Here is a 72,089-nt window from a genome sequence, read left to right on the forward strand (position 1 = left end):
AACAACAACAACAACAACAACAACAAAACTCTAAAGAATATAAAATACAGCACTTGCTATATTCTCTAATACTTGGTTAGCATCAGCCAGTAAATCATTTTCTTTATATCATCCTTGATCACTAACTGTACAATTTTATTTACAGCAATAGGAGAAATAATGAAAAGTTCTAGTATAAAATATTGTATTCCTTTAAAAAAGACAAATGAGTATTTAAATGTAGATACACAGATGTTCATAGATACATAGCTCATTTATTATCATTTACATACAAACTAATATCATTAGTGTACAATAATATAGCTCATTTTTTAATAGGTCAGAGTTTTTGCTACAACCCTGCTTTGACAGTTATTTCTGGTTTGACTTTTTTTCCACCCCAAGTGATGGTAGCATCAACCATTATTGGCTGAATTTTGTGTATTCTGAATACCTAGGTTCCAGTTTTCTTCATTATACTGAAGTTCTATCTTCCTGCTGAATTGTAAGGCAACTCTGCCAAGATCATTTACAAACAATAATAACAAATTATGTAATCTCTGTATTACTAAACAGACCTTCACTTGACATTTTGGTTAAAAACACACAAAGACAGACAGACAGACACACACACACACACATACAGAACCACACTTCACTTAATGATGGGGACACATTCTGGAAAATGCATTGCTGGGTGATTCCATTATTGTTGGAACAACCCAGACTGTGTGTCCACAAACTTGGATGGTGTAGCCCTCTGTGCACCTAGGCTATATGGTACAACCCATTGCTCCTAAGCTACAAACCTGTACAGCATGTTACTATACTGAATACTGTAGGCAACTGGAATATCATGATAAATATTTGCTTACCTAAACATATCCAAGAGAAAAAATACAGTGAAAACATTAGACAATATGAATTTTGCAGTCCCACTATAATCTATACAACCACAGCTGTACTATAATCTTATACAACGTTGCATGGATGTATATGTAATTTGATGTTGACCAAAATGTTGTTATATGACAACAGAAATTTGACTAAATCCTCTGTAATAAATTTCTAAGTTATTTCTTAAACTTCTTTGTTTTTGGCATTCTATGGAATCATGAAAGAAAGTTGATCTATATGTAACTTTCAGCCCTTTGGCAAGGGACATAATATAGATTAATAGTGATATGAGAATCCTCACCTTCTAAACCCCAAATACCTCCAGCTATTCATTGATACCCCAGACTAAGCCCTTCTCTGACTTATGCTAGATGCTTATGATAGAACAATATATGGTCATTGTTCTCAAGCAAGTAACAAACAAGAGACAAAGCTGGTAGGGGAACAAGCACTGTAGTATGGACTATAACAGGACTGGGTACAAAATGCTATGAATGTTTGCTGGGGTGGTAAGGCAGATTTTGGAGCGCTGTTTTCCAGAATAAGTGGGAGTCTCAAGGAACATCTTCAAGGACATCCCAGAAGGTCAATGTGCTCTCAAGGTCAACAGAGGTTAGAAAACTTATTTATCTATGTTAACAAGCCTAAACTTGATTCTATATTAGGAACCATAAAAGGTTTTAATGTAGGAATGTGACAGCATTCACCCCAATATAATCCACACCCAGGAAGCATCTGATACCCAGAAAAATTCTTCCATAACCTCACTGTATTCTACTCCCTGCAAAATCTTCTCAACACAGTTACAGAAAAACTACTATCAAGGATCCCAGGATCCCTTGATTAAAATATAATAGAGCATAGCCCCAGAGGGACTCTGCTACTGAGCTACTGAGTTACATCCCAGCCTTCTTTATTGTTTATTATGAGACAGTGTCTTGCTAAGGTGCTCAGGCTGACCTCGAACTTCCAATCTTCCTGCCTCAGCCTCCCCATGTGCCACTGCCTGGCTTATGTTGGCATTTTTCTATTCTGTTACTTGCAGTCTACGGGAAGGTGGGGGCCTTGAGGGCCCAGGACTCTATTCTCTTTCTACCAGAGCAGATTGCTTTGATTTGTTACAGAAAATTTCCAAAGAAAGTTCTTTTGAAAAGCAAAGCACCTCCACTATAGAAATAGACATTTTTTTTTTTCACATTATCTTTGGTCACTTGTTAGGTCAAGCACCCAATAAGGATCTGGCTTCTTGTTCTCATATCACTATTAATCTATAGTATGTCCCTTGCCAAAGGGCTGAAAGCTACATATAGATCAATTTTCTTTCTTGATTCCATACAATCCTAGAGCAGGGAGTAACTTCAGATACCCAAAGAAAACAAGAGTCTTGCCTGATATCAGTGAACAGCAGCACCACAGGGACTCTATTTCTCCAGAGATCTTTCTACCACTGTCCAGCTCTGCTGCTATCTGCCTGCAGCCACCAACCGAGTCCCCATCTCTCATGAGGACCACTGCAACAGCCTCCCAACTGGCCCTTCTGATTCACCTTCTGACCTTAAACCCTGAACCACAGCATCCTGTTACAATTTCTTGGCCCAAGACCCACAGTAAATCAGATCTGTCTTAACTACATCTTAGGGTCTAAAGATCGGGAGAGCTGGGATAACTCTTTGAATGGAGAAGAAAAGCTGTTGATTTTATATCTAACCCCAAATTTAAATAAAATTAAAAAAAATTGAAAAAAAAACCTGCTTAAGAAACAAGATGAGGACACTTGGCATTGCCAAGTATTTCACAGAGGCCTCTCATCGCTCATCAGTTCTTCCCTCGTTTCCTCTCCCGTCGGGATCACCTGTAATGCAAAAGAGAACACAGCTTCACAAAAAAAAAAAAAAAAAAAAAAAAAAAAAAAAAAGGCAACTGGCCCAGGCCCTCCAACAGGGAAATGTACCACTGGGAAACAAGACTGAATACTGCCATCTACTGGAAGAAAAGGGCACACTGTGGAAAAGAGACAAGCAAGAAAGAGAAGACTTGGAAGAGCTGAGCTACCAGGAGGAAACACTGGAGAGACAGCAGGACATAAGGGCTCAGGTGCCATGGTGGAAGAGCAGAAAGTGTGATGCATAAACCTCAATGGTCCTTAGAGGAAGTTCTACCATCACTTCTTTTTTTCAAGAGAGAAGGTAGAAGCCAAAGAGATTGGAGAAATTTGCTTGCCGTTACTGAGCTACTGAGTTAACAACACTAATACTAGACCTTTTGCTGAATTCCAGGTGCACTGTTTTATATTACAATCCCATCTAAGCAAACACATGGCCCAACACAGAGATCCTTGTGTCTCTTTTTTGGCTACTTGGGAATCTATGCATCTATTTATTCATTTATCTATCTAGGAATATATATGGTCACTCACATTCCAATTTGTTTCAGAGCTATGGAGAGGGGCAACCTGAGAAGGTATCAACTGGCACCAAAGTCTTTTATGGATACGATGAAGGGAGGGAAACTGGGCAAATAGAAAGCAGGAGTCACCAGAGGTAAGGGGCAAGGACTCGAGGGGAAGCAAGGGATGTAGAAGTGGGTCTCCCACTAATCTAACCAAAGAACTTCACTGGAAAAAGCTATTTCTGCTGTTTTTTGATCAGTAATAGTGACTCAGATTGACCCTAGAGTGGGGTTCACCAAATGAAGAAAATCAGAAAATTCCATTGAATTTCAATGTATACACAGATATACACAACATATACACAGATTCGGACCATTTCTTCCCTCCTACACTGTAATCGTGAGGGCTTGAGCCCCCCTCATCTCTTGCCTGGTCTTCCTGCTTCTAATCTTGCCTATTCTCAGTCAAGACAGACAGAGTCATCATGTTTCAATTTCAGACCTTCCAAGATTCCCTCTCTCAACTCACGCATCAGTGAGTGAGGGTTCTTGAACTTAAGATAATCTTAACCCATGTGATCTTGGTACCATCTGTTGCCCCTTCTTTCCCCATTGTTTACTTAGTTCCAGGAACATTTACTGCAAAGCTCCTAGATTTCCAACCAGATGTGCACTCACCATGGGGCCTTTGCATTGACTGTTCCCTCTGTCTGGAAAGTTCTTCCCTTAGATAGGCACATGGACAACTATCTCCTAGTCTTTGTCTAAATGTAATTTTCTCCCTGAGCCTACCCACATTAACAAATAGCAAACCTATAAGCTCTGTTATTGTATTTATAAATTTTTGTAGTATTTATCACTTGAAATGTATTCTATGTCAACTGATTTATTCTCACACAGTGAAACAAAATCAGGAAAGTGGAGCCAAGGACCTTGAAGAAGCTAGCAGGTGAACCCTCATTCTCAGAAGATGCAACTGCTACATGATTCATGGTCCTTTGCACCCAGGGTCCTCTTTTTTTAAGATTCTATTTGCTGGTCACAGAATGTTCAAGTAGGGGGGAAAAAAGGGATTTGGAAAGCCAGGCTGGATTCCCATTGCATAACACCCAGCAAAGAAGCTGTATTTATTTAAGAGGATGATGGGAGCCCTCAACAGCTTTATCTCTTTAATTTTTTTCTTTTAAATTGACACTTAAGAATTGTACACATTTATGGGCTGAAGTATATTTTGACATATGTAATGATTAAATTGGAGTAATTAGCCTATCTCTCGCCTCCAATGTTTATCATTTCTTTGTATTGGAAACATTCCAAATCTCTACATTTTGAAAGATACCATAAAGCATTGTTAATTGTAGACACCCTTTACTGTGTGATAAAATTTAATTTTATGCAATATATATATATTTTCAGTGGAAGAAGGAACATGCTTGAAGCCAGGAGGTAACCTTGCAGTCCATTGGGGCTAGATGGTAGCAAACCTCTAGAGTGGGCAGTGGGTGCCTCTACCTTGGATCCCCCTTTGAAGAGCTCAATTCTGGCCTTTCTTGGCAAAGAATCTTTAGGACTCATGACTTCATCTAGCCCACAGCTTGAACATCTGGGACCTCAGAATTCCTAGCTCCAGTGGTCCCAGGCCTGGTCTCAGGAGCTGTGGGAGTGTCTTTCCCAGTTCTGTCCCCCAAGGGGTGACTGATATGCTTGTGCTTGTACCTAGGCCCCAGGGGTGGCAGGTGGTTGCTGCTTGGGGGTGGGGGTGGAAGAGTGGGACGGGGCCTTATGTGTATGGGTGGGCCTTCCCAGATGGGCAAAGCCAGGAAGACAAGGAGACAGACTATGAGATAAGGGACTCCACTGTCCTCTTGTTCTGGCCCCCAAAATGTGAAGGGCAGACCTGACCGGCGCAGCCACCTGATGGAAGTAACAAGAGGCCGACGCAGGATGACCACAGTGAAGGGATATTGTAGAAAGAAAATCTTCCCACTTGGCTTGGCCACTTGCTGGGGGCTGCCCTGCCCCCGTGTGGTATCTGGGGCTGCTTTTCAGGTCAGATAATTACAGGTCTGGCCAAAGGGAGGGATGGGGTGGAGCTGAGGTAAAGTGGGTGAGGTCCTTTTGGAAAAGGTGGTTAGGTGTCCGAGGCTACAAAACCCAGGCACGAGGTGAGTACAAGGAACAATGTTTGGCAGAAAACTAGGGGCGAGGCCCTTCCTGGCTGCCGGGCCTGGCCAGGTGCTGGGTCTGCTGTGGACATGTGGGCATAAGTCCTCGCACTTTCCCCACGATGAGACATTCTCTGGCTCTCTTCAAGGGAGGGCTGAGGTAAGAGCACATCTGGGGATGCGGCTGATCCTTAGGGAGATGACCTAATCTCTGCCTCCTATTTCATGTATTCAAAGTGGCTTTGGGAATTGCAGCCTTTTGCTCAGTAGCTATTTTAATAATGTAATACTCAGAAGCAAACTTGGAGGACTGCAGTCCACATTGCCGTGCACAGGCAAAGCTGCCTCTGCCTTTGAGAAATGCACAAAATGTTTCACTCTTAGAAAATGCAGCCTGGGACTACATGTATCTGAGGTCCCTTGCAAGGTTGGGCCACCAAGATATTTGCTCTCCTGGCTTTCCCTATGCTGCAGTTGACCGTCGTCTTGGGTGTTTCTGTGCCAGACCAGTATGTTTAGAGAGGGGAAGTGGAGAGGATTCCAGTGGCCATTGTCTTGCTCCCCATGGGCCACACTGATAAACCCTGTGATCAGAGGTGGATATTGATACAAAGTGATTCAGTGCATGGCTGTGGATTCCAGGTAGGGTAATAGATAGAAGGAGGTCATTCTTTTTATTCTTGAATGCAGTTAATGGTAAGCCATCTTCATTCTAGTTTGTGTTAAGATGCCACACAAAAAAGAAAAGAAGTTCTGAAAAATTCAGAGCACAGAAGACTCTTTCTTTGTGGGTGATCATTATAGATTTGATATAAAACCATGTATTGAAATATCATATTGCCTTTATGGGAGAATTCCTTCAGAACTATTTATTTCCATGTGTAGCCTTGGGTCCAGAGTGGAAGGGCTAATTCTGTAGACCAAGACAGTTTCTGGTAAAGAGGATCTACTAAAAATATGAGTGGGAAATTCTAACTTTAGGAGAGAGAACTTTTTTATTTTTATTTTTAAGTTGTTGATTGGACCTTTATTTAATTTATTTATTTATATTTGGTGCTGAGAATCAAACCCAGTGCCTCATACATGCCAGGTAAGCACTCTACCACTGAGCCACATCCCCAGGCCAGGAGAGAGAATCTTGACTACTAACACCATAGATTATCTCTACATGATGCCAAATTTTATGCAAATGGACACATCATGTTATATTTGTGAGATTCACCATGTTGTTGCATGTCGCAATAATAAATTCATTCCTGATGTCTCATATGTGAATATACCTCAATTTATTCATCCACTCTGTTGTTCATGGATGTTTTGGTAGTTTTCAGGTCAAAGTTATTACAAATAATAAACATGAAATTTCTGTGCATATCTTTTGGGGAATTTACGTATGCAGTTGAGTGTGGTATAAATGGACTTGCTGGTCAAATAATATGTTCAAGGGAGACTTGGATGCAAGAGTTAGGCCTCTCTCCGTGAGTTCCCCTTCCTTCCAAGATGTGATTGCCTAGATAGAATTATGAGGCCTTCAAGCACATGATTTATGTATTCTATGCACCTTTTCTAGTTATTCTCAGCAGAAGGCCTGCTGTAAGTTATTCTTTCACAAAGGAAGCAAATGTGTAATGCTCATACATGTTCATAACTAACTTCTATGCACTTATTTAATTTTATGCTCTATTTATTAATGTTAAGATAACTGTGTAGTCTTCAAAGAAAAAAATAACTAAGTACATGTGGTATTGCTATTCCTGTTGCATTTTTTAGCCCCTTTTTGTGCATCAGAATTTTGGGGACAGGGGTTCTGTCAAAATACAGATGTCCAGTTGTACCCTCACAATTCCTAATCCACTAAGGCCGGGTCAGGCCCAAGAACTCGCATTTGCACAAGTTCCCAGGTGATGCTGATTTTGCTGACCCAGAAACTTGCATTTTGAGATATTCGATTTAGTGCAATCTCTATTTTCCTCCAGGACCATTGAACTATCTTTTAAAAAGAAGGTATTGTGTCTACCCCAGCTGTTTCTAATTTCCTTGGCCTGGATTGTGCCCATCAGCCAGAGAGTGATAAAACATAGGATTTTAAAAGGCCTGGATCCGTGTTCTTTCTGCATCAATTTTAAGAAAACAAAGCAAGGGTATAAATAGTTAAACAGGTCTTTCCCTAATAACCAAGAATCAAAAGCCCTTTTTCAACAGAGAGTTATATTTAAAGGAGCTTTCTTTACATTTTGGACATATTTGGGAGGAGGGGAATTAAACGGAAGGTTCTTGTACAACTCAAATCTCCCCCCTTCCATCATTTTAGAAAAATGTCATTTATGACTGCAGGCCTGTGAAGCCAAATTTATTTATAATTCTCAGTAGCCCTCAGGTTCTGGGGCAATCTAAAGACACAAACCTTTCTTTGTGTTTTAAGTGAAATATCTGTTGAATACATATTTTACGAATATTTGTCCAGAATTAGTCAAAACAACACAAACTCAGCTATCAGAAAGTGCACTGTGATGTACAGCAGGTAAAACAAACCAGAGTTTGACTTCGCACAATGGTGTTCCTGGCATTTTGTCAACTTTTAAGCCTCTACAGTACGTGGCGTCCGACAGCAGACTCAAGTTGCAATGTGCTGCCCTGTAATCAAAGCGCCATCTGTCCACAGTGGCAGGGAAGGGTGAAGGGACTTTTGCCTTGTGTCTGAGATGAAGCAGGAAGGCTGTTTCATTTTCACTATACATACTCCCAGGAAGACTGTTTCCATGTAAGGGAAAACCACTGCTTTTAACAGGAGATAAACTAAGCCCCCGGGGTTAGAGGGAAAATCTGTAAGGTCAGAATCCAGATGATAAAAGAAAATGGAGTTTTGCACTGGAGGCCCAAGAAGAGGTGACATTTATCGGCTTTTCGGCCACGGGTGCTAATGAGTGATAAGGAGCTCTAATTTGAAGACACCCCAGAACTGTTAAAGTGTGTGTGAAACGCAGACAATGCATGAGCAGCACAAATAGAAAAGCCATTTTTTGTGTGTGTTGGGATTTCTGATCAAAGCCTGAAAGAAAACGGAAAAAAGACACTAAATGTTAGTATCTCTGGCGTATGCCAGGCAATATTCTAATCCTTCACCAAGGGTCAGTCACTTGATAGCATCCTTGTTATAATTCTGCAAGCAGGGTGCCATGTGTGCAGATGAGGACACCAAGGCAGGCAGTAGTTAAATGGTACAAAGCCTGTTTTCTCCTCCGCAAACAAAACGAAAGAATCAATGTTCAAGCCCACATCTGCCTGACTCCAAACCCATTCTTCCCCTATGAGCATTGTTCATACTTCACTGTATATAGTGTATATGACATTCGGTGATCTTTTTTAGGGAACCAGTTTCCAAATTTCTAAGCTGAGGATAAGTGCTTTGAAGGTCCACCTTCCTAATCCACGAAATACCCTATTTCTTTCTTCTCCCCTGACCATTAAAAAAATCATTGCATAAATTACAATGAGGCTGTAATCTAGTGGAAAACCATTAGGATAAGAACATAGAAATTTGAGTCAGACCTCCCACTGATTACTGTGTCACTTAAGGCAAATGACTGAATCTATGTCATTCGTTTCCTCAGTGGTCATTTACTGAATAGACTTAGTAAAAACACTTTAATGCTGCAGGCACTGTGCAGATAGCTTGTCTAAGCCATGCCCTACACTTGAAAGTTGCCCATAGTCAAGTGAGGAATCCAGATGTGTAAACACGTTTGACATTAATAGAGAAGCCTAAAGGCACAGATTCCTGTGAGGTATAAGAATATGGTTTCAAAAGCTCTTGCTTCTTCCTGAATGAGCAGAGGAAAAAGCCTCAGTGAGAGAAAAAGATTGAGTGGATTTTCAGGCAGATAAGGTAAAGCAGAAAGAGGAGAATCCAGGGTTTGGGAACAGCACATAAAAAACCAGGGCTATGTACATGAACCTGAACATCATCTGATGGAGCAAAATCATAAAGCAGGATAAGGTGTTTAAGCTTTATCTTGTAAGTGGTGGGGAGACCTAGACTTTTTTAAATGCAATCAAGTGGTTCAATTTGTGTCTTAGGAAAAGTACTTAGTGGTATGACAAATGGATTAGGGTGAGATGAGCACAAAGGCAAGGAAATCAATCAGGAAACTGCTATAAAGATTTGGATAAGAGATAATATTGGCTTGAGCTAGACAAGGCACACATGTGTATGTGTGTGATCGAGAGAGAGAAAGAAAGACAGACAAAGAGATCAAGTGACTTTCTTAAGTCTAATGAACAGTCAAGTCTCAGCAGACAACAGTTTATAGGACGAACCTCACAAGGACATGGATGGTGCCTGTTTTCTCGCCATTACTTTTACTATGCTTCACATGGTATGACCCACAGAACAATTGCTCTTCTAAGCAAATAAAGTGCAAAATAATGATGAATGGTCTTGTGCCTGCGAGTGACTTGGTAAATGTTTGGGCCATTATTCAAAAATATGTTGGCAATTTAAGCCAGGAGCTTAGATAGGGCGCACGCGTAATCCCAGCTACTTGGGAGGCTGAGGCAGAAAGATTGCAAATTCAAGGCCAGTTTCAGAAAGTTAGTGAGATCATGTCTCAGAAAAGGGCTGAGGATATTGTTCAGTGATAAAAGACTGGGGTTCAATTCCCTGTGCTTAAAAAAATAAAGTAATTTAGAGGGTAAAAGAATTGAATTTAGTTTTGGATATTTTAAGTCTACATGACAAATAGATTTGGAAATATGAATTCTGAGTTTCAGTGATGAAAATTCAAAACTAGAGATTATGGTTTGGGAGTCCGAAATATAGAGACAGTATTTTGGTCCACTAAAAAAAAAGTATAATTACCCAGACAAAATAACCAATCACTCAAGCATTCATTTACTCATCTCATCACTATTCCGTGTATATTCATTGAGAGCCCACTTTGCATCAGGCTTTGGGTAAGGTTTAGGAAATGAGTAGTTGACTTGGGCTCTGTTTTTAGGAAGCATATTGTAATTTAGGAGGCCAATTAAAAATAAGGAAAAAAAATACTGGGTTTGGTGGTGCATACTTATAGTCCTAGTGACTGGGAAGGCTAAGGCAAGAGGATTACAAGTTCAAGGCCAACCTCAGCAATTTAGCAAGCCCCTTTCTCAAAATGAAAAATAAAAAGAGCTGGGGTGTAGTTCAACAGTAGAGCACCCCTGGGTTCAATCCCCCATAACAAAAAAAGAAAAAGAGGAAAAAAAAATGAAACAATTTGAACCTTTATGTACTGTGATGGAAACAAGTGTTTGAGACAGATATCAAGAATTGAAAGACTTTTCAACAGACATTTAAATTGAGCTCTGTGTTAGTCTGGGTTCTCCAGAGCGGGGAAAAAATAGGTTATTGGAAAGAGTAAAAGTGAGAGGCAAGAAAAAAAATGTTTATAAAGAATTGGGTCACATGGTCACGGGGACTGAAAAATCCTAAAATCCATAGCTGGCAAGTTGGGAGTTAATGATATGTTGCAGTCCACATCTGAAGTCAGGAGAAAACCAGTGCCTCAGCTCAGACAGTCAAGCAGCAGGAGAAACATCTTCTTTCCTGAGCCATTTTGTTCTATAGAAGCCTCCAGTGGTTTGGATGAGGCTCACCCACATTGGGGAAGGCAATCTGCTTTGCTCTCTCAACTGCCTCAAATGTTAATCTCATCAGAAATAAAGGCCCAGCAAAAATATTCAACCAAACTTCTGGGCACCCCATGACTCAGTCAAGTTGACCAAAAACTTAACCATCACAATCTAAAGAAAGAGACCAGCTCAAACATATAAACTGTGATGGGAATATGAAGCAATGTGTGCAAAGGGCTTGGTGGAAAAGCATGTCCTGTGCCCAAGACACTGAAAGGCAATGCACACGGCCAGATATTATTGATTGAGGTGGGAAAACAGCATGCAAAGCAGACCATCCTATAAACAGGATCCAGTAAGAATTTAAGTCATTATTTTAAGTCATTATTTTGAAAGTGTTAGAAAATCACTGAAGGGATTTGCACAGGAATTAACTGACTTTTTCTATAACTTTACATTTTTCTTCCAGGGTAAAAAAAAAAAAACAAAACGGATATTATGAGTCAGGATGGAGACCAGATAAGCTGCAGATGATTTTTTTATTATTATTATTATTATTATTTTTAGTTTTCGGCAGACACAACATCTTTGTTTGTATGTGGTGCTGAGGATCGAACCCCGGCCAAACGCATGTCAAGCGAGCATGCTACCGCTTGAGCCACATCCCCAGCCCTGCAGATGATTTCTATTTCTTACTTTAAATGGGAAGGTTTGGAGAATGGGGTGACATGAAGTATATTCTAGTGAACATATTCTGAAAAACAAAACAGAAATCATCAATTTGTACATCAAATGTAAAACACATAGAGAATATTATTTTTAGAAGATTCAATTGAACAAATAATTCAGCACAAGCAAAGTCAGGAAGAAAGAAAATAATTCTACTCATTTTAGTATTGAATGACTTTAGTATCTAGTCGACTTTTCCCAAGTTTTCTTGTTTGTTGTGTTTTGAATGTATCTCCTAAGCTATTTGGATTTTTTTCAGTTCAGTCTGTAAATCCAGGGCCTTTTCAGGGGCAAACTGAATCAGTTTATATTTATTTCACCTACTGATATATGTGGACTTATTTCAACTATCTTCAACTCTTTTATACTTAATAAGATTTTTCTGTCTACTTGTTCTTTTTTTATTCCTAAGGTTAACAAATTCTTTACTTTTCCCTGAACTACTTGAGAAGTTGCAATTACATAACTGGTCTGTTCATTAATACACAGTTACCTTTATATTTTTCAAAAATTCTATAGTTAATCAATATCTCTGTATTCCTTCTCATAAGATAAAAAGATGTATTTGTATATGGATATGTCACAATTCCTATTGATACTGACCATGAAGTATTGCAAAATAAACTCTCATGTGAATTGTAATATCTGTTTTTTGTCATCCATATGTGTCTTGTATAATATTTTATTTCTCTTGGTTTTAAGCACAAATTAATGTTATTGATATTATTATTATTATTAATTTACTAAAATATTTCACCAATTTCTGTACTTGTATCTTGTATCCTACTAAATCCCTGTGGAACCTTTTCGTTTTTACCATACTTTCAGCCTTTCTCTTACATCCAGTTTGTTCAGCAAGAGTGTCGGACTTGATGAATGTTAGTCTCCATTCCATCTTTACCTTAGTGAGAATGGCAGTCCACATAAAATCCAAGGTTAAGAGTTCATTTTCTTTATCACTTTGAGTATACTATCATATTCTCTTCTAATATCATTTGTTGCTCATGAGAAATCCCTTTTATTTCATCTTATTAAAAAATGCATTTGAAGGTTACCACCATGGACACCCGTATTTTCTCTGTTATATAAGAAATCAATGATAATGAGTATTAAGGTTGATAGGCTGCTGCTTTCTTCAATCTTCCTGTTAAGATAGAGCTTGGGATTGTCAAAGATGCTTCTCTCCATCACTCAAGTCTCATAAGGCAAGACAGACTTGGAGGTTTCCTCCCTTTATCACAGCGCTGACATCTTGACAATTGGTAGCAAAGAATATCTTGTTATGCGTGTTCTTTATAGCTTTCCAAATTTGGGTACAGCTAGAGAAAGATAATAAATGACAGGTGAAATTGGAAGAAATTTTGTAGTTATTTTATTCTGTAAAACCCAAATGTCTGTCAAAAAATCTATAGTGACATAAATATATATTTATTACCTTAGTATTAGGCCAGTTCATAATATGTGTGTAAATTTACTTTATAGTCACTTCTTCAGGAAATAACCACAGGAAAAAAAACATTTAATATGTAACATTTAATATGTCACAATACACAACTCTGTGTGTATCTATTCTTCCATACTGTTATATTATCTGTGCTTTGATTGGCACTTAAGGGGGTCTTGCTCCTTGTTGAGGGGTGGATTCCACAGACCTTTCCTAAGACAGGCATGACCCTTTCTTCTGACCTGCTTATAGACATTCTCTTGCCAGTGATGTCTAAAACTATCTCTGGGCAGTACGTGTTAGGAGAGGGGGGCAAGGGAGTGAATTCCTTTCCACACTTGATTGTGCAACACTCTTGGGTCACACTGGGTCAAGGAAGTGAGATGAAGAAGCATATGACATTCCTGACCCCCTTTCATCTCAGAGACCCAGTAATGATGGTGCCATGGAATATGAGATGTGCATACGTTCACATGTTCAAACATATCCTGAGCACCTACTGTATGCTCAGCTGTGTGTTAGGCACAGTCAGGGGTAAACTCATACATGAGTCATAATCTATGCTTTCAGGCAGTATACTACTAGAGAAAGGATATGACTGACAAACTTGTCAACTCATGAAAAAGAAATTAAGTGATAATTTGAACATAATCCAGGAATGAACTATACAAACATGACACACTTTAGGTAGTCAGAAAATAATCAGATAATTGTAGCTTGGAGTTTTTTTTAAGTTTTCATAGTGAAGGTTGAGCTTGAAAGACAGAAAATTATGTGGATTTGCAAAATGGAGGAGTCAAGTTATTTCAAGTAGAAGAAATAGCTTAGGCAAAGAAAGGTAAAAATTAGTATAATTTGATTAGGAGAGAGAAATCCACTAACCTGCTAATAGAGAGATTAGGTGCACATCTGAAAGTCTGTGAGAGAAGCTGAGCATCTGTCTCATTAATCTAGAAAATTATGAGACTATAGTCCCCAATAAATCTAAAAAGACTCAGTATTCTTTACCATCAGTTCTAAAATGCATTTTTAAATGCATCATCTCAAGGAATACTTCCATATAGATGATATCCACAGGAATTAATGGGAATACACCACTGATGTCAAGTCTGGCTCTTATTAAATATATTAATGAGGCTTTAATTCTTTACAGAACCTAAAATGTTCTGTCTGTCATAAGCCAAGTATGAACATTATAAAACCAAGTGGGAGTTACCTCATTGACTGCATCCTGGGGACTCCAGTAACAAACTTTGGGGACATTCAAACCAAATCAATGGCATGGCATTCCAAATTGCTGCTAGTAGTGATGATCTAAAGTTGAGATTGATATTTTAAATCTTACTTCCAAAATGAGGCTGTCCCTTCCTATCTCATCTGAGGCTACAAAGAGACAAGAAAATCTTAGTGGGAGTATTTCATTATGAGAGTAAAGGGGAACAAGAACAAAGATTTATGAATGTTTTGCAATATCCCAGCACACAGCATTGCATCAATTCATATTTTATTTTATCCTCAGTTCATCTGTGTTGGTCAACTTTCTATTGCTGGAACAAAATACTTGGAAAATTAACTTAAAAGTAGAAAAAGGGGGCCGGGGCTGTGGCTCAGCGATAGTGTACTTGCCTGGCATGTGTGAGGCACTGGGTTCGATTCTCAGCACCACATATAAATAAATAAATAAAGGTCTATAAACAAGTTTAAATTTTTTAAAAAATTTAACAACAACAAAAAAAAAGTAGAAAAAGGTTACTTTGGTTCACAGTTTCAGAGGTATCAGTCCATGCTTGGTTGGCTCTGATCTTTGGAGATTGGCAAGGTGGCATATCGTGGCAGGAGGCATGTAGCAGAGCAAAACTGCTCACCTCATGGTGGTTGGGAAACAGAAAGAAGAAAAGACGGGATCCCAATATCCTCTTCAAGGACATGCTTCCCATGACCTAAGTTCCCTCCACAGGCTCCACCTCCTAAAAGTTTTACTACCTCCCAATAGCATCACAGGTTGGTTCCCAAACCTTTAGCATATGGGCCTTTGGGGCACATTTAAGATCCCAAACATAATGGCAAAATCTTATAGGATGAGCTATCGTGATTCATTTGTATTTTGGGTTCAGTGAGGTTTCCCTTATGGGAAAAGAGAAACATGTGTGTCCATTTTCCTGCTTAGTGTATACAGAGCCCCCCAAAACCCTCCCACAATGGAGGATCACAAATAGCATTATAGTGTATGCCATGGTCATTATCTAGACTCAATTCTTAGTGTAAGGTCCTGAACATGCATGCTTTGGGAAACTGAGGGGAATGTTCACTGATGGGGACGAAACCCTAGAATTTGATTTTCTAATAAAATTATAGTTATGATACTTGTTTCTTAAGGGTTTGACTCACCTCTGAAAAATGAAATGCAGGTAGAAGGGAATATAAGAAGATTACATAGTCTCATAATTTTAGAAGCTAAGATGGCTTGTGGTCCTAGCTCCCTGAAAACCAAAGCTAAACAGGGATTTGAGTGCATGTGGTTTATTGCTGGGACAGGGAGAGTTGGGGAGGGGGATGCTCTCAAAAACAGGGGGATGGGGGGATCAGGAAGAGTCTAGGGAAGGAGGTGAGCTACAGTTTAGCCTCAGCCTGATCCCAGTTGGGGGGGGTGAAGTGTGAACAGCACCAGAATGGGTCCTACCTTGGGACTCGCCTCATTTTTTCAAGTGTCAGTCAGTCACTAACTATGGGTTGCCCCCACCTTGGGTGTGGGGGAAGATGGTTAATTTCCAAGGCAAAGTGTCTTCTATTCAGCAGTTTTCCAGTGAAGGAAGCAACTCTGAGCCATGAGTAGCTGTTCATGAGATAGTCATAGCAGCTGGGGGGATAAGTCTGCCGGCCTGGTAAAAGCGAACCAAAATGGGAATCAGCAGCACCCAAGTCCTCCATTAGCATCTGCGTCATTCATGATCCTCCAACAGGCAATGTGAAATCTACTTGATGAGCTTCCTTGAAAAACATATTACTTAAAACAGCCTTGAAAGATGGATGGAACTTGAATGGGCAAAGATCTATTTGGCAAGTTTCTGCCTTGTTCTTTTGATATCGGACGGTAAACACTGCAGATACTTTACATGAAATTCTCATATTTTCAAACTCCTTCTACAGCAATGGATACCTGCTGCCCACTACCATCTTTTCCCCTTTTGGAGAGAATGAGCTTGTAACTGGGAAGGTGCTGTCCAGCCACAGACCATGTTTCTCACAGTTCTTGCATCTAAACCCGGCTATGTGATGAATTCTCACCATGGGAAGTAAGTAGCAGCGACAAGTGACATTCCCAAGCCAGGGCTGTTAGAAGCAGGTATACCTCTGTCATGATTTCTTTGCCATTTCCATCAACTGTCCTATAGGATGGCAGAGACATAGATGGAAAGAGACTAGCTTCACCATTGCTCTTATGTAGAGAAGAACCATCTGCTAATTAGAACCTTAGACATAAGCCATTATTCTTTCTACTGAATTAAAATTTCTCGTCACAGAAATGTCTTCATTATTAAGAAACTAAAAACATCTTTTCCCAGAGGAGGTTATAAAGCAGTGTTTCCTCTGATGCAATACAGTATTTCTCTTCTGGTGTTGTCTTGGATTTTGCTTACTTTCCTATAACTTTGCCTGGTCTGGTCATGTCCTTGTAATAGAACTTTAAAGCTACACACAATTCTATTTCCCACTTACAGTTGTTCAATTTTGCAATAAAGACAATGATCTCATCTATAGTGTGTTAAGAAGGCCTTGCCTTCTCAGATACCCTACAAATTCCTCTTGCTAGCATTGGGTTTAGCCAGATATGTGTGTATTTACAAGGTATTTCAGGACTTTCTTCCAACAGGACAATGGTTTCTGCATTCTTACCCCAAGTTTTCTGGAATGAGACGATATTAAGGGATTGGCATGGGGAAAGAGGGTGTCATGCTCTGTCAAGCTCTTTTGGCAAGAAGTAAAAGCTATTTTTTGATTCTACAGAAAATACATGTTCATTTAAAGATATGCATTGGGTCTGTGATACTTCCAGAGAAAGGCAGAGCTCAGGGATTTGACTAGTTACCGATTTCACACTCAATTTTGCACTGAGAGTTAGTGTACACTGAACATAATAATTTAGTCATATTTGATAAAGACTTTCAAATTTCCTTTCAAATAGGCAGATTTCGTCATTATTATCCAAGAAAGGAACGTGACAATTGCGATTTGAACATGAGTACAAGGTAAATAAAATACAGGTGTGAAATAATTAAAAATAGCTCAGCATGATCATGACACATCCTTTATATTTATAAAGCTTGTGAGTGATGAAACAATAATGTCAGCATGCTCATAAATTTTAGCTTTCAACAATACACAATACCTAGAACAATAATTATAGACATTCAGATAAATGCTAACTCTAATGAAGTAACACTTAACGTGAAGGTTGTATCTACTTTGCAGGTTTAGTTGAGATAGAATTCAAAGCCAGGACATATCATATAACACATAGATTCCTGAGAGATATGACATCTTGTTTTACATTCAATCCTCATTTGAATTTCACAGTCCATTCAGAAAGAAATATGCAGAGAGACAGGCAATAAATCAAAAATCAGGTCAATCTATATAGCAGAAGTATGAAATGTATACATGGACCTCTCAGCTCAACAGATCCCTAATACCTCACATTATTTAAAATATTTCTATTGGATTTTTAAGTTTACTGATAAAATGTGTTATTATTACTAAATATGAGTTATTGGGCGGGGGGGAAAGCTGCTATTCTTTGAGGTTAGAAATTCTCAGGCACACATATTAGAGTGAACTCTAGAAATTCGGGAAAAGAATTCTGTAACTGAAAGCAGACACTGTATTTTCTCTGTCTCATAAAGGATGGTTTTATTATAACAATTTGCTTTCCACAAGGCACTAGAGTTTTGTCACAGCTTAATATAGCCATGAATCATTAAAACCAGGTAATATTCCCCTATCCTCCACCCCCGGCTACTCACATCACTGTTCCTTCAGACCTGTTTAACTTTGAAAAACATGTTCCCCAACACACAGCTTGTCTCCATAAAAGTCTATTTGGGTAATCTGTGGTGTCTGAGAAATGTGCCGTGACCGCTTTTTGACCCACTGACACAGCTGTAGGTTTTTACCATTTTCCTTACGACAATGCCCTAGATAGCATTTCAGATACACAGAGTCACCACCTTTATTGTTTGCCAGATGGGCTGTGAAATGTATGCTAATGTTAATAATAGGATTACACAAGGTTGTTTATTGTCTGAAAAATAATATGAGCATTATCCTCTATGTTTTTTCTTCCCTCAATGGGTTTTCCCTGTAGCAGGTATTAGGAAGTCTAATTTTGATTAAGTAAATATCGGCTTTCAGCCTTACAAATGGCTAGTTCACTTAGGCGCATACTTTAGTGGTATTAGGGATAGAAAACAAGAAGAATTAGCCAGGTAAGCTAAAGTATAAAGAACATATTCTAATACAGAACTGTGTGTGCATAGCAACTTGCAGCAAGTACATGATTCATGCTAGAATTGAATATAGTGATTCAACTGAAGTCAAATATGGGTCCATGGACCATATGTATGTTATGAAGGTGAAACACAAGCATACAGAATGAAGAGTGAAACAGCAGTGACACTGTCCTTAAAATCCTTTGTTGTTACTTTGCTTTGTACATAGCTATTCAGATGTGATCTTATCCCTTTTCTAAGTTTGATTTCCCACCAAAAAAAAAAAAAACAGATGCTGAATTTAAGATTTGGGTTCAAGTAGTTTGTGAAGAGATGGCAGATCAGATAGTGAAGGAATGGGATGCAAGATGGGTAAGGAAGAATGCCTGTAAAGGGCAGGTTGCAAAATGGTACCCGAATGGGGACAGTCCCCCTGGGGATCCCATGGAAGGCTCTGTGTAACAGGCTTCAGATTGCCCCAGTTAGAGGCAACAATATCTCCACAGTTGAGAGCCACCCTTGGAACATTACATCACCATGTGCAAGAGAAAATGACCAATCCATCAAAGAGAGCTGTCAGTCACAAAGATGCAGCCACGCCCAGGAACCTCACAGAGAGCTCCAATTCAGGTCAAAACCCCACAGTCTCTGTAACCAGTGTCATGGCTCTGTGTATGTGACTACATCTTTGTCATGGTATGCTGGAACCAAGGCTTGAGATCTGAGAGAACACAGTGGCAATGTGGTTCTATCATGCATTTGTGATGAATACTTCTTTTATGCTTACAGTTTTAGGCCATACTGTCTGTATCAGTCTGACCTCTTAGAGGCTAGAGACTGAAATTCCATTTCCTTATGTAAAACAGATAACAAAATTTATTGCAAGGATGAAATATGATAATGGATGCATAAAAATCATCTAATATAGTTATTGGTTTATAATGAGCATATCACAGATTTTTAGGGTTGAATCCCATCTCATACTCCAGTCTCTTTTCTCCCCTTCCTTTACCAAAAAACACTGATAGATAATGGACAGTGAACCCACATGGAGTTCATATGTGTCAGGGTTCCCCAAGACCACCCTTAAGTCTGTCAATTTGCTAGAAGAATTCACAGAACTCAAAAAAGCTTTTATGCTCATGTTAGGGTTTATTCTGGTGAAATAATTCATATTAAAATCAACAGAGGAAGACACAAAGACAAACACACATAAACACAGTTATCTCATACTAGGCAAAAGCCCAAAAACATGCATTGGAGAAAAGATAGCCTCTTCAACAAATGGTGCTAGAAAAACTGGAAACCCATAAATAACAAATGAAATTAAACCCCTATCTCTCATCCTGCACAAAACTCTACTCAAAGTGGATCAAAGACTTATACACTAGAACAAAGACCCTGCACCTAATAGAAAAAAAAAATTAGACCCAAGTCTTCACCATGTTGGCTTTGGAAAAGTACAGGAAGTAGAATCAAGAATCAATGAATGTGATGGATTCAAACTAAAAAGCTTCTTCTCAGCAAAGGAAATAACCAATACCATGAAGAGAAAGCTTACAAAATGAGATAGAATCTTTACCACTTGCACCGCAGATAGTGCATTAATGTCCAGGATATATGAAGAACTCAAAGCCAGGTGCCCTGGTGCACATCTGTAATCTCAGCAGCTGGAGGGTCTGAGGTGGGAGGGATTGTGAGTTCAAAGCCAGCCTCAGCAACCGTGAAGTGCTAAGCAACTCATTGAGACCTTGTATCTAAATAAAAATACAAAACAGGGCTGGGGACATGGCTCAGTGGTTGAATACCCCTGAGTTCAATCCCTAGTACCAACTGATAAATGGGCTAAGGAAAGGAACAGATACTGCCCAAAGGGCAAAAAATATATTAAAAAGTGTTCATCATCTCTAGCAATTAGAGAAATACAAATCAAAACTACTCTAAGATTTCATCTCATTTCAGTCAGAATGGCAATTATCAAGAATACAAGCAACAATAAATGTTAGTTAGGATGTGAAGAAAAAGATACACACTCACACAATGCTAGCGGGACTGCAATTTGGTGCAACCATTATGGAAAGCAGTATGAAGATTCCTCAGAAAACTTGGGATGGAATCACTATCTGACCCAGCTATCTCATTCCTTGGTTTCTACCCAAAGGACTTAAAATCAGCATATACAGTAACACAGTCACATCAATGTTTATAGCAGCTCAACTCACAATAGCTAAACTATAGAATCAAGCCAGATGTCCTTCAACAGATGAAAGGATAAAGAGAGTGTGTTATATGTACACAATGGAATATTATTCAACCTTAAAGAAGAATGAAATGATGGTATTTGCCGGTAAATTAATAGAATTGGAGAATATCACGCTAACCAAAATAAGCCAATCCATCCCCCTCCAAAAAAAAAAAAAAAACCCCAAAGGCCAAAGTTTTTTCTGATATGTGGCTGCTAATTCACAATAAGTGTGGAGGAGGTGGTTACAGAAGAACAGAAATACTCTGGATTAGACAGATGAAGTGAAGGGAGGTAAGGGAGTATGGGGGTAGCAATGATAATAGAATGAATTGGACATTGTTACCCTATGTGCATATATGATCACATGAACAGTGTGATTCTATGTCATATATAAACAGAAGAATGTTATACTCCATTTATGTATGATGCATTTAAGTACATTCTATTGTCATATGTAACTAATCAAAACAAAAAAAATTCTTTAAAAAATCAACTGAGGAAAAACACACATAGAGCAGAGCTTGGAGGAAACCAGGCAGGAGCAGTGGTCTTGTTCCAATGGATTCATGTGAACAGCACTTCATACTTCCAGCAATGATATATAGCAACATATCATATATTGCCAACCAAAGAGGTTTACCCAAGGCCTGGTGTCCAGGGATTTTATTAAAGATCATTCACATAGGCATGGAGCATCCATGTGACTAACCTTAACTAATCCAATAGCCAGCCCTCAAGAGGTCAGACTAACACAGTATAGCTCACAGCTCTCAACATGACAGGGGATATCTCAAGTGACCCAAAGAGCAATTGAGGGCTTTTACAAAATATTTCAGTAAAAAGAGGAGGGGAAAAAAACCTTGGAGAATAAAACAATCTTCCTTGTGAAAAATCAGAAATGATATTATTCACAATAATGTGAGGTTTTGCTTTTGGAAAAAGTCATAATTGTGTTTACTCAAGGATGCTCAATTTCTAGGGCTCTACACAACACAGACATGAGATGAAAGGATTTTAAGAATGAGATCTACCCAAAGAAGCAAAGGCCAAATATTTTCTCTGATATGTGGATGCTATTTCACAATAATGGGTGGGGGATACTAGAGATACTTTGGATTCAACAAAGGAGAGTAGGGGGTATGTGGGTAGAAATGATAGAATGAATCAGAAATTATTACTCTATGTACATATATGACTACATGACCTGTGTAACTCTGCATCATGTACAACTAGAATAATGAGAAGTTATACTCCATTTATGTATGATATGTATGATGTGTCAAAAATGCATTCTACTGTTATGTGTAATTAGAACAAATTTTAAAAAATTTTAAAAGAATGAAATCTAACAACATTTCAGTAGGGCCTACTGTCATGTGTAACTAATTAGAACAAACAAAAAATTTTTTAAAAAGAGAGGACTCTAACAATATGTCAGTAGGGCAAATGTATGAAAATGCAAAGATACAGTAGTTTCCAGAAAAAGCAGCTAACATAAGGTTAGTGTTTCTTCTCATCCAATTTTATCAGTCTGAGAGGAAACACCAGAGCTATACTCTTCAATGCAAGTACAATGCAATTCACAAACTGAGCCCCAAATATAATTTAAAACTTTCTACTAGCCATGTTTTTAAAAGCAAAAAGAACCAGGTAAACTTGACTTTAACAATACGTTTAATTTACCCTAATAAGTCCCAAATATGATTATATAATCCATAGAATTATTAGTGAGATACTTCACATTCTAATTTTAACTTGAGGTCTATGAAATTCCATGTATATTTATCTGAAGTGCACCATAATTTCAGACAAGTCACACTTCCAGTGGGCAGTGACTTCTGTATTTCACAGAGCTCTGGAAAATAATCATTCTCTTCTCTAATAGCCAATGAGTCTGGTTAGGGCCTTCTCTCTGTATATATTTTACTCAACACTGTTAAAATTTAGGTAGAGCACAGAAAACCTCTAGTTGTCCTATTTGGTGCTATCATCCTCTTCCCCTAAACAATGTTTGCTAAACATTTTATCTAATTCTCTCACATATAATTTCTTGCATATGTAGCATCATATTAAATATTTTAATGATAGATTATTAGCCCTACATAAAACATCAGAAAATGGGTTCAGAGAAGTTTGGCAGCCTGCTCAGAGTCTCAGGGGTAAGAACAGGCCAAAAGGTCAAACTTCAATCTGTTTCTCAGCTGAACTTCTCAGCTGCATCACCCCAAATAAATTGGGGTGAAAAGAGTAATGGCCTGTAGCCAAAGTGGACCGTGGGACCTAAAATGACTCAGAAAGTCTTGGCAATAAAGGAGCAGAGCTATAAGCCTTTCAGAGCTCTCTTTTTGAACAGGAAAAGAATGAAAGCTCTTGGAAAGATTTGCAATTCCGTTAGAGCCTTAGATCTTATGATAAGATATAAGGCCACCACCTTACACTGGTAAAGAATGAAACTATTATTTACAAACACATTTCAATTCATGAAATCACATTTCATATTAATTCCTGGGAACTTCAACCAAGTCCACAATCATTTGGTGAATTGCAGTGTTGGAACCCAAAGCATCTCCTCAACTGGCCCCATGTTTCCAGATATTTCATTGCATCAATCTATTTTATGAAACTTTTGTTCACTGGTCATCAACCTGCAGTTCTGAGGCAAACTCCTGAAGCAAGTTAGTCACAGGCTTTGAACCCTGAAAAGTAAAAGCACTTGTTTTATTTCTTTGTCAACCAAGAGATAATAACTCAATCCCCCACTAATTTACCCCATAGCATATTGGTTTTGGTCACTCCTAAGCCTACTTTGATAACTTTATTATGTAAGCAATTTCTCATTAGATTAACCCAGATAGCTGTAGGTATATTATATGGTTGCAACCCAGCAAAGTTCCATTGAGATATAATGATATACAAAAGGGACAGATTAATGGAAACAGGGGCTCTTCAATCCTTTCTATCACTGGTTCTTCAGCTTTCCTGAACATTGGAGTCATCTGAGAAACATGAAAATCACCTGGGCTCCCAGCAGAGATCTCGGTATAATTGATCCAGGATGTGGTATGGGCAACAGAATCTGCAGCTTTCTCAGTGATTTTAATGAACAGTCAGAGTTGAGAATCATTGCTCTATAGTCTCTAAATATTATCCACTAGTTAAGTTAGCAGTGTAAACCCAAGCAAAGTAAATGGACCACATTTCCTAAGGTTCATATAAAAATACCTTTAGAGAATAAAGGCAATGCAATGCCATCAGTTTTCCTAGAAAGTAAATGGAAATAAACAAACAATATTTCTGCTATGAATCTTTAGTAATACATTGAATATATAACATTTCTGATGTATTCTTCCATAGATTGAGTCCCAGGGAAACATGGTTTTGTCCCCAAACAGTAGACTTTGTTAATCATATGAGATGAGTTTTTCATTCCAGGTACCTAATATGTCTGTCTATACTTGTTGATCCTACTAATTTTTTCCTTTAGAAAATATTATCTTTGCTGTATGTTATATTCCATTTCATAAGCCACTTATTTTTTGGAAGGGGATGGAGTGTAATAAAGAATGGCACCTCACTTATCATAAATATCATCTGTTTATTTTACTATTCTATCACCTGTTCTGAATTTTCTGTGACCAAGTCTTTTTTACATTTTCTGCATTGCTCAAAGGTTGCAAGGAAATGTCTGGAATCTTTTGGAAGATGGAATCCAGTCGTACTCCTCAATCATGAGCTTGCCATTCTTTGAATCATTTTCTCCTTACCTCTCACCCAACAACCCATTAGTATTGAACAATTTCAGATTTTATTTTTCTCCATCATAAACAACCTACACACCTAAATTTCACCTCCAAGTTGGTTGATTCACCTCACAGTTGGAGTGAATCTGGGATACACCTCATATTGGTGTAAATATTCTATCAACTTTACAGATTAGTAAATTGGAAGATTAAGTTACCTACCTAAGGTCTTACAGTGCATATCTGAGAGAACCAGGATTTGAACCCAGAAAGTTTGACTTTGGAGCCTACAGACACAAAATATTATTACCAAACTCAAGCTACCAGATGGAGGAATTGTCAGATAATTTTAAAGCAAGGATCAGTAAACCTTTGGATAGTGTTGGGGATCCACACCTGCAGAAGGGTGGAGAAAAACCAGGATTGAACAGAAAGAGAAACCGAGCTACAGTGAAGTTCCAACAGAGGTCTCAGCCCTTGGGGATCTCAGGTCCTAAAGTGGTCATTTAGCTAGAGTGATGGGCCTGGATTTTATACTCCCCTGGTGATGAATCACTGGATAGAGGCTGCTCTTGGAGAAGATATGACTTTGGAGGAGACACCTGAAAGCTGTCTTCTGCAGCTTCCTTGCAACTGAAAAAGAAGTTCTGCATTCCAAAAGGGAAAGATTAAGGAGCATGAGGGCATTAATGCTAGGGTTATTGCAAGTTGACCTCAACTCAATGATTAACTAGAGCTGCTTGCTCCCAAAGAACACTGGGAAGGCTCAATGAAGCCAATCCAGGTAAAATCCACTCATAACAAGATACTGCATTGCACCTTTGGTTTGTGAGTTTGGCGACAGTGATTAGGAGTGCCTGCGCACACCTGGGGCTCGAGTAATACTTTCCAGCTTGAGTATACTAACAGGCTGATGGGTCCTCCTGAAATACCTGCTACTAAAGCATAGTCCAACTGTTTATTAGTGATCTATCGTGCCCCTAGATAATATCTAAGTATTCAAATAAATAAATTACTCAAATGGACATTAACATTTAAAATATCTACATTCCACCAAACATTTAAAGAAGAAAGTACACAAATACTCTGTAATCCCTTTCAAAAGATACAAACATAGAGAATACCCTAACTTATTCTGTGAGGATAACATTACCCTAATACTAAAATCAGAAAGAGGCATGAGAAAACTATAGAGCAATATCTCTTAAGAACCTACATGTGAAAATATTAACAAGTCAAATCTAACAATGTATAAAGAGAAAACTTATGCAACATGTGGAATTTGTCTCTTTAAGCAAGTTGTTTCAACATTCAAAGGTCAATTAATGTAATCTATAATGTCAACAAGCTAAAAAAGAAAAATCACCTAATCTTAGCAATACATGCAAGAAAGAAATACATGACAAAATCTAATACCCATTCAATTCATGACAAAAACTCTCAGTACATTAGGAAGAAAGAAAATTCCCTCAGCTTGATGAAGAATATCTACAAAATAAATTGTAGGTAACATTGTACTTGATGAGAAACGAGAAGCATTACCAATAAGATAAAAAACAAAGTAAAGCTGTCCTCTCACTACTCCTTTCCAACATAGTACCAGAACTCCTTGCTAATGTGATAAGACGGGGAAATAAAAGGGAGACCATTTGCAAAGGAATAAGTAAAGCTATCCTTGTTCACAGATGACATGATTATATGTAGAAAATGGAAAAGAATCAAGAAAAATCTCCTTAAACTACCGAGTAATGCAAAATTGCCAGATACAAGGTTAATATACAAGTCAATTACTTTCTTTTATAATGGCAATTAATGAGAGGAGTTTGAAATGAAAATCATAATATCGTTTATATCATCAACCCCCAAATGAAATGTATAGGTATATATTTAGCAAAATATCTACAATGTTTATATGACTAAAACTATAAAATTCTGATGAAAGAATATCAAAGTAATAAATAAACAGAGACACATTCCATAGTCAAGCAACTCAATTTTTAAAGTGAGAATCAGGGGTGTAGTTCAGTGGTAAGGCACTTACCTAGTATAGGTAAGGTACCAGGTTCAATTGTGAGCATTGAAAAAAATACCTAATGGTCTTAACAGATGCTTCAAAGAAAGACACAAAAATACAAATACAAAATAAAAATATGAAAAGATGCTCCTCATCAAATACAGATTAAAACAGTAAAATGTGACAACACATGTACTAGAATGGCCAAAATCTAGACAACTGGCAACACACAATGCTGGTGAGGATGTAGAGCAATAGGAATTCTCATCTGTTGCTGGTGAGAATATAAAATGAGACAGTATGGCAACTTTGAAAGACAGTATGGCCGTTTCTTGAAAAACTAACTATATATATGATCCAGCAGTCATGCTCACTGTTGTCTACCCAAGGGAACTGAAACCTATTTCCATGCCAAACCCTGCACTTGGATGTTTATAGCAGCTTATTCATAATCATCAAAACTTGGAGCCAACCAAGATGTGCTTCAGTAGGTGGACAGATAAATAAACTGTGATACGCCAGACAATGGGATGTTATTCAGCACTGAAATAAATGAGCTCTCAAGCCATGAAAAGTCATAGAGGGACCTTAAATGCCTATTACTAGTGAAGGAAGCTAATCTAAAAAGGCTACATACTATACAATTTCAATTCTATAACATTCTGAAAAAGACAAAACTAAGCAGAGAATAAAAAAATCAATAACTGTCACGGAGTGAAGATGATGGGAACATAAATGAGCAAAGCACAGAACTTCAAGAGCATTGAAAATATTCTAGGGGATGTTGTAATAGTAGATGTGTGTCATTGTACATTAATGTACAATGTACTCTCAAATCCAGAGAGTGTATAACACCAAGAATTGATTCTAATGAAAGCTACAGAGTTTGGGTGATTATAATGTGTCAGTGCAAGTTCACCAATTTTAACAAATATGCCACTATGGTAGATGCTGATAATAGAGGATTCTTCACATGTTTGAGGAAAGGGAGGAAATGGGAAATCTCTGTACCTTTCCTTGGAGTTTGCTATGAATCCAAAAGTGCTTTTAGAAAATAGTTTTTAAAAAAATTCTATAGCTAATAGCAACACACACACACACATACACACACCAACTCTAAATTAGTCATACTAACGAATCATAAATAGATCCAGTGTATGTATTGCAGGTTCAGCTTCAAGATTCAATGTCCCAATGTCCCCCCACCAACTCCCTTTTGTAAAGAAGGAAGTAGCAAGTTATCCTTCTACCTGAAAATTGTGGCTTAAATGCAAAATATAATTTTATTAAATATTTTTTCTAGGAATCTTTTAAACATCTGACTCTTTTTTCCTATTTGGAATGAAAGTTCCATCTAATATTTTATAAATGGGCATTTCATTTTGGAAACAGTGATTCTGGGAGTTGTGGTAGAACATATCCCAGCAGACATGGTCTTTTGTAGTTTTTTTAATGAAATTGGATTATGTGCTGCTCATTGCTTCTGGACACAAGAGCACACAGAAACCCAGTTTCTTACACAAAAACCCCATTACAGGTAGGCTTGTGCAATGATGGGGTGGGGCATGCATAAGGTCATGGGGCAGCTTGGTAGTCCACTGAGCAAGGAGTTTCTGACCACAAGGGAAGTTATCCAATGGAGATGGCTTCTAGATTCATTGCTACTGTCCTTAGAATTGTGGTAAAGTGGACATCTGGGGAGGTTATGATTAAGCCAGATACATTAAGGAAATAAAGACTATAAGTAAAAAGGTTTATTTGAAAATTCACCATAATATTTAAAATCTTCTATAGTAGACGCTGATTCTCTTTCAAGGAATGACTAGATGCATGTCACTGGGAAAGTGGTCAGCAAATGGCCTTCAGCTCTCAGCACCTTCATAGGTTATCTCAGTTGCAGAGTTGCCCTGTCCCAGGTCACAGGCCATCCTGTGGCAGGATGCATACAAAGATTAATCACTGTGGAGTTATCAAGGCCTGGCCATCTTAGCCTAATTTGATACAACACTAAAGGGCCATTCTGGCTCCAGAGCTCCCCATTGGGTTGGCCAAGGCTGATATTAAGACTACATAATGCTCAGTTTCTCCTTGCCACTCCTGCTTCCTTCTCTCCCCAATAACAGTGTTTGCTTCTTGGACCAAAGATAAGATGATCCAGCACTTTCCTATTGAATACTTTCTACTAATGCCAGAATCCCTTATTAACATTGAAGTATCACACACACACACCTTTACCCATGGGAAATGCATACCAAGACCACTAGCAAATGCCTGAAACTATAGATAGTACCAAACCAAATATATACTATTTTTTCCTACACATATGTACCATGATAAATTTTAATTTATATATTAGACACAGTAATATATTAATAATAACTAATAATAAAATACAATAATTAAAATACCCTGCTGTAAAAATTACATAAATGTGGTCCCATTCTCAAATGTCTTATGCTCACTTTTCTTGTGATAATATGAGATGATATGAATCCTAAGAGATGAAGTAATATGAATGAAGTCGGCATTGTGGTGTAGCATTAGGCTGCTATTGACTTTCTGATGATATTTCAAGAGGATCACTTTCTAGATCATCAAGTGATGACTGCTGATGGGTAGTATATACAGCATAGATACTCTGGGTTGAATCACAACCCAGGTGGATGGAATACAAACGCAAGAAATTTCATCATGCTCCTCAAAATTATGGCAATTAAATTTTATTGTTTCTGGAATTTTCCATTTAATATTTTCAGACTGTGGTTTATCATAGGTAACTAGAACCATGGAATATAAAACCTAAGATAAGGGGCAGACTACTCTACATATAGGTGGAACGATCTCCATTTATTATTCCATATTTGGACCACAGTGACAGAGAATGTTCTATAACGTTAACAAGCAATAGATACTCCTGTCACTTTCAACCTTTGTGACACGTTCCTCCTACTATATTGATAAGGAACAAGTTGACTTCTGCATCCAAAGCAACACTTTGTCTCACCTGTCATGTGGGATCATTCTAAATGCCCCCACATCCTGTAACTCTTCCTCAGAAGCTGAGATTTGGAAACACTTCAGCATCCTAGAAGCTCTTTTCTGATTCTTTCATACCTTTCAAACCTTTCATACTGATGATGTGCATTAAAAATTATCTCTTTAAGGTATGAATACTACAGAGATTAGTAAGAATGACATTTGTTTTATAATACCACTTTTAGCATGGATGCCTTGGAGAGCATTAGCTATTTTAGCAGTCACATCAAAATATCTACTCAAATGGAGCTCATGATATTGTAAACATAAAGAAAAATATTAGTAAGTGGGACTACATGAAATTTGAAACTTGTTTATCAATTCTCTATCAAAAAGTAAAAAAGAAAGCATCAGAATGGGACCAGACACAATATAGACGTGTACATATCACATATTTTATTTTTTTTAAATATATACAATTTTATCTTATTTTTTTATTTTTTATTTTTTTTATTGGTTGTTCACAACATCACAAAGCTCTTGACATATCATATTTCATACATTAGATTGAAGTGGGTTATGAACTCCCAATTTTTACCCCAAATGCAGATTGCAGAATCACATTGGTTACAAATCCACAATTTTACATAATGCCCTATTAGTAATTGTTGTATTCTGCTACCTTTCCTATCCCCTACTATCCCCCCTCCCCTTCCCTCACATCTTCTCTCTCTACCCCATCTACTGTAATTCATTTCTCTCCTTGTTTATTTTCCCATTCCCCTCACAACCTCTTACCATATCACATATTTTAAAACCCAGCAAATCAGTAAGAAAATAGAAATGTGTCTAAATAGTTCCATCAGACATTTCACAAGATTAAATCAGAAAGTCAATAATATGTGAAAAGTAGTTCACCTCCATTAATGATTATAGAAATGAAAATTAAAATCTCACATTGAGATACTACTATATAACTACTTAGAACAGTTAAAATGAAAAAAAAAATATTACATACTGATAATGTTGAGCAGCTAGAATGCTCATGTGCTGCTAGCATGGTCCAGTCATTAAGGAAGCTTAACATCATATATCCTGTGATTAAGCAGTTCCACTACTACATATCCAACAGAAGTACGCACATATGCTGACCAAAAGACATATAGAAGAATGTTTTTGGAAACACCATTCATATAATAAACAAAACATGAAAACAATCCAATACCTACCCAGGGGCAGTGGAAGATATATGTAAATTGTACAGTCATAGAGTGGCAACTAAAGTGAAAATTGCCACCTCCATAATAGCATGAATGAATCTAACCAGAATAATGTTTGAGTGAAATTAGCTTTTTGAAAGTACATGTTGTATAATCCCAAGGATGTAAAGTTCAAAAACAGACACAACTAATTTATAGTTTTAGAAATGAGGGTGCCCTTTAGGATGGGCTAGTTTTGGGAAAAAAAAAGTACACAAGGGTTTTCTGGAATGTTAATAATATCTCTTAATCTGGGTACTAGTTACACAGGTGTGCTTACTCTGGGAAAATTCAGTGAGCTGTAATCTTTATGACTGGTGCACTTGTCTGTAATACTTTAATAGAAAGGATTATTCTACAATGAACTTGTAGGGTAAATATTTGATATTTAATTGCAGTGAATATAGGTTCATTGTAGAGACTGATTGCTATTTCATAGTTATGGCTATGCTACGTTATTGCTTCTTGGTGTTTTACATAAATATTGATATGATTAGCAGCCAGATGATATGGTAATAAACATCAGCAAGTGTAGAAGGCAACTAGTCTGCCTAACACCAGAGACTTTTTATTTTCAAACAGTATTGTTGATGCATAGTTGACATACAATAACCATGTTTAACTATGTTTAAAATGATCAGTTTGAAAAATTCTGATATAGATATACAGTTGTAAAACTTTCAGAAAAGTCCAGAAACACAGGTCACTCTCAGACGTCCTCTTGCCCCTCTTTGTGATCTCTCCATCCTCTCCTCTACTTCCAAATGGTATGTACCATTTGGCTTCTTTTACTTAAATTCATCTCTATCACTCTAACAATAGCTCATTCCCTTTGATTTCCAAGTAGTATCTCATTGTTTGGATACACCACAATTTGTGGATCTATTCACCCCTTGACACATACTTGGATTATTTCCAATTTTTTTTACAATCATAAGTAACCCTGCCTTGAATATTCACTCAGTTTTTGTGTATATATATGATTTCCTTTCTCTGAGCTAAATACATAGTTGTAAGATGGCTAGATTATATGGTAGGCCTACCTCACATACCATACCACTATGGTTGGCAATGCTTGTTTGTCACTTGAAAGTAGTTTACAGAACCACCATCACAAAAGTCTACTCCAGATCAAGTGCATACAATTCACATCTTTATCTATAGAACAATTAATCCTTTCCATTTTGCTTTCTGAAAGGGAACACTTCTGCCAACTAAATATCCAATTATCTTTTGTAGGGAAAAGTGTCAAGTAAGGAATATTTCTTGCTCACTAATTACATTAAAATAGATCAGTTTCCCTGAAGATAACTGAGCACATCTTCTTGGTAATGAGTTCTAAATGTGGTGGTATCTCTAGGAGGCGAGTGTTTGACATCGGACTCTTTTTAGTTCCATATCCTTCATCTTATTAATTTTTTAATTTGATTTTTTATTTAGATTTTAGTAAAAAAAAAATCACCTTTCTGCCTCCACAGAGTTTCATCCCCAAATATGCAAATGAGAAAGAAAGTGGTTATTAACAAAAGAAGAGTGGGCACTATTTAAAATGCCTTCCTTCAACAAACAAGGATTATGCAATGAATGACTTAATTTCCCAGGTTTTCATACTTGCTCACTGACTAGAAAGGAACCTCCCAAGAGGCTCTTGATGCGGCAGCTGTATCTAGATCATTTTAGCCTCCAACCGCTGGATGATAGCAGCCATGTGTGTGTGAGGCTCCAAGGACAGGACACAACACCATCTGTGGCTCTGGGCAGCTGGACACTCTATTCTGTGGGCAGCACTGACTCAAAATTATTTCCAGCAGACAGGGAGGATGGAAAGGAGAATGAAGTAGATGCTGGGGTCTGTGGACTCAAAAAGCCTGTGGTCATCCAGGAGATGAGGCACAGAACTTCATGTCCAAAGTACAGATGACCAGCAACAGAAGTTATCACTCAGGGCTTAAGGAAAAAATGCATGGGGTGGGACTCACAGAATATTTTTGTACAAATGAAATCAAGCAAGAATCACCAGTGATGATAGTCATTATAGGAAAAGGAGGCATGCTAAATTAGCCTAAGAGATGCTTTTTTTTTTTTCTGAATAGAGTGAAAGCAATATGTTTGCTCCTGACCATGAATAAACTCACTGCCTGCTCTCTGGATCTCATCCTTGCTCTCTACCATCTGTATTTTTTCCTCTGTAACAGCTTTGGGAAATAATTTACAAACTATGAAAATATTCATTGATTTAAACTACATAATTCAACATTTTCAGTATATTCACAGTGTTGTATCAGCATCATTTTGTACAAACAAGGCAGCCTTTAATTTAGGAAGAATAAAAAATGACAAAGTAGCAAAGTCTTCTGTGGTTTGGATGAGCAGCCCCAAAGGTCCATGGCTTGGTCCCCAGGGTGGCCCTATAAGGAGGTGCCAGAACCTTTAGGAGGTGGGACCTAATGGGAGGTTCTTAATTGTCACTGGGGGCGTGCCCTAGAAAGGGCCTGGTGAGCAGTTTGCTCAGCCATGAACTCCCTTTCATCCAGCACATCCACCAAAGGCCCCATGTAATGGATTTATTTGATCTTAGATTGGCATCTCTAAAATTGTGAGCCAAAGTAAACCTTTTCTCTCTTTATGTTATTTATCTCAGGTATTTCAATATAGTGACAGCCTAACACAACTTCATTTTAAGGATGGGTACTTCAGGACATACCTTTTATTCCTTTTCTCTGTAGGAAAATTCCGGATTTATATATTAACACTTCTTTCCTCTTGGTCCCAGTATCCTTAGGATATCTCTTCCATCTGTTACAGAGCTTTACCCTAGAAACAAATATCATATCACCTCTGGGTGGGAGGCAGGTGATAGGCCTGGGTGTTCTATAGAAGATCTTTAACTAGTTGCTCTGATTATTGACTTGAGAGCCAGCCCCATTTTTCCTGTGCCTATGAGCTTCTGGCTTGGCATTCCTGGAGCTTGGCTAAAAACAAGACCATTTACCTAGCTGCTCACTCATCAGTCCAGTCCCATTTGCTTTAGAATTTCCAGCAATTGCTCCATATGTGTGGTCCACGACTGAGACTCATTCCTTTGATTTTTCAAAGTCCTGTTTTAGAAGTCCATTATTTCATTAGGCTTTTTGGATTGAAGATGGATGATACAAGCCATTTGTGGATTAGGAACTCAATATTTTCCAGAGAACCTCTAAAATTTGTAGTTTTCCTTGGATAATAAAAGGTCACAGCTAATGAAAAACCAATCAGATGCTCCTCCGGTCATTTATAACTTGGAAGCTATAGAACTGGAATCAGTTCTGATGAGGAGAGGCCCTGGAAACACAAAGATAATTTATGTTTCAGCAGGGAATGGGGACCCTCAGGTGAGATTCCATTATGAATCATCTGGATTCTGAGTAAGCAGATGTTATGACCAAGCAGAATCTATTAGATGAAAAAGAGAGGTAAAAGGAAGGGGGCAGAAGTGGAGACAGGGTCCCTAGGTGGCAGAAAACTAAAGGATATATAATGCTAATGGAATACTGAGAAAACCCAGAACTTACCTCTTCCAGATCCTTGTCTTATTGTCTGGGATTTTCCTAAAATCATCAGGCATTTCCCTCTGAATCTCTTTCTGTGTAAAGTACAGAAAACATCTAGTCACTACTATAGAGAAACACTGAAAAAGAGACCTCTGAGTACAAAATTCAGCCAAGTTACATTTACTACTATGAGCTTAAAGGGTCTGGATGTGGGAGAAGTGGAGCAGAAGAGATAGCGCTGGAAGATGTTTTGAGTTTGGTATCTCGTGTGTCTATTTCTCCAGTGGGAGTGGTGCTTGGGTTGTAGCAATGGGTGACTGAATGTCCAGGTATGGGGCCTCTGTCAAGGAGCTTTGCAAGCCCCCAACCACATTAAACAGGGTCTTCAACATAATCACACATCACAGAACTTGGAATGAAGTAGATGCCAAATATATAGTGACGAAGAAATGTATTCAACCTCTTTAATACATATTAGGCCTTAAGTTAATGTTACCTCTGCGTTGATTGAGGCGAAGGGTAAACAAGAATAGGAATGGTCCCTGTAATATTTTGACTCTAGAAACATAATGCATTCACCAGAAAAAAAATAATAATAGTGTTAGAAAACAGTTGTAACACACCAAGGAATAGATTCCTGAGAAACAAGATTTCCTTCCCACATTCAGAAGAAAAAGATGGGCACTGTAAAGGCCCCTGATATCTTATCTGGCTTCTGCTCAGGTTTGGTCCACAGTGTCCCATGATTTCCTAGCCTCACAATCTACAAGAGCCAAAGGAGGCCCTGAGCTGGAGAAAAGAGGGAGAGGTACTGGTACACATTTGAAAAGAGGAGAGGACTGGTACACATTTGCAATTCCACTGTGGGTGTGCTCACCATCAAAGGAAAGACACAGCCAGTTGTGTCTAGCCACTATTTGATAAAAGGAGTGTCAATGGGGAAAATGGAAACATTCAACAAAGCAAAAGTATGTGCCACAAGGCAAAGAGAAGGACAAATTGTTAGAGTACGAATGTACACTATTTCAAATTATATTCAAATGAAGTGTAACATCCAATTTCTTTAGAAAACAGTTGACTAAATATTCCTACTTATGTTTGAAATCTATTTGATCTGTCATGTTTTAAAAAGAAAGGATATTAAATCATAAAAACACTCTCAGTTCACTATGTGTGGGCTTGTTTCCAAAGAAGCTCAAATTGATTTAGATTTGTTTTGGTTACAAGTAACACAAAACACAAGCAACAGTAGCTTAAGCAGGATGTAAGCTTATTTTTCTGTCAAATTAAAGAAATCCAGGGATAGTAAAGGGATTTTCAGAAACTCAAGGTATTTGTTTGATCTCTCGGCTTTACCATACTTTATGCTTTCTTCCCTTATAACAGTGTCACATGATCATAAGATGGCTGTCGTAGTTCTAGCCATCAAAGTTGTATTCCAGGCAACAACAGGAAAAAGGGAGTCAGGGGAAATAGGCACACATCCTAGTTTTATCATCTCTTTGAAAGAATATTTCCCAGAAGCCCTACCAATAACTGATTTATATTCTATTTGTCACCCCTATGTGCAAAGGAGGTTATGAAATGCAGAATTTTAGTTAGGCACATTGTCACCCTCAATAACAAAAAGATTCTATTAGAGAAATACTGCATTGGTCAATAGTCATATTAAAGATAACATATACAAAGAAAAAAAGGGAACATCAAAAAAAAAGAAAGAAAAATAAAAAGCATATCTCAAAACTGCAAACGAGATGTTAGAAAAATGTTTGAAGTTATCAGTTATTAAAATAGATGTGCAGAAAATTGATACCTGGCTTAATATGCAGGATGAAATGCATTTTTTATTGATTGATATGTGCTGACAATAAGGAATAAAGGATTTTCTTAAAATCCAATTTCATCTTCAACAAAATAAGAAAAGAACTGCTAGATATAGAAATTCAGGAGCTTGTGTAGCTCCAACAGTGATACTCAGATCCAAAGGCAGAATGATGTGGCAGCTGACACAGAACCCCTCAGACACAGAGCAGGAAACAGATGTCCTGCTTCATATGGCACAATGTTGAAGGCCCCACTAGTGGTTTATTGTTCACAAAGAAACCAAACTGCATGGACTGGGCATGGGAAAAGGCAGATGATGGCCCTCAAGAGACCCAACCTGAAACCAAAGCTCAGCAGCAGAGTCAAAGTTGATGGAGAAGGAGGCTCGCTATTTCTAATAGTCTGTGACCTGTCCTGGGAGCCCAGAGAGATGCTGGAGGTAAAGCACAACCACAAAGGACAGAAAGTCCCCCCTAATATTTAGCACAGGGTGTACGACTCAGTGGGCACCCCTGTGAGCCATACAGGAATTAAGAGAGGGCTGTATTCCTCAGCTAAATTTTTTAAATTAATTATTCAATTAATCCATTTTTTTGGTGAGACGTTCAAAGAAAAAGAAATCCAAACAGAAATTTCAAACTGCTCTACCTTTCTACCTACCCCTGGAATCTACTAAAAAAATAGCCTGAGTCTTTTAAAGGTCAGTAATAAAGAGAAAGGAATCAGCTACAGACTTATGGATAAAAACCACAAAGCACAAAAAGGAAAGAAATATAAGAAAAGACACAAGAAGTACAGACGAGTTCTTTTTAAGAGAAACTGTTTAAGGACTAAGTCCCTAGACTCAAAAACAATCTCAAAAAATGCAGCATGACACCAATTACAGATACAGACATATGAGTAAAAGGAGGAAGGGTGAAGTCTTCCAAAGACAAGATTTTAACAATGAACAATAAAAGAGAGAGAGAGAGAGAGAGAGGAAGAAGAAAATAGAGGCATTAAAGGACCCAGCATTTATTCCTTAAACAGTGTAACTAGTGAAAATTTTATATTTTTAAGTGTAGGTGTCTTTGGAAATTGTGTCAAGGGCATATAGAAAATGAAGAAACTTCTTTCCCCCCCTCCCCTGTGCTAGGAATTGAACCCAGGGCCTGATCATGCTATGCAAGCACTGTATCACTGAGGCACAACCGCCCTCCTACCCACCCCTAGGAAAAGGCTGAGAGTTTGTGGCAATTGAACCCTTGAACTCTGACTTGCTCCCTCCTTCCCCAACTCCAGTTCAACACGACAGAATCTTCACTGTGGACCCCAGTAAAAGGTGACAGTAGGGACAGACTCCTTCCAATTTCATGTTCTCAGAGGCTGTGTTTCAGATTAGAACAGCCAAGAGGTCAGGAGCTCCTCTCTTCCACATAGGTCCCACCCAGGGCAGGTTCCACCCAGATGCAGCAGCCTGAGCCTACTAGAGCCCTGATCCTCCTCATCCCAGCTCACTCCTAGGGAACAGAGAATTTCACACAAGGAGAAACAAGCTAAGAGGTTTCAAGAGCCATTGTACCCACTACCTGTGCCAGGGCAGTGGCCCAGGGGTTTTGCCTGGGGGAAGAGTAAGGCTGTCCCCAAAGGATTTGGATTTATTTGAAACAGAGTATGGGGAAGGTTCATGCCTATGAGTACCCTCTAAATAATGCCACCTTGAGTTAAGAGTCTGCTCCAGGAGAGCAACAAATTTTATAGCCCCAAATCTGGTAATATTTTCTAAGATATGATACCAAAAGGACAAGCAATAGAAGAAAAATGAGTTGTATTTCATCAAATTAAAGACTTTAGTGTATTAAAAAAATTGTCAAGAAATTGAAAAAATAACTATCTGTGTCATGGGAGAAAATGTTTGCAAATTTTGTGTCTGAAAAGGATTTGGTGTCCAAAATATGCAAGAGTCTTACAACTCAACAATGAAAGTCAGCAACCCAATTTAAAGATGGGCAAAGGACTTGAATGACATTTCTCCAAAGAATACACACAAATAGGAAATACATGAAAAGAAACTCAACATTACTAGTCATTAGGGACATGCGATCCAAAACTACAGTGAGTTTTCTCTCTCCTTGCCACCTAGGGTGGCTATGATAAAGAATAATGGGTGTGAATGTGGAGAATCTGGAACCCTCATCCACTCCTGGTGGGCATGTAAAATGGTTCACCCCCTGCAAAATCAATTTGGTAGTTGTTCAGTAAGTTAATCAAGGAATTATTGTATGACTCAGCAATTCTACTTCAAAAGAACTAAAAACAGGTGTTCAAACAAAAACTTGTGTTTGAATACTCAAAGCCCCACCATTCACAATAGCCAAAAGGTAGAAACAACTCAAAGTACAACAGCTGACAAACAGATGAACCAAAGGTAATACTCATCATACAATGGGATATCATTTAGTCATAAAAAAGGAATGAAGTATAGATATATACTCCAATGTGGGTGACCTTGAAAGCATTCTGATAAGGGAAATAAACCAGAAATGAAAGGTCACATAGGGCAAGAGTCCATTTGTATGAAATATCCAAAATAGGGCATGTCCATGAAGTCAGAAGGAAAGTGAAAGAATACTGGACAAGTTTCTTTATCTCAGTTTCTTTGGGTAGAAAGTCAGTTTATGCAAAGGGTCTCTTCCAAGGCTAGCGTTTGTTATCTTTCTGTAAATTAGTACCATTGTCATTTATAGCACTTGCTGCTTCTTTCTTTGACAAAGTAAGATTGCCTCACAGGTGTTCCATGTTATGCTCTCAGCTTCAAGAAGGCGTTGGAGGTGTGGGCAGCTTGGAAATACACATCTCATCCATTTCTGGCAGAGGAGTTTGTCATTTTTTCTCCCATGGTCTCTCCCTCATTTAAGTGCTTCAGCATCAAGGAGGTAGACTTGTCAATTGATCAATCAATAGATAAGGATACACAGGAAGGAGAGATTAGGTAGAGAGAATAAATAGGAAGATAAAATGGACTGATGGGATGGATAGAGACAGAAAGGAGGAAAGGGAGGGGGAGGGAAAACAGAAGGAACTTACTTGAAGAAGAAATCTAAATTTTAAGATTTAGAATAAATCTAGGCTCTAGGCAGAACTAACATCATCAAAATGGCGATATTACCAAAAGTTCTCTATAGGTTTAATACAATGCCAATCAAAATCCCAATGGCATTTCTTGTAGAAATAGAGAAAGCAATCATGAAATTCATATGGAAAAATAAAAGACCCAGAATAGCAAAAGCAATTCTAAGCAGGAAGTGTGAATCAGGCAGTATAGCGATACCAGATTTCAAACTATATTACAGAGCAATAGTAACAAAAACAGCATGGTACTGGTACCAAAACAGGCGGGTGGACCAATGGTATAGAATAGAGGACACAGAGACTAATCCACAAAGTTACAACTATCTTATATTTGATAAAGGGGCTAAAAGCATGCAATGGAGGAAGGATAGCATCTTCAACAAATGGTGTTGGGAAAACTGGAAATCCATATGCAACAAAATGAAATTGAATCCCCTCCTCTCGCCATGCACAAAAGTTAACTCAAAATGGATCAAGGAGCTTGATATCAAATCAGAGACTCTGCGTCTGATAGAAGAAAAAGTTGGCTCCGATCTACATATTGTGGGGTTGGGCTCCAAATTCCTTAATAGGACACCCATAGCACAAGAGTTAATAACAAGAATCAACAAATGGGACTTACTTAAACTAAAAAGTTTTTTCTCAGCAAGAGAAACAGTATGAGAGGTAAATAGGAAGCCTACATCATGGGAACAAATTTTTACTCCTCACACTTCAGATAGAGCCCTAATATCCAGAGTATACAAAGAACTCAAAAAATTAGACAATAAGATAACAACTAACCCAATCAACAAATGGGCCAAGGACCTGAACAGACACTTCTCAGAGGAGGACATACAATCAATCAACAAGTACATGAAAAAATGCTCACCATCTCTAGCAGTCAGAGAAATGCAAATCAAAACCACCCTAAGATACCATCTCACTCCAGTAAGATTGGCAGCCATTATAAAGTCAAACAACAACAAGTGCTGGCGAGGATGTAGGGAAAAGGGTACTCTTGTACATTGTTGGTGGGACTGCAAATTGGTGTGGCCAATTTGGAAAGCAGTATGGAGATTCCTGGGAAAGCTGGAAATGGAACCACTATTTGACCCAGCTATTGCCCTTCTCGGACTATTCCCTGAAGACCTTAAAAGAGCATACTACAGGGATACTGCCACATCGATGTTCATAGCAGCACAATTCACAATAGCTAGACTGTGGAACCAACCTAGATGCCCTTCAATAGATGAATGAATTTGCAGGAAAATGGATGGCACTAGAGCAGATTATGCTAAGTGAAGCTAGCCAATCTCTAAAAAACAAATACCAAATGTCTTCTTTGATATAATGAGAGTAACTAAGAACAGAGCAGGGAGGAAGAGAAGAAAAGATCAACATTAAACAGAGACATGAGGTGGGAGGGAAAGGGAGAGAAAAGGGAAATTGCATGGAAATGGAGGGAGACTCTCATTGCTATACAAACTTACATATAAGAGGTTGTGAGGGGAATGGGAAAATAAACAAGGAGAGAAATGAATTACAGTAGATGGGGTAGAGAGAGAAGATGGGAGGGGAGGGGAGGGGGGATAGTAGAGGATAGGAAAGGTAACAGAATACAACAGTTACTAATAGGGCATTATGTAAAATTGTGGATGTGTAACTGATGTGATTCTGCAATCTGTATTTGGGGTAAAAATGGGAGTTCATAACCCTCTTGAATCTAATGTATGAAATATGATATGTCAAGAGCTTTATAATGTTTTGAACAACCAATAAAAAAAAAGAATAAATCTAGGCTCTAAGCACTACACTAATATTCACTACAACTCAGAGAATTTCAAGTATTATCTAAGAAACCTGTCTTCTCTTCTCAGTACTCGTTCTTAATCTCTAATTGTTTGAACAGAAAAGGAATGCATGTGTTCTAACCTGGTGAACCATCACTGTGGCCTGGTTTATGCACCAATAAGAAATACAAAATGGGTGCTGTCATCAGCTTCTTTGCTACTATGACTAAAAAACCTGAAACAAACAATGTAAAGGAGAAAAAGTTTGTTTGGGGCTCACGGTTTTAGAGCTCTCAATCCATGGACAACAGGCTCCATTCTCAGGGGCTCAAGGTGAGGTAGGACATCATGGTGGAGGAGTACGGTAAAGGGAAGCAGATCACATGATGATCAGAAAGAAGAGAGACTCCGCTCACTAGATACAAAATATATACCCAAAGGCACATCCCCAATGCCCACCTCCTCCATCCACACCCTACCTGCCTTCTGTTACCTCTCAATTAGTCCCATCAGAGGACTAATTCACTGATTGGGTTAAAATTCTCATAATCCGATCATTTCACCTCTAAACCATCTTGCCTTGTCTCACACATGAGCTTTTGGGAGACACCCAATACGTAAACCCTAACAAGGGGAGATGGATAAGGAAACTCAGCTGTTATCAGAAAGTCCATTTTGGTCAATTTCAGTTTCTGGACATTGCTCCTGGAGTTTTGCAGATCTTTTTACACCCACAAACACCTAGCCCAGTCCAAAAATAGGTCTGGATTTAGACAAAAGAGACCATTGGCCTTGATTTCATCCCCAGGTTATCAAAACCTCTGCTGAAAGGTTGTCTTTGGTCAGACACAGAATGTTCCCTTTTGCTTCTTCCCAGGAAAAGGACCCAGTTTGTATCTGTGACGCAGCTGTAGCCTTGTTCCTTTCCCGAGGCTGGCCGCCTGACACCCACCAAGCTCCACAATAGCTCTCAGTTCCAACCCATTGGTTCTGAGACAACTTCACAAAGCCACAGACCTAAGACAGAAAAGAACCACCCAAGCTCCCCCTTGGCTCGCTCTGTGGACAAAATAAGAGTCGAGTCATCTCAGAGGGTGGAAAAACCACATGAACTCAGACTGCTCCAATGAGCCAGGGCATTGCGGACCACCTGAAACCCATAAGGATAATGAAGCACTTGCTATTTATGAAACACTGTCAGAGGGAGAAAAAGAGATGTTTTTTTTTTTTTTTTTTTTTGAAAAGGAACTTGAGTTCCTGGAGGAGAAAGAGCACAGCCCCTCTGGTCCCAACCCAGGAGGGGTTCTAGCACTTTCTCCCACATTGTTCTGTGCTGAATGCTCCCAGCTCGTGGGACTTTTCATCGGCTCTTAAATCGACTGCTGCTCAAGCATGAAAAAAATCTTTGGATTCCATTTAAAAAAAAAATGTGCTAACAAGCTGTTAAACCACATTTTACAACAAACGCATCAAACTGATGATTTAGCTTCGAAAATATGAACTAACTGGAATAAGAAAGGCTTTGTAGAACTTGGATAAATGGGCTGATTACCTCACGGTGAGGGAAATCTGTGAGGCACATCACTAGGTAATCAAAAAATAAGTTCCCAGTCCTCAGAGGAGGGTTCAAAAATGCTCTGCCTTTGCCTCCGACAATCCTGAGCCCAAAGGCTTTGGACATGAGGAAAAACACACAGGTACCAAAAAAGAAGCGGGCGGGGGTAGGAGAAAGAAAGAAGTTCAGTCAGGTCTTTGATTAACAAGACTTCTTGCTGGACTTAAGTACAAACAGCTGCCCGGATTCCAACAGCCAAGCCTAAATCTAAACACTCTACTGTTTACATAACCCAAACTTAATCAAGCAACCATATAATCCACCAATTTAAAGTATCCCTAAGAGTTTCAGGGTAATGTTGGTTTTCTCACAAGCCGGTCCGTCAACAAGCTGTTTGAAAATGCCAGTGATTACAGTTCTGTTTCCAGTCTTGCAGCATCTCCAGCGAGGTTGTGCTGCAGTTGTTCAGCAGAGAAGAGTTAAATGATTTGGGGGTCATAAACCGTTTCCTGTTATTCTTCTGTTGGCAGAGTGCACCGTATTTGCTTATGAAATCCAGAATCCAGTTTGTATTCATAAGAAAGTGGGGTTGATAAGGTTTACTATCATAGCAATATTGTTACTAATAAGGAAATATATTTCTTTGTCAGGAACTTGACAGCTACATGTAAAAAAAAAATGCCAAAGATGTGGTCTGAGGTGAGAGATAAAGGTAATTTTCATGAGCAAGAGGGTGGGAAAAGGAAACTTGTCATATAAAGACGTTAGAAAAAGGAAGATGCTCATGAAAATTAACTGAGGCAAAGAAGTCAAATGCCAACAGAGGCTGTAAGGAGAAAAGCTGGGCCTTAGCGTGGTGGTATTGAGGTAGAATGACGAATGGCGACTAGCGTTCATGAACCCATCTGAAGAAGATGTATGGCACCTAACTCCAACCTTCGTCTGTGAAAAATAACACCTGTATCAAGATATAATTCACAGACCAGGTAATTCACACATGAAATTAGGCAATTCAAATTATTTTTAGTACATTCATAAATTCATCTATTATCATCACTTCTAGAACATTTTGTGCACCCCTGTAGAACATTTGTACACATTAGCAGTCACTCTTCATTTCTTTCTAATCCCACTCTCCCTAGGACACCACCAATCCACTTTGTCTCTATAGATTTTGCCTGCTCTGGACATTTCCTATAAAGGGGATCATAAAAAAAAATGTGGTGTTTTATGGTTTCTTTCACTTGTATCACGTTTTCAATCCATTTTTTGATTCCAAGCCATTTTTTTTTTGCCACAAATATGGGCCCCATGTGACCAGATCGTCCAAATATAAAGAGAAGTTACAAATGAGGGTTGTTACATGAATTTTTCCAATGCTTAAATATTGGCCATTAATTCAAACTGAATGCTGAACAAGATTCCCCATCTTCAGGACCAAACAGTTATGTCTGCATGCTGGGTTCCTATGTGGGCCACCATGTTGATTTCTCTGCGTTTCCTGGGACATAGGGAGCAACAACTGTAAGAGTGAAGCAAGAATAAAGAAAGCAGGAAAGAATCAAAGACACTCAGGCAAGGAATGGAAGTAGGAAGGTCTGGAGGAAAGAGGTGAGAGCCCTCTCTGACTCTTCCTTGGAACAGACATCTGAGAGCATCACAGAGGGAGATCACTTTGGTTCACAGAGACCCTGAAAGAGCTAACTCAGCTTGTCTCACACAGAATGAGAGTCTAGTGCCTGTAGGGAACAACCCATTGACCTAATCATTTGTGTTTCCCACCCTCATCACACCAGCCTTCCCTTTCTCCTCTCTCTCTCTCATCACATGTATAATGTTCATGCGTCATGTGTGCGTACACACACACACACACACACACACACACACACACACCTCAAGCTGTCCAGGCCCTTTCTTGCCTCTCTTGCCTTCACGGTTGTTTAGGTTTCTGTGACAGCTGAAAAGGAAGTTCTCCCAGATCACCTTTCTAATTATCCTTGTAAAAGCTAAATCTTTACAGTGATAATGCTACATGTGAAGAACCCAGGAAAGAAGAGAGAGGCGAGTTCCTCAAGTAAGGGAAAGGCCACAGGCGTGGAAAAGAAAAGATTCCCAGACTCGGAGAAGTGGGGATAGTTGATGGGCCCCAGGGGTCAGCTGATGCCACCCACACACTGGGAGCGTCAAGGGGAAATGGCTGCTTATCTAGGAAGGCCAAAGCTGGATATTAGGGTTACAAATACAGATGAAGAATCCTGTGCTAAAATTTCTCACAGAGAAAGCGAAAGTGTGTCTCCCAAGTCCCATGAAGACTTAACCAGGTAAGCACACTGGCAGATCTTGATGGCCTACAGTGGAGGGGGCTCTTGGGCATACTATTGCATGAATGTACCGTTCCCTAGGAAGAATATTGATTCAATGAGCACCTGTTTTTCTAGGAATAAGAACCATATGCCAGCCAACCTAATTCAATCCATTATTAAGCTTGAGTTCTTCACAGGACAACCGCATAGGAAATAGACAATTTCTTGTGCAGTTTCTACTCCATGACCAGAAGTCGATTACTGAGTGCACAATCATTTTCTTTCCTATTTCTGGGATTTACTTTCTTCAGGAATTTCCTTTTGCAGATTTGAATAAGTTTAATTTGAGAAAAATCCGCATGCATTTAGAGAGTACTTATTGTTTACAAATTATGTCCCAGGATAGGGTCAAGGAATGCATGAGCTTTACCACCACATAGTTCATGATGATGTAAGAATTACACAAATGATTCACTATGACTTCGTAGATGAACCAGGAACATGACCTTAGTGCTAAAGAGGTATATCAGACTACAGAGAACCTGGAATAGCTTCTCCAGATAAAAGTCTTACAAATGATTTTTAAAAGTTTGTTAAACTTAATCATTTTAAAAATTAGGAATGATTAGAATAAATACCACAAGTGAATTAAACAGTAATAAATAGAAGTGAATAGCTATATATTTTATACTATGTAATATATATATATATACATATATATATATATATATATATCTTCATTGTAATAATATATTGAACATTGACTAAACTTAAGATTATATTTAATTCTAATGAAAGACTCAGAAAGTGACAAAATACAGAAATAGCAAGACCACAATCTCTGAATTCAAGTTTTATTATTATTATTATTATTAAAAAGGTTGACAATTCAAAATCATCTCCTAGATGATTCTTCGTCAAAAAGGGGAATCAAAACTCTAATCTACCATGTGACAAAAGTGGCAATATAAGTCAATGGGAGAAATTAATATAAGAAAGTGGTTTGGGGACATTAAGTATGTGGAAATGAAAGTTTGGGTCACTACCTTATAACATATATTAAAATTTATTTCAGGATGATTGAAGGTTTAAATATAAGGTAGATGCTATAAAAGAAATAGAGAAGGATGTTGTGAATATCTCATGATAAATGAAGGGAGATTTCTCCAAACAGGAAAGAAAAATAAATTAGAGAAGAAGTTATTTAAATACAAATATTTTTAGTGTATAAGAAGTTAAAATTTCTGTATACCATAAATTATATTCTGAAAAACCTTTTTGGAAAATATAGTCACAACTTAATGACAAAGTTAACATTCTTCAAAGACCATATAAACTTGATAGGAGAAGACGAATGCCCAACAAGTGCATAAAAGATAGGCATAGACATAAAGAACAAAAATTCTAACAGCCAACAAGCATGAGAAAAACTTGTTAAGTTTCACCAGTAGTAGAAAAAAAAAAGAAATTATCATATACCACCAACTAAGCGGGCACAGAATTGCTTTTAGTTCTTCTTTTGGATAAGAGAAGAGATTCTAATATGGACAACTGGTAGTTGCATAATGTATACAATTTTTCTATAGGACAAGTAAGCAATACTATAAAAATCTAAAGAATGTTTAGCCTATTTTGCCCCACAATTTGGTTCTGGAAATTTATTTTAACCAAATATTCTTAGATTCACTGAGATTTACATGCAAGGACATATATAATCATGTGATTTCTAACAGCAAAAATGAATAAAATCTTAATTACAAAGAACAGCTTGTCAAATAACATGAAAATACACACGATAGACTGACACAGAGCCAATAGTTCCATTTTGTAGAAGAATGTATGACGATAGGAAAATATTCATGATCCAATTTAGGATACAAAGCCTTACATGTAATGGGATCTCCAGGGTTTTTTTAGAACAAAAAATTTGTGGATTGTGGAAAAAAAACTATCAGAATGCCCATGCTGGTTGGTATACTAGAGAGAGGGTTGGAATAACAGTTTCATTTTTATTTTCATGCTTATCTGTATTTTTATATTTAAACATATAAATTATGTATCATGATATAAGGTTCTTACTTTTCATATTTATCTATGTATGTGTCAGTTTTCAGATGGAAATTATATAATAGTCTTACGATGAATAATTTTGTCAATTAAAATATATAATCAAATACTTGTTTGGAATAGACGACAATCATCTTTCTCTCAGCACTTCTGAGAAACAACTGAAATGTGATTTAGAGAAAAATGTATAACATCAAATTGTGTCATTAATAAATTGATGATGAAAGTCAGTGAAATATGATTTTCAAATAAGAATTTATTTTAAAAACACTGCTAAAATAGCAAGAGAAAAAAATTACAAAGAAATTAAAAAATTAAAGAAAAGCAATAGAATTCATAACTATAAAAGCTCTTTTTAAAAAGAAAAGCAAATAATTTCTATTCTATAAAAACAGGCACCTTCATTTTTGTTTTAGCAGAGGTATGTCTAGTGAGTTGATCCTTTTCCCAAAAAATAATTATATTTTTTTTCCATTTTTGTATTTGAAAATTACCAAATCAACAAAAATGGTCGAAAGAACAGTACATGAAAGTATGAACTCAGAGGCATCCCGATGGCTACTCTGAGGCACTATCCAATCATTGGTGGCTTCTTTCTCAGCATTGTAGACTTTGAGATGAGAGATAAAGCCAGGGGCCCCGATAAAACTCTAAATGGAGAAGAGGCTCCAAGAGGCATCAAGAATCCCCACAGATAAAACTTCATGTATCATGAGATCATAATAAAAAATTGTAAAATACGGAGAAATAAACCACACAAGCAATTAGCAAGGAATACATGTGCTTATACACACACACACACACACACACACACACACACACTCAGACACACAATATAGCCCATAAAGGTGAAGGATATTAAAGGTAATAGATATGTATAAACATATATATAATACATCTAATCATATAATGTATATAATATGTAAAATCATATTGATATAGTGTATTTCAAGAAATATAAGGTTGTGTCCAAATCATGATCTACAACAAGACATTAAAGTTGAAAATGAAACAAAAGATATAAAAAAATCAAAAATTAATTCAGTTAGAAAATCAATGGGCATACTGAATGAAGTTATCCTCCCTGTATGTATAATATATCAAAATAATTCTACTATCATGTACATCTAACAAGAACAAATTAAAAAGTTTTTTAAAAAAAGAAATTGAAAGATAGATCTAAAAAAATCACCAAAAATGCAATACAGAGAGATAAATAGCCCTAAAATAGAAAGAACCAATAGAACAAGGAAGAAGTTCTAACATATATTTGATTCAAGTTCCAGAAAGCAAAAATGGATTTAGAAAAATGTAATATTCAATATATATAATATCTGATACATTTCCAAAATAAACAAAAGACACAAATCCTCATTTATGAAATTTAGAGATATAAAATAATTTAAATTAAAAGCCAGAAATAAATCAAAATGGCAGGGGATAAAAATCATTTCTCAATAATAACGCTGAATGTAAATGGCCTAAACTCATCAATCAAAAGACATAGACTGACAGATTGGATTAGAAAACAAGATTTAACAATATACTGTCTCCAAGAGTCTCACCTCAAAGGCAAAAACATCCACAGACTAAAGAGAAAAGGATGGGGAAAAAAACACATCATTCGCATGGATTCTGGTACTCAAGAGGGGTTTATATCCTCCTATCAGATAAAATGGACTTTGAGCCAAAGTTAATCAGAAGGGACAAAGAAGGACATTTCATACTGTTTAAGGGAAGTTTACATTAACAAGACATAATAATCATAAATATTTATACCCCAAACAATGCAGCATCTACATACATCAAACACACTCTTATTCATCTTATTGGGTACTCCCAGAGGCTGATCCAAACACTATTTGGATGGCTTTCTTTCCCTCTGGTTTCTGGTTAGTTAGGTTCAAGCAATGGGTGGCAACTCTGGAGATTTAGCACAGCTCCGGTTAGGCAGTCCTCTGCTCTCCTGTCCTCCAGGCTCTGGTGTGGTAATCTCCCCTCTTCTTACCAGCCCTCCCTGAATCCCCCTATGCCTGACTATACCTTTGGAAACACATTGGTCTTGTTAAACTCTAACCAATTTAAGATCACCATCTGCACCCCATCAGGACCCTAAATGATGCAGTATCTTACTGATTTGCCATTGGGACCCCTGGAGATTGTCAATATCTAGAGACATATTTAACTACTGTAATTCAGAGGATGTCATTGGCATCTAGTGGTAAAACTCATGGTTGCTGCTAAATCTCCTACATGCTCCGATATGCACGGATGAGCATACACATACACACACACACACACACACACACACACACACACACGCACACAATTATACACACCTAGCTTGTATATGGTTCTGAGTTCCATCCCCAGCATTGCAAAAATTTTTTAATTAAATTTCAAAATAAAATAATTCAACAAAGTGGCATTATACAAAATCAATATAACAATCAGTAGCATTTCTAAACACTAACAATAAGGTCTCCAAAAAAGGAAAAGAAATGAATAACCATCTTTAAAATAGCTACAAAAACTTAAAGCATTTAGTAATAAATTTAACCAATGATGTTAAAGATATTTACATTAAAACTATAAAACACTAATGAAAGATCTTGAAAAAGACACAAATAAATGGAAATATATCCTATGTTCATAAATGGGAAGGATTCATATTGTTAACATGTATATACCACAAAAAGCAATTTGCAGATCAATATAATCCCTAACAAAGTTTTAATGACACTTTTCATAGAAATACGTAAAATAATTTTAAATTCTTATGGATTCACAAAAGAGCTTCTAATAGCTAAAGTAATCTCAAACAAAAAGGAAAAAGCAAGGGGTCTCACACCACTAATTTCAAAATCTACTACAAAGCTAACATCATCAAAACAACATGGTGCTGACATAAAACAGAAACAGCCCAAGGAAATGCATATAGAATCTCTAAATAAATCAACACATTTATAGTGAATTGATCTTCCACTGATGTCAAGAATGCACAATGGACAAAGGAAGTTATCTTCAACAAATGATTCTCAGAAAACTGATGATAACATGTAATAGAATGAAAATAGGCATCATTTCATACCACAATCAAAAATCTAGCAGAGCCAGGCACAGTGGCACACGTAACTCAGTGAGACCCTGTCTCAAAATAAAATATAAAAAAGGGCTGGGGATATGGCTCAGTGGTTAAGTGCCCTTGGATCCAAACCCTGGTACCAAAAACAACAATAACAAAAATAAACCACTAGAAGGGGATTAATGACTTAAATTTCAGACCTGAAACTCTAAGAAAACTACTAAAAGAAAACATAGAAGAAAAACTCCATAACATTGGTTGGAGCAATAATTTTCTGGATATGAACCTACAAAGCAACAAAAGCAAAAATTGACAAATGCAATGATATCAAACCAAAAATCATCTGCATTGCAAAATAATCAATCAACAAAGTGAAGAAACAACCTATGAAATCAGTGAAAATGTTTGCAAATTGTCATCTGATAATATCTAAAATGTATAAGGAACTCACACACCTCAATAGTAAGAAAACAATGTGATTTTTCAAAATCGGGAAAGAGACTGAATAGATACTTCTCAATAGAAGAATTATGAATAGGCCACAGGTATATGAATTTTGCTGAACATCATCCAGGAAATGCAAATTAAAACTACTATAGATATCGTCTCACTCCTGTAAGAAAGACTATTATAAAAAAGACAGAAGATAACAAGTGTTGGCAAGGATATAGAGAAAAGAGACCACTTGCCCACTATTGATGAGAATGTAAATTAGTTGAGCCATTATAGAAAAGTGTAGAGTCTTCAAAATATTAAAAATAGAACCACTATATGATCCAGCAATCATATTACTGGGTAGATACACAAAGAAAATGAAATTAGGTGTGTCAAAGAGATATCTGTGTTCTAATATTCACTGCAGCATTAATCACAATAGCCAAGATACAGAAACAATCTAAGTGCCCATCAGTCGATAAATGAATTAAAAAATCTGGTGCACACATGTGCACACACACACACACACACACACACACACACACACAGAGGAATATCATTTAGACTTTAAAAAAAGAAGGGAATCCTTCATCTGTGACATGGATCGACCTGGAGGACATTATGTTAAGTGAAATAAGTCAATTACAGAAAGAAAAATACCACATGATTGTTATTATATATGGAATCTTAAAAATCTGAACACACAGAAGCAGAGACTTTAAGAGTGGTTACCAGAGGCTGGAGAGTGGGAGCATTAGAGAAGTGTTGGTCAAAGGATATAGAATTTCAAGAGAGTTTGAGTGAGGAATAAATTCAAGAGAATTATCCATAACAATATATTATGCACTTGAAAATTGCTAAAAGAATAAATTCTAAGTGTTGTTGCCACAGTAAAAAAGTATATAAGATAATGTATATTTAATTAACTTGATTGAGCCATTCTATAATGTACACATGTATCAAAATATGTATCAAATATTTTGTTGTATACCATAAATATAAATGATTAATAATATATAAGTAAATGTTTTGAAAATTAAAAGTAGAGTTCCTATATGATCCAGCAATTCCTCTTCTGGGTATATATCCAAAGGAATAAAATCACTATCTCAAAGATATGTTTGAACACCCACGTGCATTGATTGCAGCATTATACACAGTAGCCAGGAAATGTACAAGTGTCCATTGAGAAACGAATGGAAAAAGAAAATGTAATGCACACATAATGGAATACTATTCTGCCTTAAAAAGAAGGAAATCCTATCATCTGTGACAATGTGGGTGAATATGAAGGACATCATGCCAACTGAAATAACCAGACACATAAATATAAATGCTGCACAATCTCACTGATCTGTAGAACTGAAAAAAAAATGAAATCATAGTAACAGGAAGTAGAATTGTGGGTACCAGAGGCTCAGGATAGAAGAGAAGGTGAGATGTTGGTCAAAGGATATGAACTGTAGTTACAAAATGAATAAATTCTGAAATTCTGGAGACCTAGCATACAATATGATGAAATTATTAATGAGGTCTTGTGCACTTGAAATTGGTGGAGAGAGGAGCTCTCACATCTTCTCAATCCGCCCCCGCCCCCCCTCAAAATGATAACTAGGTGAGGTGATGTTATGATAGCTAACCTGATTCTGGTAATCATTTGCAACATATATTTATATCAAACCATGACCCTATACAAAATAACTACACAATTTTTTGTCAATCATACCTCAATAAAACCATTGAAGGGGTGGAGTTTCAACATAGTCACCCAAGATCACTGAGTCAATATGTGCTGCTGTCATATTCTGAGTCTGAATCCAGGGAGTCTTTCTCTTAACTAGAAGATGATACTGCCTTAACTAGTATGTGAACTTGCTTTAACCCATTCCTTTGATACTATCATCAATTAAATATAAATAGTCCTTTCTTCTCAAAGATATCCGAATACCCTTTACAGGGATCATGTTCTCAATATTGCAATGTCAGTGAAGAGTTACCTTCTTTGATTTAGGAATAATAATACTGAGTCTCTGAGATAGAACAAGCTTACCACTGCACTGATCAAACTTCACCTGAACCAGGCGCATGTTTTCTGCCTCCTGTTTGTCTGTCTTCATCATTGGAACATTAAACTTACAATGTTTATATATTTGTGTATTTAATGGAGATATTATACATATACTGTTATGGAGAACAAAATTCTAATGAGGTGAGTGTATGTTTCACATATGAGCTTTGATAAAATTATGATTTCCAGGCCATATATGAAACCTCACTCTTTTAGAAGATAAAATTCTAGCTATGGAAAAAAAATGATTCAATTAAAATAAGAAAATTGCATGGGAGAAAATAAATCTTGGAATCAATAGGTTGAGGTTTTCCTACACTGTTTGAAAGATCCCTAGTAATGACCAAATGTTTCAGGAGCAACAAAGAATAGAAATGCACCTTATTCTCAAGATACTCTCAACAATTATGACTCAGAAAAGAGTCATACTGCAGACTTGAAGAAATAAGCACAATGTGCTCTTGTGGCTGAAAAGACAGAGAACCTTGAGCAGCCCCAGAAAGAGAACTGAAAACAGAGCAGAAGATGTCACCCATCGCCTCTCTGGAAACATAGCTTACCTACTACTGGTGCTATGTGTATCACTATTGCTCCAGAAAACCAAGAGCTGGCATAAGACAGACAGAGAAAAGCTACTAAGCCACAGAAGGATATTCCTTGTGAGACTAGACTGAGAAATAGAATTCTTTAGTTTAGAAATATAAGGACTTTATAGCAAAGAGAATATAGCAAAAGGACTTTAGTCTATAAGGACTTTAGAACATAGCAAGAGTCTAAGCTACAAAAGTGTTACACTAAGAAGAATAAGGAACTTATAATACACATTTTAACAGAATGAATTTCATTGTAATAGAGGAAAGTTCCCTGTGATTAACGAGCATACCAAGTTTATGATCCTGAGATGCTACAGATCAGAAAAATGTGTAATGTCAACACATTACTTTCTTGATAACACTGTGAGTTTAGTCCATCGCCAAAATGAAATTAGTCTGTGGATGACAGCTTTATGATAGGTTAATAAGTTGACCAGAGATTGTTAACTCATGATTTTAGGCTTCTAACATTGACATGAGAAGCAACCAAGATGTGTATTCCACAAGTCATTATTACTATTGATAAAAAGTAAAAAAAAAAAAAAAAATTTAAAAAACTATTCTTAAGTTAGATAACTAAATCAACTAAAATTAAATTAACAAACCCTAAGGATCTGCCGAATTCCCCTAAGGATCTCAGTCCCTCCGTGATACCAATAAGGTTGAGTTCTAACTAAACTCAGCTTTGGATGTTCCCTTTCTGGCTATCATTTAGAATAATGAGAGTGGAGCCCAGTTCTCCACCACTGTCATAAAAAGATTTGTGAGCAGTGATACAGAAAATGTCCCAAAAGCCTCCTGACCAGTTGACCAATTTTTGGTAACCTCTTGCAGGGCCACCTCCTCTGTGGTCCCCACATTCCTCTCCTCATTTCTTGGTGGAAGTATGAGGACTTTGTCACAAGTAAAGTCAGAGCCATTCTGCAGTAATATAAAAGTTATCCCAAAAGAAAACTCATAAAGGAGGCTGAGTAAATCATATTCTTGATGGGCCAGTTATCCAAGTGTCGCTGTCTGGGGTTTATGGGCTACCACTTCTTTTCACAGCCCAGATACAGGCGAGAAGGAGCATCACGGTGGTAAATCAACTTTGATCAACTTGTGCTTATCTTCTTCTGTCACCTGAGTTGTTACTGTGCCAACAGACCCTTGAAGGATTAAATCAAGAAAGTTCAGAAGTGAAGCCAGCCAGAAGATGTAAGAGAAGCAGAAAGAATCATAAAGCTGCTGCAATAAAGTACCATAAGGAAGACCAGAACAGGCTTATGGAAGGCAATGGAGTTTTCAACTTTGCATACCATTTCATTTTAATTGAGTGCCCTTGTCTTTTGAAGATCACCTGCCCGCAATTTAAAGGAATAATAAAGTAACTCTCTGGTTCTAAACAATCCTCGGTAAAACAAACTCCAGGTTTCAGGAGTGTGTGTGTTAGCCAGTGCTATTAAATTAACAAAAACAAGCCTGTTATATGCAAAAATAATATGTTTGGCTAATGTCTCCAGGTTCTCTTTAGTATAGTGTGGCTAAATTGACATATCCAGAGTTGGACTTGTTTGTTTGTTATATTATTGTTTTAATTTGGTCATTATTTGTAGACTTTCCAGGGAAAAAAGCCCGAAGGGTGGTTTCCCCATTACATATAATGTGTTTCATTCTTTTAAACATTTATTACTACTAGTCCTGGAATATAGCTTCTCTATTATTTGTGGGGGGATAGTTGGCTTTTTCCCAAGAAAGTGGTTTGGTGATTCCACAACACCAAGTATTCAGAATGGATCTATACAGTAATTCAAAAAGTGCCAGTCATTCCCTCTCAAGACTATTAAATGTAAACTTTGCATTCTAATGTCAGGAGCTATTTTAGTGTTACTGCTCTAGACCCTGAAACAGAGTGTTCTGTGGGACATTCTCTGGACTTTAAAACTTAAAGGGACAGTGAAAATGATCAAATTCAAATATCACATTTTTATATTGGAATATTTAAATCCCAAGACACTAAGTTTCTGGCTTATAGTCACAAAACCAGTAAACCACAGAATGAAGACTGGAACTCGGGTTCTTTCATATTCTAGAATATAATTGATTTTTAAAATGACAAGAAATTTAAATTCCAACAGAGAGCAAAGCAAATTGCTCCAAGACTACATGATGGGGTTGGGAGTGTAGCTCAGTGATAGAGCACTTGCCTATGGTGAAAGGGTCCTAGGTTTCATTCCCTGCACCACCACCACCACAACAAAAGTACATTCTGGCCAATTAAGGGTTATGAATAAGAGGATTGAGGACTTATTAAATAGGTTGGAAAGACACCGTTGAGGAGAAATAAACTTGGCCATTTGAAAAGCAACGGTTCATTTGAAAGGCATCAGTAGAAGGTAACAGGAGTACGTTTTAATCTATGGCAATTATATGTTAATAAGTGAAAATATTGCATCAGGAAGACAAAGATTACAGTGGAGATCAAAGCAGAACTATGAGACTCCTGCCCTTGATCAAAGTGCTTGATCTGATTTATTTGTGTTTCTATAGTCTTTTCCTACAATGAGTTAGATCTAAATCATTACAGCACCTGAGACATAGTAGGTGCTCTAAAATATCTCAGATAAATGAATTAATGAAATCTATGCTTGGAATTATAGATTAAGTAGCATCAAAATAAAAAGTAGTAACCTTAAGATAAAAAGGGGGGGGGGTGTTACTCACTCTCTGCTCACATCCGAAGTTATCAACAGTCCCAAAAAAGCATATCTAGAGCCTGCTATCAGCACTGCCCTAACAAGAGCCCTCTTATCAGCCCACTGACATCATCTAGGGATGGTAAATTGCTTCCCATTCTGGAAGGCATTTGCAAGTTAAAAGGTCCTTTCCAATTTGAGGTAGGAGAGAGGCGTTGAAGAAAAAAGAAAGAGGAAGGAGATTGAGGATGTGCATTAATGAGGGATTTTTCAAACATCCATACCCACTTTGTGATAAAATGCTTCTAGGCTGGGGTCACTTCCTGAACAGACAATGTAGCTTTTCTTAGACCCATATGGAATTGCTGCCTGGCTGAATATCTAAGCTAATCTAAGACTATGTCCCCTCAGCAGGTGAGGAATAAACTGACCACCAGTTAATCAGGCATAATGGAAGGCTGATTCTATGAAGTAGTGCATGATTAACCACTTGGAGGAGTCCTGCCAAGGTCATGGTGCCAATAGTGTAGCTCTTCATTCATTCTTGATGCAGATGCAATCCATTAGTAAGTGCTTAATGCTGAACAATGCTGAGCTGTGTTGAAAAGTTGATGAAGTATAGAACAGCTTTGTATTAAATGATTAGTTTTATCTTACATGGGGAGTCCAAAATAATCACCTTCCTTTTAACAGAAGACTGAGTTAAGATTCTTCAGCTCAAATGCTGATGGCCTGAGAAATCTTCTTTTTATATCAGTTAAAACAGAGATGGGACAGAGTCCTGTGAGATTTTTGGTTCAATCGACTTGGGAGGAAGCATCCTGTAGTGATTTTACCTATGTAAGGATGCTTATTCAGGTGCGACCCAGGCAAGGTCTCTAAAATCCAGATACTCCTGACCTATATTTCAGCAGTGACTTGGAGACTTTCCAAAGCATTTCCCAGTGGATGCCATCAGCAACTCAGAGTAGGGAGGAACTGAGTAAAGGGAGGAACTGTTGACCACAAGTGTTGAACCAGTTAAAGAAATCAAGAAAGCTAAGAGCTGCACTTTTTTTTAATTGACAAATCCTTAGCTAAACTAAGAGAAAAAGATAGAAAACTAAAATACAATAAAAGAGGAGACATTATATAATTCATGCCTCAGAAATACAAAGAGGACCATAAAAGGAAAGAAGAGTGGAGTGAATCTGATCGAAATTTTGTATGTACATACATGAATATAGCCCCAAATCAAGTATATCCATCAAACACTAATTTAAAAAAAAAACTATAAATAAATTACAGAAAGATCAGTTGATTGTGAGAGGGAGTAGAGGGGAGAGGGGAGGAGTGGAAATCTGCTTGGGACTGAATTGGAGCAAATTATATTCCATGCTTTTCTGATTATGTCAAAATTTATCCTAGAGTTATACATAACTAAAAAGAATTTAAAACAAAAGAAATATAAAAAGAACCATAAGAGACTATAATGAGCAATTATATACCAACAAATTGGAAAAAGTAGAGAAAATACATCAATTTCTAGGAACATACAGTCTGTTAAGAGTAAATCCAGATGAAATGGATTCACTCTTTGAATGGACAAATAACAGACAGGTTGTGGTAATTAACAAATTCCATCCAACAGAGGAAAGCCTGGGACCAGATGGCTTCATGACTGAACTCTACCAAACTTTCAAGGAATTGATGTCAGTCCTTCTTCAATAATTGGAAGCAACATTACCAAATTTGTTTTATAGGACCAGCATCATTGATAGGAAAGGCAAACAAAGATACCACCAGACAAGAAAACTACAGGCCACTATCTCTGATAGACATCAATGTAAAAATCTTCCACAAAGTACCAGCAAACCAAATTTAACCACACGTCAAAAAGAGTAAATGTGATGATTAAGGGAGATATTTATCCCTGAGATGCAAATGCAAATCAGTCAATGCTATGTATTACATTAATAGAATGAAAGAAAAAAAAGTATTTCAATAGAGAAAAAAACATTGACAAAGGTCAAGATTATTTCAGGATTAAAATTTAATAATATACAGAAGAAAATTTCCTCAACATAATAAATACCATTTATTAAAACCTCATAGCTAACATCATAATCAATGAAGTAAAACTGAAAACTATTCCTCTAAGACTCGGTATACCCCTTCTTGTCACTTCTATTCAATATCATACTAGAAATACTAGCAAGAGCAATCAGACAAGGAAAAGAAATAAAAAGCATTCAAGATGGAAAGAATTAAATAAAATTATTCTTATTTGTAGATGACATGATCCTGTATGTAGAAAACCCTAAAGATTACACACACACACACACACACACACACACACACACACACACACCAGACCTGCTTAAATTCAGAAAAGTTAGCAGAATACAAAATCAATATATAAAAATCATTTGCATTTCTTTATACCAATAGTAATATTTCTGAAAAAAAAATCAAGAAATCTATTCCATTTGTGATAGCATTAAAGAGAAAGAATAGCATTCTTAGGAAAAAAATTAACAAAGGAAGTGAAAGATAAATACATTGAAAATTATAAAACATTGGTGAAAATTTGAGAAAGGTGCAAACAAATGGAAAGATGTTCTGTACCCTTAGATTGGGAAGAATTAATATAGTAAAAATGCCCTTATTATTCGAAGTGACGAAAAGATTCAACACAATCCTTATTAACTTTTCAGTAGAATTTTTACTGATATGGAAAAAAAAATTTAATTTATGTATAACCATTAAAGATCCAAAGTAGCCAAAATAATCTTGGAATATTCAGAAAGAAAGACAATGTTGTAGGCATAACACTTTCTGGAAACTTTTTATTTATTTATTTTTATTCTTTTTTTATTTGTTTTAATTAGTTACACATGACAGTACAATGACCTTGACATATCATACATTTGAATCAGATGGGATATAATATCTCATTTTTCTGAGTATACAGGTTGCAGAATTACATTGGTCATGCAGTCACATATATACACACAGTAATAATAATGTCTGTTTCATTCTACTATCCTTCCTATCTCCCCTTCCCTCCCATCACTTCTCTCTACCTAATCTAGGGTGACACTATTCTTTTTTTTTCTTCACATCTTCATGAGTGTTTTTGTATAACAATGAGGGTCTACTTCCAACCATACATGCAATTCCCTTTCTCCCTCCCTTTCCCTCCCATGCCTCTTCCCTATGTAGAGGTAATCTTCTTCCTATGCTCTTCCTCTCTTTCCCATTTTGAGTCACCCCCCTTATATCAGAGAAGACATTCAGCATTTGTTTTTTTGGGATTGGCTAACTTCACTTAGCATAACCTGCTCTAATGCCATCCATTTCCCTGCAAATGCCATGATCTTGTTATTTTTTAGTGATGAGTAATATTCCATTGTGTATATATGCCACATTTTTTTAATCCATTCATCCATTGAAGGGCATCTAGGTTGGCTCCACAGTTTAGCTATTGTGAATTGTGCTGCTATAAACATTGATGTAGCTGTGTCCCTGTAGTATGCTGTTTTTAGGTCCTTTGGGTATAGTCTGAGAAGAGGAATAGCTGAGTCAAATGGTGGTTCCATTCCCAGCTTTCCAAGGAATCTCCATACTGCTTTCCAAATTGGCTGCACCAATTTGCAGCCTCACCAGCAGTGTATGAGTGTAAAAAAATTTCCCTGCATCCTAGCCAGCACTTATTATTTGTCTTCATCATGGCTGCCATTCTTACTGGAGTGAGATGGTATCTTAGAGTAGTGTTAATTTTCATTTCTCTGATTGCTAGAGATGATGCTGGAAACTTTTTAATGAAATTACTTTCTTGATGGAATTTTTTAAGTGGTTCTATCCAGGTTAATGGATGGGTAGTTCATTTTCTAGGAACTCATTTCTCTTGCCACTCCTCAAATTTAATATTTCCTCTTTTTTTATGCACAGAAATGTCTTATACATTCAAAAGTGGCTATAATCTCCAACAATTGGCTCAGGGAACATGTGTTTTCAGCTATAGATTCCTCCTCCTTCCTCTTCCATACCCAAAGAGGATTATCAAAATTGTATTTGTTTGTTTGTTTTCTCCTTGCTCAGGGCTTGCCTGAGTAGCTGCTAAGGATAATTTCAGCTTAGTAGCACATGGTCTGTGATGATGGCTTAGTGTCCTTATAAGAGCCTGGATTTCATGCACAGCCAGGGAACAAGTAAGTGATGTAAGCAAGCAAACCATCCTCCTTTAAATGAGTGCATTTGGTTAGAATAAGTCCTTGTGTACATCATTGTAACACCTTAGCCATAAGGAATACCAAACACTCCCCTCATCCTAGGGTGATTTTTTTTCCCTGTTGTGATATATACATAGCCACCTCCAGAGGGTCTTATGCCAACCTTCTTTGTGCAGTAAAATTCCAAAAACATCTTTTCAATTCAACTAGATAAAGCTGCATCAGCAAAGTATGCAGCGAATACTTCAGGCCTCTAATAACTCCCTCACCCCCACCCCCACCCTCTTTTTTTTTTTTTTTTAGTCTAAACCTAAAGCAGGGGATTCTTCATTTTCTTTAATAATCTCCCAAAGACCTTGATCTATCAAGCATAGTACTTGGTACTTACTGAATTTTTGAGCTAATTATTCAGATTCACGCTGGCCTTAAGAGCTGGGTAGCATATATATATATATATATATATATATATATTTTAAAAGAAAAAAAGTGTTTATCCTTCTATAATTTTAGCCTTTAATAGTAAATAATTTCAAATTTACGGAGAATTTCAAGAATAGTGTCTTCCTTCCCCTCTTCTCTTTCTTCTACTCTACTGATCTTTCTGCTATTTACTTACCTTTTTTTTTTTTAATCAGTGTTTTGTGGATATATATAAAGGTGAGATTCACTATGGTATATTTAACTTAGGAAAGTTAGGTCAGATTTATTCCACTGCTCTTCCTTCCCTCCAGTCCCATTTTCTTACTCCACTGATCTCTCTTCTATTTTGGACATCATGAATCTTTATCGCTAAATATTTCATAATGTATTTCCTAAGAACTAGGACACGCTTTTATATAACTAAGGTATAATTATTCAATTTAGGATATTTAAGATTGACATAATTAGCCCCTCTTCAAATTACACCAACTGACCCAACAATGTCCTTTATAGGTAACCCTCCCCGAAGTCCAGAATCACCTGTGGCGTGTATGTTATATGTCATTGTATTCTTTTTAAAGGTCTTAGTGGGAAGAGTTCCTCAACCTTTCTTTGCTTACATCATATTGACATCTTAATAAATAAAAAAAAACTTATTTTATGTAGGATCTCTCAGTTTGGGTTGATCTTATGTTTCCCAGGATTAGGTCAGTTTACCAAAGTTAGGCAGAAATACTACAAAAGTAGTGTATTCTCATAATATCTTAATTAAGACATCTATATCAGCTTGTTCTATTTCTAGCAGTGTCGGCTTTGATCACTTTGCTACCATTTCACTGTTTTCCCACTGGTACATTACTATGCTTCCTTTTTATAGTCAATATGTAAAATCTAGAGAGATCATTTGAAACTATCCAAATGTCCTCTTTCTCCTCAAATTTTACCCTCTTTGTGTCCCTAAGCATCCATTGGTGATTCTTACAAAATTGTGATTCTCCAATTTTTTTTTCATTCTGGAGAGATTACAGAAAGATCTTCCTTACCCTAGAATGCTAACAAGCACATTCACTTTTAAATATTAGAGTTGGCAAACAACCTGACATCTGCTTTAATAGCTAACCTGTTGTACTAGGATTTTCTGGCTAGTGTTATCTTTCTAGAATCATAATTAGGCATCTTGTCCAGGGATTATTGAGGGTACAGCATATTCCTTTTGGAAAGCAGAGTTGTGCTATAATAAGTTTACTGATGCATTCATTTATCTATTTTAATTTAAAACACATGTGAGCACATGCTACTTGCCATGAACTTCTTCTGATACTTGAGCTATTTTAAGACCTGTGCTTACAACTCAATGGAAAGAGGTAGATGTCGCTATTATTTCCATTTTATAGATGAGAAAATGGAGATAGTGGGATTTGAGTAATTTGTTCACATTCAGGCAACTTATAAGACCAACATCTTGAACCAAAGCAAGTTGGTGCCAGAATTGGTTTTGTTAAAGAATTATAATATGCTGCCTTAATCCAGGGGCACAAATTCTTCTCCAATTCTAAAATATTTTAATCTTATGTCAATGAAAAGAAACTACCTGCTTTTAACAGCAAAAAAAAAAAAAACGTGGCTTGAAATATTTTAATGAGCAATATCAAGTGGCACTGTTGCTAATGCCTCTCCCAAAAGGAAGGATCATAAAGACGGAGTGAACCCAGAAAATCCACTTTGGAGGAAGACTTAAGGATGAATGGAGCCAGGTCAGAAAGGTAGAAGCAAATCTGTCTTGGAGATTTGAGAGAGGATATCCTTCCTATGGACCTGCCTTGGTTCCCCTAGAAATTCAAGAAGATTCTGGGTTTCTGAGGTGGTCAATTGGTATGTTGAGGCCTGGGGAACAGTCAATACCAATTAGCACAGCTCATCCTAATACACAGAGGTATACTAGAACTATGATTCAGGTGGCAATGGATAGGGTAAAGTTTGGACATAAGGGAAAAAATGTCAGTGACAGCATAGTGCTCCTGAGCCACAAGTGACTGCCAGGGGCAGTTGGGATGCCAGGAATTTTATCAATAGGTTTCAGGGACACCTCTCTTAGCTTGCAAAGGGAGGGATACTCATGTATATCCATTCCAATGCTCTTCTCCAAGCAGATCAGATGTGTTATATTCATTTAGAGCAAGTGGTTTAAAATTGCATTGATAACAGACGTGCAAACATATCTGTAGTCCCAGTAGGCACTGGATGTTTGGAACATTTAGAAGAGAAAAGTAACCATCCCCACTTCAACCCCTCCAGTTCAACCTTAAATTCTGGGATAATCTCTGAAAACATTTGAGGAAAAAGAGGTGGAGTAAGACTTTAAAAAAAATACTCTTGAGCAATGAAAATATCACCATGATGATTTGAATGAGCACCTATTCAATGAAGAGTAAAACAAAGCACAAGGAAGAATTTGAGAACATTCTCTGCTCTAGTTATTAGTAGCCTCTCCCAAGGTGAAAGATGACAGATGAATGGAAAATTCCCTCTGGGCTTCCACCATATGTAGCCAACTCTCCAAGCTGTAAATGTTTGGTGTGGTTGATAAAATAATGTTCACCAAACCATCTGTGTGTTCCCAGATATTCCCCAGCTCCACTGCAGTTGGGAAGAATCTTGTGACTATCTCTCACCACAGTCTGTGGAAGTAAAAGAAGCGAGTCACTTCTGAGCCAACACATGTAAGAGTGTTGGAGAGTTCTCTATGCTTTTTGTTACTATTGTCTCCACAGCCATGGAGGCCTTGGGTTGAGATTGTAGAACCCAAATGGAAGAAGCCCGGACCATTCACTAACCACATGGAGGAGAGCAGCCTTGGAACAAGAAATAAACCTTTTCCATTCAGTCATTGATAATGGAGTTTATTACTTCAATCTTTGCTATCCTATCTGGACTAATACAATGAAAAAATATATATCAATTGGTTGCAGAGAAGCATTCCACTAAAATGTCATATACATATGCCTAGTTATTGTCCAGGATGAATGTTCATGGCCCCACCACCCTTTGGGAACATTTGATAATATCTGCAGACATTTTTGGTTGTCACAATGGGGAGGGTATGCTACTGGCATCTAGTGGGGCAGGAAATCCCCCAAAGATCCTACTATGCACAAGACAACAAGGAATGCCCCCAAAGATCCTACTATGCACAAGACAACTATTGCCCCAGATCTCAATAAAACAAAGATTGAGAAAACACTGCCCAAAAGAAGAGGACTAGCATCTTTATGCAGGGAATTATGTACTTGATGCCCAATGTCAACCCAAAATAGACACAGACATGCCTATCATATTTTCAAGGTTAGCCAAAAAAAAATTTAAAAAACTTTTAAAATTCATCCTGATAAAACATTCCTATTTGTATTTTAAAAGATCATACTTCCTTTTCTTCCATTTTTATAAACAATAAGACATCAACTAGCCATGTAAAATAGATCCACTTTCTATATTTAGCAAATCTTCACTTCTTCCTTTTCATAGATCCAAAAATGTTTGTTCTAGACAGATTTCCTAATTCCATTTTAAAAAATATTTTTTAGTTGTCAATGGACCTTTATTTTATTTATTTATTTATATGTGGTACTGAGGATCAAAGCCAGTGCTTCACACATGCTAGGCAAGTGCTCTACCACTGAGCCACAACCTCAGATCCTTAATTCAATTTTTAGAGAAATAAGCCAAAGTCTAGAAAGGTTGAGTTACCTCCTGGTACCCCTTGGTTGACAGTGTCCTTACTAGAATTAGAAAATACATTTCTCAATTCTCACCTTACTGTTCTTTCCACTACATCACACTGTTCTCCTTCATTAGAAAATGCTAGGTAGAGGTCTGAGAAAGGTAAACACTACTCAAGCCATAGGTAGGGTTGGGACGGTGGTGGAGTATCACGCATCACGTTTGAGGACCATGCATAGTTTCCAGGTGAGCGTGTTTGGTTTCGACGGGAAGGAAAGGCAGAAAGCCTTCACAGTGAGCTCACCAACACAGCATGTCCCCATTCAGCCACTGTTCCACAGATCCATTTGGCTAGCTCTATCTAAATCATTTTTTCTTCTAGGTAAGCTATATAGACCTGCAAGACAGAACTGAACAGCAGCTTGTCAAGGGCTGTGAGAAATGTCACCAAGTAATTGAATGAGAGCTAGACTCAGTTGGGATGTCTAATTAATTATGTGGTCTCAGTCAAGATGCCATTAAGACCTTAATTTTATCACCTTGAAATAAAGGGTATGAATTAAATAATAATAGTTACATTATCAATAATAAAAACAACAGCTACTATTGTGGAGTGCTTTCTGTATAGAAGGGGCTGTGCCAAATGTACTTCATTACATTTTCAACTGGGACATTATTATCCCCCTTTACAGATAAGGAAAACTGGAACTCAAAAGGGTAAACAACAGGGAACATTATACATAATAACCAGGATTTGCATCAAGATCCATCTGACTAGAAATCCAAGTCTTTAACCAATACACTCTGGACCCTCCTACCCTACTCTCCTAACCCTGTATCTCTAAGACCTCACTCCAAATTGTTTAAGTTTCTGATTGTGATTTGTGGGTCCTCAGTCAATTTGAAACATAAATTTGGGTCCTTCTGTTGAGATTAATCAGCTCGGACATTTTTATTACTAATCCAAAAGCCTCAAAAGTAAAATGGGCTGGTCATAAATCTTACTAGATTTGGTTCTTAAACTTTCTAACAAACAAACAAAATGCAAATAAAAATTTAGAAGACATGAACCCATAAGTTTGAACTACAAGGGAAAGCTCTGCAGAATATGGAGGTGAGCTAGAAATAGATAGGGTGATTAAATCATAAAACACGATTCTATTAGAGGGTCTTTGTTGACAGGCATGGCCAATAGATTTATTTACCTTCTATGGTGCTATATATGTGTATAATCTGCTATGTCTTTAAAAATAAAGAAAATGCAATTCAGTGCAAAGCAAGCCTCTTGGAACTCTTCAAGGATATCCCCTAGCTTTGCAGACAGCAGGAGTTCCTCTGTTGCACAACATTTAAAAGGTTGTCTAAATCTGTAACACTTAAAGGGGTGTCCCAAATTTAAATCCCTTTACCCCTGCCTTCATATGTTTGAGGATTCTTCCAAAGCAGGATGGAAGGGAGGAAGAGAAAATGGTTTGGATTACTCGTCTGCTATTCACGTTTTGTTCCAATGTTCTATTTCTAATGAATTCTCAAATGCTCTCTCCTCACAGCCTCTGTCTGACTCTCACTCATTCTGTGTTAGCCTAAATCACCTCCTTCAAAATGTCAATCATGAAAAGCAGGGATATATGGCATAGGATTGTGTGAAAAGCTACAGATAATGGTGAGCACAGAAAAACCACTTTGAGTATCATCCAGCAGTGTTCTTAAAAATACATAAGCCACTCTCACACACTGGAATCATGTATCTTTGGAGCCCTAGTACACTCTAATTACCTTGCCTTTCTCCTATTTCATGAATCCTTCTCCCTATTCTCTTGGGCTACTTCTATAAAGAAACTATTAGAAATTCCTATTTTATTACCTGGTACACTTTTTTCCTTTTGGTCTCCATCTTGCCTATTTTGAGCAAGCCTGAACTTTGTTTGGGAGACTCAAGATTATGAAATAGGTCACCAACTTTAGAAATTCCCCTTCCTTGGGAAAAGCTGGGCTTTTTAGCTCAAGGAGGTCTGTGGTTAGAGGGTCAGACGTTATTACAAAGCCTCCCAGAGATAAGTGTGACAGAGGGGTTAGAGGGGAAAGGGGGCAACCTCTTACTTCTCAGGCAGTTTTCTGTTTTCATCTAAAGCTTTCAGCACTTCCGTGGGGTTCAAATACCATAGAGCATCACCCAACATTTGATATTTATAGGGTGGATTCAAGTTCAGACAGTAAACACAATACAAGATACATATGAAACACTTGACGGGCCTCCTTGCTTCACTTAGCAGAGAGTGTACATTTGCATAAACATTGCAATTGGAAGTGAATGGGAGGCAAAGCCACACGAAGAGATGATTTTTAAAATAAGACAAAATCATAACAGGCATTGTTTTATTTCGAATCAAGATTAATTAAGAAGTAGAAATATATTAATTAGAAAATAGACATCTACATATACACAGATGGAATCTGCTCCAGACAGGAGAACTTAGAATTTTTCAGACAGGAACTGTGCGGATGGGCTCAATGATCAGGTGCACCTCGCTCTTTCATCCATGCTACTTTGGAGACTTCTAACCTTTGTCCTCCCTGTGAGCCAACAGAGGGAAAGAAGGGACTAGAATCCTGGTGAGGCCAAACCTTTGGGAAAGTTGGAAAAGAAGAGTTCTAGAGGGGATTGGGTCACCTGTTGCCATCCCCCTCAGGGATGCGCTCACCAACTCTCCTTCTCACTCCTCCTTTTCAGGCAGCTTCTGACATGGAACTCACTGATAAGCAGAGGGGAAGCCAGCCAATTTTCTTTTCATCCAAATCAGTGGCGATGAGCCACTCATCATTTACAGCACGTCTCTTGAGACCCGAGAGCTGACCTCATGCTTATAATCTGTTGGGAGGTTCCTGGCCTCATCTTGCTCTCCATTCTGGCATGGTTTCTCTCCCTAGTGACAACCAGCAGTGGCTGAGATAAGAGCAGCAGGGCTTTGTTTCCCGATGAATGTGTGTCTACACTAGAAATTAAAGCCTGACTCTTTTAGGCTGAAGCAGTGAAGTCGGAGTATAAAGTCACTAATGAATACACGGCTTTACCTTTTCTAATCTCTCTTCTCTCCCCAGTCCCCAAACTTTCTAGTTTCTCACTGTTAGCGAGGTCTATCTACCACACACAAGTGCAAACAGCCCTCAAGACCTGTCTAGAGATTACTTGCAGCAGGTGTTTTGAGAACCAAATGCAAGAATGACCTACCCTCTCTTTCGGTTCTGGTTCCAAGCAAACACACAGTCTAGTGTGTGTGGAGAGTCATTTAATAGTAAAATGGAGGTGGATTTCAGGCCAGATTCTGCCACTTACTTTCTATGTAGCTATTACCTTGTCACTTAACTTCATTAGACTTTAGATTCTTAAAAATAAAAAGAAAATCAGAATAGAATAACTGGAAAGAACAGACCATGGCTATAAGTATACATAAGAGCATCTACATCTTTTACTAAATACCTACCTTTCCAGCAAATTAGTTCCACTCCTTATCATGGACAGTACAAAGAATCTAGATGGTGTTAGAATAAACAACTGTAATTTTCCAGGAAATGCACCAAGTCCTCAAAGCCCTGAGCCATGGGCAACCCAACAGGCTGTTGGACCCCTGATATAAAATGCAATGGTTTAGTTATTCTCTGTGACCCTAGTCACATAGTGAATCACTGAACCATGATTCGCTTGTACTCAAGAGTTTGGCAAAGAAGGGTAAGACAACAAAGGATATTTTCCCCTGTGCCCAGGATCTGACTCATCAGGTATCTTCACAGTCCCATTTATCTTCTGGGAATGATTGTGCTCTCTGGTGTATGAAGCCCTGTTATTTGGGACATGTTTGGAACAACAACAAAAAAAAAAGGTTTTTAAAGACACCAATTATGGGCACCATCTTTAAAGTTCGATATAAGTTAGGTTATGCTGCAGTTACAAAAAAAAAAAAAAAAGAAAGAAAGAAAAATCAGTGGCCTAAAATATCAAAGGTTTAATTTATTGCTTATGCTATATTTCTATCATGTGTCAGCTGGAGTTGAGTTCAGCACTGTCCTTGTACTGAGCACCAGGCTGAGTACTTAAAAAAAAAAAAAATGGAGACTCTTTTTGGAATATTGATGGTCACCATGGCCAAGGGAAGATAGAAAATGGTAACTTTCACTGTGGCTCCAAAAGTTTCCTCTAGTAGGTGACTTGCAATCTCTTCTCACATTATTGGCTTACACATGTTTCTTGGCTTTTATTCTTCTAAAATCCTGCAGTAGTCTGGACCAAACACGGTTCACAATGCTTCACCCCATCTCATATGCATGTTATACTAACAGCCAGAGAAAAGGAAATGACATACAGAAAATGGAAGTCAGGTACAAATGAAGCTGGGTTGGTCATATTTGTCTTATTTGAATATGATTCAAACATTGGATAACCTGTGATTGGCTGAAGCTGACACTCAGTTATTTGCTAGAAAGTAGATTTTTAAGTTAGGTTTCAATATGTATGCATACTAAGTTAGAGTGTAGTTTGTTATGTGTGGACTTTTGAGTCTTCCTTAGGCCAGATTTCATTTGATTGACATTCTACATCATTCACTTGATATCACTCTTACACTTTGGTCATTCTGGTTTTTACTTTGCTGGTGGTTAAAAATGTCAACAATCTTCTGTTGAATGGGCTGAAGAACAGAGTAGAAGATTCCTGAAGCACAAATGGCCAGCAAAGCTTGATGAAATGAGGGATGGCATTGTGAATCTGAGCTGTTCAGAGACGCAGAGAAGTTCTCTCTCATATGTATGCAAAATCATTTCCTGATCCAGAAAGAAGAGGAGAGGAGTGGGAAGTATAATTGTCCCCACTCCACAGATAGACTTCAGCAGCCTGATTGCTGCCACTTATATGAAAAGGTAGAAAGCTCTATAAAGAGTAAGGACAAGTCAGCATCTGAGACAATCCCAGAAAGGACCAGCAATTTCCTCTTCACCCTCTCCTGTGCCAATGGCTACTCTGCCCAGTCACACAGACTCAGGATAGGTTAATCCAAACAGACGACTAACAGGAATTTATTTAGAAGCCTAGTCAGTGGGAATATGCTGACCCTCAAATGCAGACTCAAAGTTTTAAGGTCAAAAATAATTTTCATTAAACAATAGCAGAGAGTTTTTTCTGTTACTCCAAAGTAGTGAATGTTCCTAGAAATGATGGATTTGGGGGGTATGCTCCCTAACAAAACTGATACTTACTTTCTTTATCAATAATAAGTATGAAATTTTAAAATAAAAATTTGATAGTTTGGATATTCTACTTCAATGTAGATTTTTTCTTTTCTGGGACACAGCAAATCAACAGAGATTTTTTTAAAATACTGTGAATACCATTCTATAGATTACCATTCAAATGATTGCCTATTTAATTTCATTGTAAATGACTGGAAATTTCTGAAAGAAACAACTTAAATAATGGATTTCCTTGCAATTCAAGTTTCAAAGATCTCCAAAGTTCATTCTTTTTTTTTTTTTTTTTTTTTAATATTGGGGAATGAACCGCGGGACACTTTACCACATCCCAAGTCCTTTTTTAAAATTTGAGATTGATTTTCACTAAGTTACTGAGACTAGCCTTGAACTTGAGATCCTTCTGCCTCAGCCTCCCAAGCTGCTGGAATTACAGGCTTGTGCCATCATGTTTGGCCAAAGTTCTTCACTTTTAATTTGGAATGATAAGATTAACAAAAAAAAAAAAAAAAAAAAGAAGACACAGTTCTGCAGGTAAGTTACCTGTCTTCATTTTGAAGCAAATGCCAAGTTGACATTCCTCTGAGCTCAGACTTTGGAAAAACTGTTTTGGTGGTCTTGCTATTCACAATAAGTTGGAACACTGAAGCATTCCCAAATGCCCCAGCTCATCTTGTAGTTTACTGCTAAAGAACTCTCCAAGATAAACCAATCAACTCACCTAAAAAATAAATTACTCAAGAAAGAAGAGTTTTTATTATAATATTATAGGGCTATTGAGTGAGCAGGTATTTCCAATTTATAATGAAAAGTAATCTAACACAAATAAAGATACAGACACAAAAATAGTTGTGGTTGCTTCTTTAAATTATAAGAAACAGGAGACAAGAACTGAAAAATCTATGCGTGTACTGGATAATGGTGTAGTACACATGTAAAGTTGTACAAGTGTCTAATAATGATATATATGAAAAGATATTTTCATTAAAATTAATAAACAAAATTTTGAATGTTGCAAAAAGGTAATTTGTAAATAAAATCTAGACTCTAGGTCACATTTACATATCATGTTCTCCATTCTTTCTTCTTTCTGATTAAGTGCTATAATATTTTATTAGTTTTACATTTTCCAGTGTTACTATAAAAATAAAAATGTTTAATGGCCCAAATGTTCCATTACTTCATGATCCCCAAATGTAAGATAATAGAGAAATATTAAGATCAACCAAAACTGAAAGGAGTAATATTCAAGTGAGTGGAAAATAGGGCGTGGAAGAGAACAAAAGACCCTTGGGAAAATCAAGCGCCTCTGTCCACATCCAAGAGCACCTCACAAAGGGCAGAGAGAGGCCAAGTGGTCCTTCAGACACTCTTTAAAGTGCTACTTTCTAGGTTGACCCATTAATCCAAAGGGCAAGACACGGCACAACACTATCTGCCAAGGTTCCCTCCTCAATGAGCCTTATGTCAGGAAATATCATCAGGCAGCTTCTAAACGGGTCCATAATCACTATTCTCTTGAACTCTGAGACCCAACGGGCCTACATTAATGAACAATGTTAAGCATCACCAGGAGATACTGGACAAATAATCACAATGCCTTTGGAGATCTCTCAGCTCATCTTGGTTCAGTGAGTTAGGAGGCTCTGGGCTTGGGAATGTGTAAGCAAGGAGTTGTGGTGGCCATGATGGCTGCCCAAAGGGAGCTTTAACATTTGAGAAAATTAAGAATACGAGGAGTCAGTTTGCAGAGAAGATGCACACTGGCAGTAGAGTAGGCGGCAAAGGCAGAAGAACAGAAAAAGCATAAAATGCAGGGTCTAAAGTGATCAGGGTATAGGTCAAGCTATTCACACTTAGCAAAGCCCAAATTTTCCTCATAACTCTTGTAAAGGATAGAAAAATGAACAACAGTCTTTTGCTAAGTAGCAAGGGGCTGTTAGTGCAGTAAAACATATACCCTCTTTTTTTTTTTTTTTTTTTTTGGTACCTGGAATTGAACCCAAGGGTGCATTATCACAAAGCCATATTCCCAGCCCTTTATATTTTAATTTGGAGACAGAGTCTTGCAAAGTTACTGACAGCCTTGCTAAGTTGTTGAAGCTGGCCTTGAATTTGCAGTCCTCCTGCCTCAGCCAGAATCACTGAGTTCACAGGAGTGTCCCACGATACCACTTGGCAAACATGTACCCTTAACTGACCTAGCAACTCTCAAGGCAATGCTCGGTTATAATTTTGCTCTTTTCAATTCTTTTATAATTTTGCTCTTTTCAATTCTTTTAAATTTACTACAATGCCAGTGAATTCTTGGGGTTAATTGATGTCCATAATGGAGAAGTAAAGAAGCGGGAGGAAGCCAGGCCTGGCCAAAGTTCTTCCTGAGATGGAAAGCAGATGCCAAAGACAGTTTGTTTTACAAGTAGATAAGTGGATCCAGGCAAGAGAGGTTGTGAACAGCCACCTGGGAAAATGAAAATTTCAGGTAGATGTAGAAGGTCTGGAGGGAACAGCTCAGGCAACATGCATTGTAACACTATTTAGAGCTTCTTC

Source organism: Ictidomys tridecemlineatus, chromosome 5 (assembly GCF_052094955.1).
Source record: "Ictidomys tridecemlineatus isolate mIctTri1 chromosome 5, mIctTri1.hap1, whole genome shotgun sequence".
Lineage (NCBI taxonomy): Eukaryota > Metazoa > Chordata > Mammalia > Rodentia > Sciuridae > Ictidomys > Ictidomys tridecemlineatus.